This window comes from Amia ocellicauda, chromosome 10 (genome assembly GCF_036373705.1).
Source record: "Amia ocellicauda isolate fAmiCal2 chromosome 10, fAmiCal2.hap1, whole genome shotgun sequence".
In the NCBI taxonomy this organism is placed as follows: Eukaryota; Metazoa; Chordata; class Actinopteri; order Amiiformes; family Amiidae; genus Amia; species Amia ocellicauda.
Genome location: NC_089859.1, coordinates 37238929 through 37311017, shown reverse-complemented (window position 1 = coordinate 37311017; position 72089 = coordinate 37238929). Strand labels below are relative to the sequence as shown.

Below are 72089 nucleotides of genomic sequence, written 5' to 3'. Positions count from 1 at the left end.
AATCGTCTGGGTTGCCCGGGTTTTCAGTGCCCCGGGTCTCCGGGCTGGAAACACTAGTTATAATGTGTGCATGAAATGTTTATCTCATGATACATCAGCAGATCCCAATTGCAGGGGACAATCACGAAATCTATTACAAATAAAAACCTAAAAAGATAAGTATGATTGCTTATCATACTGCAACCAACTGCCTTCAGAATTCAGACAAAGGAGTTGGAGTACATTTGTGTGCAATAAAATTGGTTCACATCGAACTATTTGGCCTACATGCAAAGTGTAATTTCTGGCACAATCCGAATACAGCACATCACCCAGGTAACGCAATCGTTACGGTGAGGTATAGTGGTGGGAGTAACATGTTATGAGGATGCTTTGCATTGGCAGAGACTGTGGCAGTTGTCAAGATAGAAGAGGAAATGGATGGAACTAAATACAGGCATATCCTTGAGGGAAACTTGCTTCAGTCTGTAAAAGACCTCAGACTGGGATGGAGATTTACCTTTCAGTAGGACAATGACCCCTGGAACACACCCAAAGCGACACTGGAGTATCTTAATACAAGAGAGTGAATGACTTGAATCCGACTGAGAATCTGTGGCAAGACTTTAAGATTGCTGTCCACCAATGATCTCCATCCAACTTGCCAAGGAGAATGGACAAATATTGCACAACCCAGATGTGCAAGCCTGGTAGAGACCTACATCATAAGATTTTGATATTCTAACTATTTCCTAAATTGGGGCTCAGTAGGCTAAAATAAAAAAAAATAAAAAACGCAATTCGAAAAGTGATACAAATCTTACATATGAATGTCTGTATTCATTCATAGTAGTCAGATTGTTGTTTTGTTACTGCACCATCCTCCAGAAAGTTACCCCTTTGTTCTACTTTATCAGTGTTTTTGCATGAACATTTCGCTTAAATCGGTTTAGGTCTCATACAGTTTCTTCAACGGTGTCCGGTTGTTTGTAATTGTACGTATTGAATGCACACTACAAACGTGTGTATAGTGTTTAATGTAAAACTTACACGTAAGATACAATTGCGGTTCCTGTTCTCCTTTAAAGGGTTATTTAACATTGTAATATTATCCAAAGTTGCATTAATTAAGCTTAACACATCAGCAGGGATTTGCAGTTACATTCTACCGGTTCTGATTCATTCTAAATACCTTGTCCAAGCATGACCATACTGTTGACCAAATGCAAACTGCGCACAAATAAAATTATATTAGTTTTTCTTCGAAATACGTTAGCAAATAACTCGAAACAATGCTGGCGTTCATCTATACAGCTAGCGATGCAAATGTATCTTGAAGGGTCCGCTATCTGCACAGCACATTCCTTTAAAAATGGACGCGCGCAATAATCTATGTAGCCCAATAGAAATTATGTAGAACAATTTCAATGTCATAATAATATCAAACCAAAAGATCCATTAATTGTGATGCACGGTGGTTCTTTGCATACCTGTGAAGTGCTGAAGTGTTGGTACACTACCTTGAACCCAAAGGCTCAGCACTTGCTGCACCGACAGATTGATAGAATAATCCTTCATATTTCTGCCGGAGCTGCCCGGGTTTGCACTCTTTGTCACGTTGCTATACAAGCTGGAGGGTCTTGATGAAGACATCGAGGAGACCAAAAGGGATTTCGCCGTGGCCTCTACCTGAAATACAGCTTTATTCTGTCCGCCTCTGTTTTAAGATGAGTTTGACTGTCCGCCTGTCTATTCTCCGTATTTCTCCGAAAATGCATTTGCGGACTGGAAGCCATGATGAGGACAGCAGTCAAGCAATATCCTCCCACTTTGTTAGACCCACTACGAATCACTTAAAGGCGTCGGGAATCTTAAAGGGGAATGCAAAACAAAGCAGAATGTTAGCCATAGCGTAACTGGAAAATGTACTCTGACATTTTAACATTTAAACTTACGACATTTTAATTTGAATGGAACTATTTAACCCTCTTAAAATATGTTCTTCTTCTTTTAATTTACTGCAGACTCTGGCTAAAATACCTGCCCTTGTGAGAAAAAGCTTTGTTTTATATTGCAGTGTATTTTCTATAATTTAGCTCAGTTTAGGAATACATCATCTGCATCATTGTTTCATTTTTATCCTTGAATATTTCACAAGAATTAAGGGTGATCGATAAGGCATAGTTTGTGAATGGTTTGTTTTTCAATTTACACACACACACACACACACACACACACACACACATACATACATGTATTTAAGCCACTCCTTCTACAACAGAAGAACAGTCCCCTTAATGTGGGGGGCATTGCACTCTTCATAAGTCAGTTAATGTAACATCACTGTAGTGGGCACCTTTACAAAACAAAATCTGTTACATAACCAATGCTAAGAGGTATTAGGAAGTTTACACCTAACTGTGATGATTATACTGAGATTTAAGAGTAAAAGTTGTTATTGGTGAATGAGATTAACAATGTCTGTTCTGTCTCTTCCCCATCTCTGGTCTGTTTTGCTCCTCAAGTTATGTAGAATGCTTTAAGTTTTTGCTGGATCCATGTCATTTCAGAAATGTATAAGCATACTATAAAACAGCATATTTTAACATATATTAAACAGCATATGCTAAATGCATGTACATATACAGCACTGGAAAAAATTGAGACCACTGCAATATTATCAGTTTCTCTGGTTTCACTATTTATAGGTATGTGTTTGGGTAAAATGAACATTTATGTTTTATTCTATAAACTACTGACAACATTTCTCCCAAATTCCAAATAAAAATATGAATGGAATGGAATGGCTGCCATACATGAAGAGATGCTGATTTAAGAAAACATTGCAGTGGTCTCTTATTTTTTTCCCAGGGTTGAATATATATATATATATATATATATACAGTGAGGGAAAAAAGTATTTGATCCCCTGCTGATTTTGTACGTTTGCCCACTGACAAAGAAATGATCAGTCTATAATTTTAATGGTAGGTGTATTTTAACAGTGAGAGACAGAATAACAGCAAAAAAATCCAGAAAAACGCATTTCAAAAAAGTTATAAATTGATTTGCATGTTAATGAGGGAAATAAGTATTTGATCCCCTATCAATCAGCAAGATTTCTGCCTCCCAGGTGTCTTTTATACAGGTAATGAGCTGAGATTAGGAGCACTCTCTTAAAGGGAGTGCTCCTAATCTCAGCTCGTTACCTGTATAAAAGACACCTGTCCACAGAAGCAATCAATCAATCAGATTCCAAACTCTCCACCATGGCCAAGACCAAAGAGCTGTCCAAGGATGTCAGGGACAAGATTGTAGACCTACACAAGGCTGGAATGGGCTACAAGACCATCACCAAGCAGCTTGGTGAGAAGGTGACAACAGTTGGTGCGATTATTCGCAAATGGAAGAAACACAAAATAACTGTCAGTCTCCCTCGGTCTGGGGCTCCATGCAAGATCTCACCATGTGGAGTTTCAATGATCATGAGAACGGTGAGGAATCAGCCCAGAACTACACGGGAGGATCTTGTTAATGATCTCAAGGCAGCTGGGACCATAGTCACCAAGAAAACAATTGGTAACACACTACACCGTGAAGGAGTGAAATCCTGCAGCGCCCACAAGGTCCCCCTGCTCAAGAAAGCACATGTACAGGCCCGTCTGAAATTTGCCAACATCTGAATGATTCAGGGGCTGCAGGGGGGTGCTCAGCGCAACCAAATAAGGCTAGGGGTGGGGCAGGGAAAGAGACTCACGGGGCTGCAGGGAGGGCCAGGGGCAACCAAACAAGGCTATGGGTGGGGCAGGGAAAGAGTCGCCCAGGGCTGCAGGTCTCTACAAGAGACAAAGAGCAGAAGAACATGAAAACAGTGCTCCAACTAATTGGAGGTCTTTGACATGTGCAGATCCCAGCTGCACCTAGTATTGTCCATGCTATATTTCCAGAAATCAGGAATAGTCTGTAATGTGTCATGAAGCGGTCTATGTGCCAGGGCAACAGGTGCAATGGCCCATGCCACTGAGGTGTGGTCACCAGACCATTCAGGTTGTACCCGTGTCTCGAATGAGAAGGGTGTCATTCACCGGAAGACATACAGTGCATCCGGAAAGTATTCACAGCGCTTCACTTTTTCCACATTTTGTTATGTTACAGCCTTATTCCAAAATGGATTAAATTCATTATTTTTCTCAAAATTCTACAAACAATACCCCATAATGACAACGTGAAAGAAGTTTGTTTGAAATCTTTGCAAATTTATTAAAAATAAAAAACAAAAAAAGCACATGTACATAAGTATTCACAGCCTTTGCCATGACACTCAAAATTGAGCTCAGGTGCATCCTGTTTCCACTGATCATCCTTGAGATGTTTCTACAACTTGATTGGAGTCCACCTGTGGTAAGTTCAGTTGATTGGACATGATTTGGAAAGGCACACACCTGCAGGGATGGGCAGTATTTATGATACATGTATTTAAAATACGTATTTCAAATACAAAATAGGATTTTGTAATTTGTATTTGATAGGGTTGATTGAAATAGCTTCATATTTTGTATCAAAATACTATAGTGTTTTGTATTTTATAGTTTAAAAATACTGTAAAATACTTTGTGAGAAGTCTACATGATGACATCATACAAATTGGTGCCTGATTGGTGCCTGCTTGCCCAGACTTGTTGAGATCAGAACAGAAAATTGATTCTTACCCGAAGAAGAAGGTCAAGGTGAGAAACGTGTAGGTTGCCAGCTTTCCATAGATTTTTCACATAAATTGCTAAACTTTTTAACAGTTCATGTTAAGTTTTGGTGTTCGTTTTAGTAGCCTAGGCTAAATCGTTTACCAATTTAGGTAATTTACTTTCAGCCTATGTTAAGTTTTCGTTGGTTGTGCACAAAAAAAATTAAACCGTTTCAGTGTTGTACAATATTACATTATAATGCCACGATATGGTGTAACTTGTTAAATGCACACACATGTGCCTTATTGTCATTAACAACGTTGTGCTGCAACGCCATTAAAGAGCAGGTTGTCAACCCATCCACCACTCCTTGGCAAGGTCTGTTGCTACTTTCTGATTATGTTTCTGGCTACATTTAAAATCAAAACATACTGATCATTTAATAATTGTTGAAAATGTGCTAAAATGTTTGTTTTCAACCTCCAAATAGGTGTCCAATGATTGATAAATAAATAATTGAATGCTAAATTATTGTAACCTAATTGAAGTAGCTGTTTAGTAGGATCATGATTTTGCATACCATTGCATGAATGACTGCCTGACACATCATTTATTATATTTATGATTAACAATCAAATGATTCATTACTTAGAAACTAGTTGCTATGAATAAAGGTGCCATCAGTTGTATTCTTATGAATGACTTGTTTGTCACTGAGTCAGTGTTGCTGATGCAAAGTAGGCCCTTCATTACCAAACACCAAGTAACTAAATTAGGATACAATTATGAGTCATTAGCAAACTGTTACTTAAACATTAAACTGTTGGTTACTTTAAAACTAACCTTCATCTGGGTGATCACAGGGATATGTGAATATTTGAACTGTTAACTGGTTGCATATGTCAGATTTATCGCACGACTCGTTAGGCAGAGGAAAGCTGTTGTTATCAAACATTGTCTACTTAATCAGCTGAGTCAGTGTACTGGTGAAGGGATAGATCAAATAGGCCGATAGAAGGAAAGTTTGCAAAGTGATTTCATGCTCCCTTGTAAACTACTGTATTTTTTTATTTTAAAAATACTAAAAATACTTTTTTTTTTTATACATGGTGTGGCTGCTGTATTTTGTAGTTTATTTTGATACACTTAAAATTAAGGTATTTGGTATCTTATTTTAAAATACATTTTGATGTATCTTTGCCCATCCCTGCACACCTGTCTATATAAGGTCCCACAGTTAACAGTGCATGTCAGAGCACAAACCAAGCCATTAAGTACAAGGAATTGTCTGTAGACCTCCGAGACAAGATTGTATCGAGGCACAGATCTGGGGAAGGGTACAGAAACAATTCTGCAGCATTGAAGGTCCCAATGAGCACAGTGGCCTCCATTATCCGTAAATGGAAGAAGTTTGGAACCACCAGGACTCTTCCTACAGCTGGCCGCCCGGCCAAACTGAGCGATCAGGGGAGAAGGGCCTTAGTCAGGGAGGTGACCAAGAACCCGATGGTCATTCTGACAGAGCTCCAGCATGTCTCTGTGGAGAGAGGAGAACCTTCCAGAAGAACACCCATCTCTGCAGCACTCCACCAATCAGGCCTGTATGGTATAGTGGCCAGACGGAAGCCACTCCTCAGTAAAAGGCACATGACAGCCAACCTGGAGTTTGCCAAAAGGCACCTGAAGGACTCTCGGACGATGAGAAATAAAATTCTCTGGTCTGATGAAACAAAGATTGAACTCATGTCTGGAGGAAACCAGACACCGCTCATCATCTGACCAATACCATCCATGTTTTTCAGAGGCAGGAACTGGGAGACTAGTCAGGATCGAGGGAAAGATGACTGCAGCAATGTACAGAGACATCCTTGTTGAAAACCTGCTCCAGAGCGCTCTGGACCTCAGATTGGGGCGAAGGTTCATCTTCCAACAGGACAATGACCCTAAGCAGACAGCCAAGGTAACAAAGGAGTGGCTACAGGACAACTCTGTGAATGTCCTTGAGTGGCCCAGCCAGAGCCCAGACTTGAACCCGATTGAACATCTCTGGAGAGATCTGAAAATGGCTGTGCACCGACGCTCACCATCCAACCTGATGGAGCTTGAGAGGTCCTGCAAAGAAGAATGGGAGAAACTGCCCAAAAATAGGTGTGCCCAGCTTGTAGCATCATACTCAAAAAGACTTGAGGCTGTAATTGGTGCCAAAGGTGCTTCAACAAAGTATTGAGCAAAGGCTGTGAATACTTATGTACATGTGCTTTTTTGTTTTTTATTTTTAATAAATTTGCAAAGATTTCAAACAAACTTCTTTCACGTTGTCATTATGGGGTATAGTTTGTAGAATTTTGAGGAAAATAATTAATTTAATCCATTTTGGAATAAGGCTGTAACATATCAAAATGTGGAAAAAGTGAAGCGCTGTGAATACTTTCCGGATGCACTGTATTTGCTGGTTCGGATGGACAACACAGCGGTGGTTGCCTATATCAATAGGCAAGGAGGTCTCCGGTTGCACAGACTGTACTGTCTAGCACGCCGTCTGCTTCTGTGGGCGCAGCCACCGTTCCGCTCCATCAGAGCAGTTCACTTCCCAGGCCTGTCCAACACGGCGGTGGACCTCCTCTCTCGGGGAGGCCCCCCGGTCTCGGAATGGCGCCTCCACCCGCTTGTGGTACAACTATGGAGCCGGTTCGGCAGGGCGGACGTGGATCTCTTTGCCTCGGCAGAGTCCACACACTGCCCACTATGGTTCTCCATCCAAGACCGCTCAGGAACCCTAGGGATCAACGCGCTAGCTGTCTCCTTTACGCGTTCCCACCGTTCCCCCTTCTCCCGGTGGTCCTGGAGAAGGTCAGGAGAGAATGAGCAACAGTTCTGCTGATAGCCCCACGGTGGCCTCGCAGATTCTGGTTCGCAGACCTGATCACCCTCCTCCATGGAGAGCCTTTGCAGCTCCCATTTAGAGCGGACTTGTTGTCCCAGGTGCAGGGCATGCTTTGGCACTCCAATCCGGGTCTCCTCCAGCTCTGGGCCTGGCCCCTGAGTGGGAGCAACTGATTGCCTGGGGTCTGTCGGATACGGTAGTTGCAACTATTCAGTTGGCCCATCGGGGTCATATTGCAATTTCTACAAGAGCTGTTGGACCAGGGCAAGTCCCTGTCCACACTCAAAGTGTATCTGGTGGCCATCTCCGCATGTCATGTCCGGTTTGATGGCGAGCCTCCTCGGTCTCATTTTCTGGCTGTGCAGTCTTTAAAGGGAGCTCGACGGCTATGGCCTCCTCGAACCCTTTAACTGCCTGCATGGCGTCTTGATGTAGTGCTGGACGCACTCTCCCAAGCCCCATTTGAGCCACTGAACTCAGCTGAGCTGAATCTGGTTTCTGCAAAAAGACTGCGTTTTTGCTGGCAATCACTTCTGCAAAACACGTGAGCGAGTTACACGCCCTGTCCGTACACCCATCGTGTGTCCGTTTTGCAGGAGATGGCTCCAGGGTCACACTATGGCCTAATCCTGCATTCCTCCCAAAAGTGCTGTCTACATTTCATGTCAACAGGCCTATTGAGTTGATGGCTTTTCATCCTCCTCCCTTCGCTTCAGAGCAAGAGAGTCGGCGGGCCCTCAGGTGCTATTTGAAACGCACTAAGGACATTCGGCACTCAGACCAAGTCTGGCCTGTACCCCGCTTTGTATATATTGATCAGCAGGTCTGTGGCCCGCTCTGGCTGTATTACGCCACTTGAGTTCTCCTGTTGCCCTGCGTTAGCCAGTCTAACCAGCAGGCGTCAACTGCTCCTGTGTTCTATGGGCGGCGCATGATTTGTTCCTGCGCCCCGTGGTATATATAGTTAGTTTGTACGAAATCTAAATTGTCAGCACAATGGAGCTCTTCCGCTCTGTACAGTTTAGTTGAGTTGGATGCTTTTGTGCTGCACGCTGACAGCATGAAGGTCTTGCTGTCACACGATATGTATATATTGTATATTGTTCAGCTCGGCTACACTGTTGACTAGCCAGCTATGTATTATGTTGTATTTTTCTCATTGGGTCTGTGGCCCCGCTCCTATTGGATCAGGGGTCCACTGTCATGATTAGAGCAGCCGGCCTTGCTCTTGTAAGCAAATATGATTACTTAAAACACTGACATTGATTCTGACCTACTTATGCCAGGATGGTGGGGATATTGCCAATTAAGTGATGAAGATTGTCGTAACCACATTATTATTATTATTTATTTTTATTTATTTTTCGTCGCAGACGCCCTTATCCAGGGCGACTTATAACAATAATAACATATGCCACAATGTCTGATCCAGCCAGTGCAAGGCTCGTGATTGAGGGAACAGAAGTCCTGGAAGACCTGGATGTACCCAGAGCCTGTGCCTTGCTAATGGGGCTGATACACGCACTCAGCCTCACCTGCCCAAAAGAAGTGAAAAACACTTTTTAAAACATTTCACTTGTATTTATTGGTATTGTATTATTTCTAAAGGTATTGTTGTGGGGTGCGTGGTAAGGGCGTTAAAACACATACAAGACAGGCAAGATGGGGTTGAAGACAGGAGTATGTCTATTTATTTTAAGTTCCCAGAAGCTCCTGGTTGTCCAGGACAACGAGTTTCAAAAGCAAACAAATAATTCTCTCTTGCAAAATTCGTCATCAGGTCACAGGCCAGGGTTAAAACCAGAGGGGGTTGTCGTCCAAAAGAAATGTCCTTATCCGTGTAAGCAGCCTTTGGTTTTGTTTTTTCTCGCTCTCGCTCTCCTTGTCCTTTCGCCAACCAACTACTGAGACAAAAGAATGAAAAGGTTTCCTGATGATATAACCCAGGTCTGATGGGCTGCACCTGTGTTGATTGCATCAGCCATGGGGTGTGTCAGCTCTGTTGCACTCTGGAAATGTCCACATCCCTGTTTGTAGTCCTGAGGGCTGTACTACGAAGCAAGGTAACTGGCTTATCTAGGTAAGTTCAGGAGTAACTGCGAGGTCGGGTGTAACTTCCCGGTTAACCCGTACTACGAAGGTGGATAAGTTTTACCCGAGGTATGCTGTCATGGCAATATACGCGGCATCTCTAAACTGCTCCGAGCAGGGTATGTTCGTGGTTAACACGGTATTACCCTATATAAGCACCGCCTCTCTGCCCACAATTTTGTCGAGAAAAATGCTGGCACATTTGGAAGACCCAATCGACATCGGGGCACGGATTGTGAGAGGCTCACTCCGCAGGGCGAGGGTGTTTAGAGACCGTGCAAATCCTCTATCTTACCCCGATGATGCTGTCTATAAAAGATATCGATTCTCATCGAAGGGAATTCAGTATCTTTGTCGGCTTCTAGGGCCAGATGTCTCCAATGCCATTCGCCGGAGTAATGCCCTCACTGTTGAACAGACAGTGTGCCTTGCTTTGCGGTATTTTGCCAGCGGACACTTCATGTATTCTATCGGTGATGCTGAACATCTGAGCAAGAATACTGTGTGCCGTGCAGTTCGCAAAGTGGCACTTGCTCTCTCTAAACTGCTGGATGCATGTGTTGTGTTCCCTGGCCATTTAAGCGTGCTAAAGATCAAAGAGGCTTTTTATGCGATCGCAGGTAATTCACAATTTAGAAGTACTTGATCTATTTTTAATATGCATAGGCTGGGCCTATATACAGAACACATTTATTTTCCAAAGGAATCCCGAGGGTGATTGGTGTGATTGTCTGTACGTATATCCCCATTAGAGCACCCCTGGGAGAAAATGAGGGGGATTATGTGAATAGGAAGTCATTTCACAGCATCAATGTTCAGGTATTTGATCATATCGTATTTGATCTGACATGTAGGCTAGTCTACATTATTTTGTCCTCAAAACTTATATTCAAGACAATTAAAGATACATTAGGTGGTGATTTTTTAACAATGGTAGTATGTTAAAATGGCCTGAATTCCTTTGTCAGATGACATGCGATCACCATTTAATGGTGACCAGTCTGGAGGCTAGGTGGCCGGGGTCGGTGCATGATTAACACATATATCAGGAATCCACTCTTGGTCAGAGATTTGAACAAGGTAAGACAACCACCACCCTAAATTTCACACATCATGCTGTATTATGACAATTTCTTTCTATCATTCAAAGGGCATTTTGATGGTCTGCTGCTTGGGGACAGAGGCTACCCGTGTCTGCGTTACCTGATGACCCCCTATCCTGACCCACAAACAAGGGAACAAATAAAATATAACGTGGCTCACAGTAACACAAGGGTCAGTATAGAGATGACATTTGGGGTCATCAAAGCACGCTTTGCTTACCTGCAAGGCTTACGGGTGCATGTGGAGCGGGCATGTGAGGTGGTAGCAGCATGTGTGGTGCTCCATAACATTGCCACTATTAGAAAAGAAAGAGCACCATGCCAGCTGCTGATGCCACCAGATGTAGTGGACCCAGTGACATTGGATCACCCAACAGGAAGAGCCATCAGAGAGGCCATCACAAATCAACTTTTCAACCAATAAGAAAAGACACATGAAAACATTCTTTATTGATATGTGTATTTATTTTTTGGCATTCTCCCTTTCCTGAAAATTAAAAAAACAAAAGTTACAGATGGTAGATTGATGAAAGGATGGTCACTGTATAGCAATGGTCAATGTATACCAATACCTTTTTGTCATATTCCAATTTTTCGATTTCCAGTTAAAGTTTCTTTATTTGTAGCCTTTTTTTCTGGCAGTCGAGCTCAAGCATACGCTTATACAGCGAGCACACACTGTCAGATCCAGCCTGCACAGCAAAATACATTGAGAGAATGAACATGGCATGCAGGATTCGACATAATTTGTGTTTCATATTGTCAGTACGAATACTTACTTTAATAGCAAAGAAAAAGCTACCCTTTGGGTTCTCTGTGAGGCCTGAGAGGAGGTAGCCATGGGTGGGGAGAGTGGTTGCTTTAGCTCCTCCTGAAAGACAATAATGCGAAGGTTAATTACATGCATAATGCTTACTTAATTAATATGTTCAAATCTATTTTACACAACTTAAAAACAAAATGCATTATGTTTTTAAGTTGTGTAAATAGATTTGAACATATTAATTAAGTTAAAACACAACGTTGTAGCAATGTATCTGGGAACTTCATTCTGACATTGCCACGTCAGAATACTATGTGGTTACAATGTCCCCACAACTTAAAGCTACGTGGCCACAACGTTGCAACAATTTAATTTTTATAAAAGTTGCAGTACAACGTTGCAGCAACATAATATTGTTAGCTAGGCCACGAACAAGGGATTCCTTCAGCTCAAAAGAATTGTCAAAAAAATACCAGAGACAAACCGAAATGAACAGTGGTACAACAGCAATGACGTTGCTGAATCTGTAGTGGTGGGTTATTGCTTTCAATTGAAATTAATTTAAAACTGAGGGCAGCTGGCACCATCGGCAGCATGATTCACTGTTTAAATAATGTTAATGATGCATACACAAGGGGTGGCACAAAATTGTGTTCTTCTCTTTCAGTGAAATTGTAACTTATGGTAACGTGTTATATACAGAACTGTGCAGAATCACTTGCTCTATACAGTAGAGTTGAAAGAGGGAACACAAGGTATTTACTGCGCGAGCTACACCCGAAAAAATTTACCTACTCATTGAGGCACTTAATATTAATAACTGGAGCTATTTCCACCTTAAGGAAAAACAATGCTTTTACAAGCGGGTATTATATATAACATGCACATCGGTTATCAATGTGACAACCAAATGAAACATAAAGTAAGCAACTAAATTTGGTTTGAGAAGGTAACTGCGAATTGAAAAGCTGCAGCAGTTCTAAGCTATATAAGTTTTTAGTTTTATGTTTTTTAAACCAGTACACAAACCAAACTTAGATAATAAAGTGTTTATGAATGTATTATGATACCAGAGCTATTTATATTATAACTAACTTAATTCAAAATGATATTGTAGCGATCTGGGACTAGGGGGGTGCATGTGCCTGTATATATGTGGGTTTGGGGTTCTGTCTGTGTGTTGGGGGGAGGGGTGGTTTATAGTGTGCGTGTTGTGTTCGAGTGGGAGCAGGCTTGTGTTACAGCGGGGTAGTTCTGGGGTTAAGGGTTGGCTCCGCACGGGAACAGGGGAGGCGCCGTGATTGGAGGAGCCAGTCACAGGGCCAGAGGGCATAAATAGGGGAGTTGTGTAGAGTTCAGTGTTAGAGGGTGTCAGAGTGGAGAGCATGAGAGGAGTGTCATTCCAGCCTGAAGATTGTCCTGTTCTAAATAAAGTTCCTGTTCAAGTTGAACCCTGCATCCTCTCCGTTATTCCTGTCGTTAGTGGCGAACTCCAACAACGATGTCAAACAAAAAGGCCATATCGTTACAATATATTTAAATCAAATAAGGGTAGTTGATTGTTTGAGATTAATACTGGCTTGAATGCATGGGGAAACGTGACCATGAAATCTCTGCCGATTTTGTCAAAATTTGCTTTCATCTAATTTATTTTTTATGAGTCTGAAACCATACATTTCTCAACAGCAAACACCTGGAAGCCTCCAAAGTTGCCTGCAACTAGAACAAAGAGGAGGTAGCACAGTTGACAGATAGATGGGAAAAAACAGTCAATGGAAGGTAAGAGAGTGAGGGCAGTGGAGGTAAGGGTGGAGGGTGAGACAGAGCGGAGATTACGGTGGAAGGTGACAGATGGAGTGGGTGGAGTGGGGAGGGAGGGGAGGGAAAGGGAGAAGGAAATGAAGTGGTGGTCCAAGTTGTCCATGGGTGTCACGGAGAGTGTTGAAGGGGAGCAGCCTCTAGAGAAGATGAGGTCTAGCTGGCGGCCAGCCCTGTGAGTAGGGGGAGAAGGGGAGAGAGAGAAGTTGAAGGAGTGAAGGAGAGGAAGAAATGCGGCACAATGGGAAGGGTTGGAGAGGTGGATGTTGAAGTCTCCCAGGAGGATGGTAGGTGAGGGCAGCGAGGGGAGAGAGGAGAGAAGAAAGTCGAGTTCATCCAGGAAGGAGGTGAGTGGACCAGGTGGACGGTAGAGAACTAGAAGGAAGAGGTGAGAGGGAGAGGTGATTTCCACTGAATGGAATTCAAAGCTGTGGGTCGAGATAGAGGAGAGAAGGGGAGAGCAGGAGCCCTGTTCCTCCTCCCCATCCAGTAAGACGAAGGGAGTGGGACAGGACAAAGAGAGAGGATAAGGCAGCAGGGGTGGTCGAGTTGTCTGGGGAGATCCATGTCTTGGTGAGAGCGAGGAAATCCAGAGACTGGTGGGAGGCGAAGGCGGGATGAAGTCGGCCTTGTTGGAAGCTGAGTGGCAGTTCCACAGGCCTCCAGAGAGTGGAGTAGCGGGGAGAGAGGAGGAGGGGGGGAGAGGCAGAGAGATGAGGTTGGAGGGATTAGGGAAACAATGACGCGCAGGTGCACGCCGAGAGGAAGGAGAGAACAGGACAGGAATCGGAGAGATTGTCATGGTTGCCTGTTGTTGCTGTTGCTGTGCAGCGTCTCCTCGCAGTTTTCTCCTCGCTGGAGTCCCCGCAGATAGAGTCCCTGCCCTTTGTAAGTGGGGCCCTTCAGACAAGGGGCACTGAAGGCTGCTGGCGCTGACTGCTGATGCAGAGGGGTGGGGGGCGGTTAAATACGACACCTGTAACTAATTAGTACAGTGCACACGTCATTGCGTTGAATGACACAAGGCTGGTCAGGATGGCCCTCCCTCCCACGGAGGACTGCTAATAGCACAATTAATGGCCGCTTAAAATCTGAATACAGACAAAGACAGTGCCAGATACACGCAGTTACACTGAATAATAGCTCGTAGTAATGTTAAACAAATGCTAAATAATCACAGCCTACACAGTGTAATGCTTCTGATTGCAGACAGGGCGTGTCGAGTGTCAAGTTACTTGCTACTAAGTTACTGAGTTGATTGTGATCAGTTTCGTCACCAGTGGTTATACGGCATGGTGGCAAATTGCGTTACAAGATGTCACTTAGAACAGCAAATATCTTCAGAACTTTAGAGCCTAATGTAATTAAGTTTTCAGTGGGTAACACTAGTACAAAGATCTATCAACTTTGATGAAGCCAAGTTGATAGGAAATAAAACACGGCTGCTGTACACCAATCAAAATGACAGCTTCACATTTTACCCACATCATGATATTCCATATGTACACCTCTGCCTCCATCATTTGGACAAGTTTTGAAATTGCATTCTGCATCTTGAATGACACAAGAATGAAAACTTCACATATATGCTGAAATTAAGTAAAGATGCAATGGAACCTTACAGAATTGATGCATGCAAGCAAGAGATTAATATTATAGTCCAGTGACACTGAAATATGCACAACAAATGACAAAAGATTGAAAACTTCAAATGTATACTACATTGGATTGAAATTGAAAATTACACATTTAATAACAAGAGCTCCAACTTTACTGATCATCTAGCCAAATCCATCGATCTATCAGGTAAATGGGAGGTAGGGATGGTGGAGATGCACTACCCCATGACTGTCAATACGTTTGACAGGAAACAGAGCTTCGAATTGCATTCTGAGACAACTGACACAAACTGGTATTATGAAATATCACAAGGCTACTATAAAAACATTGATGTATTGTTAACAGCCATGAATAATGCTGTCAAGGCTGTCCCCACATCGCCCAAGGTATACTTTCAATACAACTATATTAGTAGAAGTGTGCGCATTTTCTGGGATTCGACTATATTGTTTTTTACCAGGAGCCAGCTAGCACACGTCTTGGGGTTCATTCCCGAGAAGGGGGGTAAAAAATCACCCCATCCTCCAGATATTACTGCGGGTTTTAACCACATGTACACTCACCTAAAGGATTATTAGGAACACCTGTTCAATTTCTCATTAATGCAATTATCTAACCAACCAATCACATGGCAGTTGCTTCAATGCATTTAGGGGTGTGGTCCTGGTCAAGACAATCGCCTGAACTCCAAACTGAATGTCTGAATGGGAAAGAAAGGTGATTTAAGCAATTTTGAGCGTGGCATGGTTGTTGGTGCCAGAGGGGCCGCTCTGAGTATTTCACAATCTGCTCAGTTACTGGGATTTTCACGCACAACCATTTCTAGGGTTTACAAAGAATGGTGTGAAAAGGGAAAAACATCCAGTATGCGGCAGTCCTGTGGGTGAAAATGCCTTGTTGTTGCTAGAGGTCAGAGGAGAATTGGCCGACTGATTCAAGCTGGTAGAAGAGCAACTTTGACTGAAATAACCACTCGTTACAACCGAGGTATGCAGCAAAGCATTTGTGAAGCCACAACACGTACAACCTTGAGGCGGATGGGCTACAACAGCAGAAGACCCCACCGGGTACCACTCATCTCCACTACAAATAGGAAAAAGAGGCTACAAATTGCACAAGCTCACCAAAATTGGACAGTTGAAGACTGGAAAAATGTTGCCTGGTCTGATGAGTCTCGATTTCTGTTGAGACATTCAGATGGTAGAGTCAGAATTTGGCGTAAACAGAATGAGAACATGGATCCATCATGCCTTGTTACCACTGTGCAGGCTGGTGGTGGTGGTGTAATGGTGTGGGGGATGTTTTCTTGGCACACTTTAGGCCCCTTAGTGCCAATTGGGCATCGTTTAAATGCCACGGCCTACCTGAACATTGTTTCTGACCATGTCCATCCCTTTATGACCACCATGTACCCATCCTCTGATGGCTACTTCCAGCAGGATAATGCACCATGTCACAAAGGTCGAATCATTTCAAATTGGTTTCTTGAACATGACAATGAGTTCACTGTACTAAACTGGCCCCCACAGTCCCCAGATCTCAACCCAATAGACCATCTTTAGGATGTGGTGGAACGGGAGCTTCGTGCCCTGGATGTGCATCCCACAAATCTCCATCAACTGCAAGATGCTATCCTATCAATATGGGCCAACATTTCTAAAGAATGCTTTCAGCACCTTGTTGAATCAATGCCACGTAGAATTAAGGCAGTTCTGAAGGCGAAAGGGGGTCAAACACAGTATTAATATTGTGATCCTAATAATCCTTTAGGTGAGTGTATGTTTATAATGATATAATTGAACACCAATTAGTGGGTGACACTTATGCCCCACTTCTGCGCTGTGTACCTAAAAAAGGGGAAGAAGGCAAGTTTGTTACGCTGTTATATGATAAGCCTCACTATGTCCCCCTGAGCATGGATCAATTCGACACCATTAGCATTGAAATAAAGACTGACCAGAATGAACATGTCACATTCGCATACAGCAAGGTGATAGTGAAGTTGCATTTACGACCTGTTAGATACAACCACTTTTAAATCATGGTGATTGTTAAAAACTATGGAGACCCGCACATGTATAGGAACTACTACAAGTATCAGGCGGGTAACGGCCTCCCCGGTTTCACCGGGATGCCGGTACAATACGGTGCGGGGGTAGCGGGTATATTTAGAGCATTATTCAGAAAAGCTATGCCTTTTCTGAGACGCGGATTAGAAATTGTCAAACCACATGTTAGATTGGCTGCCACAAACATAGCTAAAGATGTGGTCGGGCAGGTTACAAGTGCGGTGGCCAGTAGAATAAATGCTCCGAAACAGGAGGGCTCGGGACTAATGTATATCAGGAGAGGCATTAAAAGGAAAAGAACCACACCACTGGGGCTCACAGGACCCCCGGCCCCTGTTAAAAGAAGGGCCGTACTGAAGAAACACAATCATAAGAGAAACGGGGCCGGTAAGAAGAGGCGTTCCAGGAAGCAACATCGCGGGGATATATTTTAAACATGGCTTTTGTTCACTGCAGTTCTGGGGAGTGCACCAAATCTGAACTGGATCTTTTTCAGCTTGTGCCCACACAGACCAGCATCGAAAAGAGCTTCTATGTGGAGGTGCCCCCACTCACAGCGCTCTCTGATAACGCCCCACTGGAATTTTACATCACTGGAAACGGTGAAGACTATCTAGACCTGAACAACACCGTCATCTACCTGACTTGTAAAATAACTAGGCATGATGGCACCGATCTGGCCCTGGATGATCGGGTGGGCCTGGTCAATTACCCCGTGGCCTCCCTTTTCAGCCAGGTCGACATCACAATCGGGTACAGACTTATTAGCCAGAGCAACAACTGTTATCCGTACAGAGCTATTATAGAATCCATTCTCAACTACAGTGAAAGTACTTTGAACACACAGTATTCTGCAGGCCTTTTTGTCAAGGACACAGCCGGCCAGCATGAAGTAACCGTACTGAACACGGCAAACCTGGGGTTCAAAAATAGAGCTGCCTATACACCAGGAAGCCGAAAACTAGAATTGTTGGGTTGTATTCATGCAGACATGTTTTTTCAAGACAAATTAATGTTGAACGGCGTTGATATAAAAATTAAACTCACCCGTAACAGAGAAGCGTTCTGTCTCATGAGCAACGCTGAGGATTTCAAACTGTCGGTTCTCTCAGCAGCTCTGTTTGTGAAGAGGGTCCGGGTGGCCCCCGCTGTCAGGCTGGGCCACGCCGATGCGCTGCAGGTGGCTAATTCAAAATACCCTGTAGATCGGGTTCAGATGAAAGTGTTCAGTCTGGCCAGAGGAAGCCGGGTCTGCAACCAGGAAAATTTGTTTCTGGGCCAATTGCCTAAAATAATAGTAATTGGTTTTGTGGATAACACAGCATTCAGTGGTGACGTTACACAAAACCCCTTCAACTTTAAACATTGTGTTATTAATTTCCTTGCCCTGTATGCTGATGGGGAGCAGATCCCTACTAAACCGCTACAACCGGATTTCGCAAATGATAACTGTGTCCGGGAGTACTTTAACCTGGTGGAAACAGCCGGAAAGCGCCTCAAAGACAAGCCTCTGGTAGTGGACCGTAAGGAGTTTGCCAGAGGTTACACACTGTTTGCATTCAACCTGAGCACGGATCAAGAGTGCACCGGGCACTATTCACTCATAAAAACAGGGAACCTGAGAGCAGAAATTCGTTTTGCCCAGCCATTACCAACCACCATGAACATGATAGTGTATGCTGTTTTTGACAACATTGTTGAAATTAACATGAGACGCCAAGTGCTTTATGACTACAGCTGAAAAGGAAAAAACTTAGTGAAAGGTACAAATCAATAATTGGCCATGGATACCAAACAACTTTTTGCCATCATGACTAAGGACATTTACACAAGAGACTATTTTCTGGGTGTGTTTCCATCTGATAAGCTCCACTAACGATCACGAGTCCCGAATAGGAGGCCAGTCTGTCTCATCATTAACACCCACCCCCAAAACCGACCCGGGGAGCACTGGCTCACTATCTATCTAGGAGGAGATGGGGAGGCTGAATTCTTTGATTCTTATGGATTCCCACCCAATGCTCCTTTTTTCCCTAAATCAATCATGCGTTTTTTAAACACAAATGCTTTGTTAACCATGTATAACAGTAACCAGTTGCAAGATGCTTTGTCCACAACATTTGGAAACCATTGTGTGTATTTTTTACAACAGCGTTGTAAAGGTTTAGCTTATAATCAGATATTGGATTTGTATTCTGAAGATGTAATTAATAATGACAACATGGTAATGCAGTTTGTTAAAAGTTATAACAGGAGAACGAGACCTATGTATTTGTTTAAGCTTCATGTAAATGAGAATTGTCAGATGTGTAACCGAATGTATGATTTTAGGATCTGTCATAATTGCTAATCCAGTAATGAACAGAAATGAGCAATGTTAGAGCCATGTATGAATAACCCTATATATGTATAGACACGATAGATTAGTGCCTGTTAATGAAATTTGTAATTCTCATATATGTAATGCCTGTTAACCAGATAATAAAATATGATATGCACAATAAGTACGGTTTTACCTAGTTAATAAATTCACACAAACAAACACCATTGTTTATCACACGTTTCATTTTTATTTATCTCTGTTATCACAAAAAATATAAAAAACAACAATTAAACACCACTGACAATTGTTATTTGGTATACAAACACAACAACAACAACAACAATAATAATAATAATAATAATAATAATAATAATAATAATAATAATAATAATAATAAATGTTTTATCATTATTATTATTATTATTATTATTATTATTATTATTATTATTATTATTATTATCAGAATAACACAAGAATTAAACATTTTACAACTTATGTATTTCTATAACCTATATATAAGCAAACACCCCACCAAAATAATAATAAAAAAACGTCTTATTTTTTACAGAGATAACCATGGTAATTTCCCAAATAGTCTGCGTCTTTTTGCGGGGTGGTCTCTCTGTGGAGTTTCGGGTGGGGCAACGGCCCCCTCCAGTGAGATAAACTCTGGATCAGGAGAAATAGGATATCTATCTCTAGTAGGGGCCATTTTTAGTTTCTCCAATAACTCCCGGTTAACTCTGTTGGAGAAAACCGGGGATATTAATCTCGGCCATAGCGGTCATAAAACTCCCCAAACCTTTCGGTGTCCTGCCTGAGGCCAGTGTGTGCTGCTGTGTGACAGCCCTGACCAGATCTATGACATGAGACCCGCGGATAGGAGCCCCCTTGTACACAAACTCCCCATTCTCGTTCCATGAAGTTACAGCATTGTTGGATACCATTCTCTTAAGTAATATTGCGGCATTTTTCTTTTGCCTCTGTGGTATAGCTTCTAAAATATCATCAAAAACAGGCTCTGTAGGTGTTATTTGACCCGGGGTGTCCGTATCAGGCATCTGCAAAGTTAACACGGCCTTTTCTGATTCCGCCTGACGCGTCAGGGTCAAGTACCTCTGCAACACTTGTGCGTAGCGTTAAGCTTTTTCTTATTCTCCCAAATGAGAGCTTTGCAGAATATGTTTCATTTCCCCATCCAATTTATACGTGGCTATTATTCGGATGTCGTGCTCAACTGGAAAGTCCTCTAATTCTGTCCATATGTTTCTGCGGAACTAAATACATTTTTTCTGTGAACTGCATTTTTTTTTTTTTTTTTTACTTGGCCAGTAAGCTGGTGATGAGGGGGAGGGCGATACTTAGCAAATTACAGATAAACCCCCCAGACTGGTTCAATAGATTTCTCTTTCTCTTAACAGACACGGTCTTTTTACTAAGAGTTTTTATAATGTCACCACTTTTCTTGAGTTTCCGAAATTGTTTAGCGCTCAAGCGGATGTTTCCTTTCATTGTATTTAGCGCGATTTCTGACACGGCGGCACCAGGTCGCTCGGCTTTTTGAAAAGAACCATATATTTGGTGTTTAAAGTTCATAGTTTATAGTTCTACTTTTACTTCCCTGACAAAACACATTCTGTACAATATATAAAATACTGAGGTTTCTGTGGTGCACGTATTTAGTGAAGGCTTTTTCAAGCTCATCGCTTTCACATGCCCTTTCCATAAGATCGTCAATGATCAACATGTTTACTTTATCACAGGGCAGTAATTCATCATCATTAAATGTTTCAGGCAACCCCTCTATAAATTTAATAAAAGGGTATTTTAACTTCAGTTCTTTATAGAGCGGCTGCATGGAACTATAACACCAAACAATATTATCAGGCATGCATGATAATATATGGCTAGCATTGTCTAATAACTGTCTTATAAAAAAAACCTTGCCGCAGTTTGAGGGTCCTGACAGAATACATGAAACGGGTGTTGCAGTCTAAAATCCATTGTTCAATACCCGTAGGGCAAGGATGTAAGGTCTGGCCCCAGGACACGTTTATCATACACGACTTTCAGTGCCTTTTGCTTAACACGTACTATCCCCGGTTGCCGCAATGTAATGTCTTTTATTTCACCACTTGCACCAGCCTCCTTAAACGTATAGTCGAGTATCAAATCTTTTAGGCTATCGAATTTAATTTTCTCACTATTAGCCGCGTTTAATGTGATACCCTTTACCTTGATACAGGCTTTCCCTCCATAGAGCTTATATCCATAGGATTTAGGTCCTGTAGCAACACACTCTGTAATGTGCTGGTCTGGAGGCAGCTCACTTGTCAGTTGACCCAGATAATCTCCTAACTCGGGGTCCCACTGGCCTGGCCTGCTTACATAAATGATTGAATCAGTGTCATAATACAAACAGCGATCTTGTAATGCACCCAGAAGAGAGTACAGTTCTAACCTAGCATAGGCGGTGGTGAAACTGGCGATGAAAATATTTACATTTGAAAGCTGTGTGTAGTGCTCTTTTGCCCGTTTCCAGGTGACACAGGCGCAGTCATCGTCAATAAAATCTCAAGACGAGACCTCGGGGTATGGGGCCAACACGTATTGAAATAATTCGTTGCGGTCTCGCACAATACTGGTGTTTTGTAAATCGGTTCGCTGTCCAAATTTTCCCCATAAAGAATTCAAAAACAGTTTTGAAATCTGTCTTTTGGCCGGATTCTTAGTGATGTTGAAAAAATCTAAGTGTACCCCCTCTCTGTCATAATACTCTCTGATGTAGCGTTCACGGTCTGTGTCATTTTTGCACCACTCTGGATAGCCTGAGGCCTCTTGTTTGCCTTTTAAATGCATTTTAATATAGTCACTAAACAGCGTGTTGGATGAGTGTTTAAAGTGCCAGATCTCGTATATTTCTACTATTCTGTAGCCCTTATCTACAGCCGCCAGCAGCTCGGGCGCGCACCAGATACCAGTAAGCGCTCTCTCCTCCTCGCTGTGTGTGCAGGGGGAGCCCTGCTGGGTGTCAGCACACGTCCCACAGAGTGTAAAGAACCGTTTTTTACCAACTCTGGTCGGTAACACCGGGAAAAACAACCTTCTAGGAGGGTAAACTTTGACTTTTGCGAGCCCAAAGTAATTTTGTAAATCTTCAAAGCCCTCGCATATTATATGTGGGTCACCAACAGGGTACAATTTGGTTTTATTCACGAAAGGGTAGAGACTGGTAAAATCATAGTATCGGAGCTGCTCACCAGGCTTTGGTTGATAATACAGGGTTATGACATTAGTCCTACCACCGAACAGAGACTCTCTGTGGTCTAAAGGTGCCGGTAACCGGACTTCAGAAATAAAAGCGCTAACATCCAGATTTTCATTCTGCATTGCCAACCAATCGTGTTCCCACATCACTTTGACATCAAACCCGTGTAATTTTAAGAATTCGGTTTTATACATTGTCTTTTGATATAACCAACCACATGTTGTGTGTGTGACGCTGTTAAAGTCATTTTCACTATAACATCTATCACAGCCGTGAAAAAAACAACCGTGGCACTCAAATGCCGTGTTCACTCCATTTATTACTGCGAAACCGTCTAGATAGTATGGGCCATATTGACGCCCCCCACCCGGCTTTAGTGCGTGTTGTATACTGATGTTGTCTGTGTGTTCAGTATACATGAGCCACTGAATAGCGGGGGTCGAGAAGCGCTTTTTCTGGCTGTGATAATTCTCATGTGGGACTAATGCTATGGTCTCCGGTCTGAGAAACATGTACCGGTACATTGTCATACACACTGAAGCGATGGTGATGTACTGAAACGGGTCAAGACTAACTTTAATCAGGTCTGAATCGGGGTCTGCTGGACACTTCGGACGTATCTGTTCAGTCATACTTAAGATCTCATCCCTAAATATTGTGCAAGCTTGTCTCAGTATGGCCACATCCTGTCTACAGTAGCGTTTCAATTCATCTTGGAAATTAAATTCAGAGTGTTTGTGCCCGTCATACCATTCCTGAAACTCTGCTTTATCAGCACCCATCATGTAGTCTACCCCGTAAAATTGTTCAGCAGGTAAGGGGCCTACATAATTTTGGTTTGCAACAGTATTAAAAAAGTGTGGGAAATGTCCTTTCGCACCCTCAAACCCCATTGCTTTTGGCATATTGCTCAGTTTCATAGGCAGGACATTTAATGAATCAATGAACCTAATGTTCAGAGCGGTCACTGTCATACACATAATTTTACCTCCTTGTGTGATTAAGTTTATATCTATATTTTCACGTATGAGCTCTCTAATGACCAAGTAGTTATCATAGCCTTTACCATTGTGTGAAATAATAGTGTAGCTTTTAAACCGCGTGTCGATGAAACAATTCACAAAGTCAGATAAGCAAGAATCCCCATAAAACTCCCATGAGCGTTCGTTGTTAATGTGTGATGCATAAACATAATTTGGGATGTGTGTCCCTGTTTCTTCCATGCATTCAAAATCAAAGAATATGTATTTTTTTGATTGTTTGGGGATGTTTATTACACTCATGTAGCATAAATGTAAGTCCGGTGTCTGGATAACAGTTTTACAGCGCGGACACAGCTTTTCTTCACAAGTATGTGTTATTGGGAGAAAAGTCCGGCACTCTGTACAGTAAAAGTGTTGAACACAAGTGATCTCTTTGGTCGCTGCTTTAGCCTTGTGTCTCCTGAGACACGCACTACCCCTGCAGAATATTTTACATACACTGCATCTGGTGATGGTCTCTTTAACCTCAAAACAGTGGGGGTCTAAACACGCTCTGCACCGGCTCCGGCAGCTGTGTCTATTTTTATACCCATATACCGCATGGCAATAATCACAGAAATAGCTAGCACCTATAAATGTTCTGATGTTTAAAATCCCATAGTAATGCTGCTCATGAAGTAACACAAACAGGACTTTAGAATGTATAGGTGTAGGCCCTGTAGTAAAATATTCCCATCCGTTTTCATGGTACAATACTTTGATAACGACCACCAAATAGTCTTTCAAATGCCTGAATATCTGAAAAACAATTTTTTTTCTGAATTGAAAACCCAAGCTGACTATGCAATCGTTTGGCACCATCTAACATTTCGGAATCTGTACATTCTTTACCCTTCCACAGGCGGTACACACTGACAGCAAAACATAAATTGTTACCTTGTTTTTTGAAATCAATGAGACAAGCCCTTTTTTGTCTATTATTTTACTAAATAAAATACCTTTTAAGCGCCTCCGCACACCACCACCTTGCATATTTCTAATCACGGTGACCGTTATTCGCAAACTCCCCTCTGTTAGAATTTCGGTGTGCCACCCGGTTTGTCTTACTCACGGCTTTTCTGGGCGCTGTGTTTCCCCTTTGTGTGACTGGTGGCTGTCTCCCCCGCTGTAGAACGGACCTCCCCTTATCAGCACGATCGGATCTCTTCAGCTGTTTTCCACTTGACACGCCTCTCAAGCAAGGCAATGCAGGCTGTGCCGCATTTTTAGCTATAATAAAACAAACATGTCAATTACACTTTATACAGTGACTTTTCATATATAATATATAATAATAATAATAATAATAATAATAATAATAATAATAATAATAATAATAATAACATTGGTAAAAACGGTGAATGTTACACACCTCCATTCAAAGTTTGCTCTGTGAATTGGGGTGGGTGGGGGAGTGCGTAGTTATGTGGGTTAAACACGGTCTCGTTGACAACTGTCAAATCAAAAAACAAACATTGGTCCCGTAAATTTACACATTATTATGTTTTAGAAGATGTAATTAATTCATAATATGTAACAACTTGTTCTTTGGCATACCATGAAATCTAAATAAAACTGGCCATTAAACACATTGCTTTGGCCCACCTTCAGAACACGTGTCTCCTGCGGTTTGGAAGGCGCTGTTCGGGACGTAGGCATTGGGGGTTGTGAGTTCCACTCTCCGTGGTCCCCTGCGGGGTGCTCGGCCCGACAGTCTCGGATCTGTTATTCTGTGCTGTAATATCTCGGTTCTCTCCAAGGCCGGTGTTTCACCTTAAATTATACAAACCATGAACTATGCATGATATACTAACACTTTTAAACCCAACTCTATTACTATAAAAAACATTCTTACCATCAATACATGTTAACGCATTTACTAGCTCTTCATCATCAAATGTACCGCAGTCAGATGCCAATTATGAAGAGTGTGTCCCTTCATATATTATATCGGATGTGTAAAATTAACTGCTTGGAGCGGCTTATTTATGGGGGGCAAAAATGGTATTTCATAATTTTTCTAAGAATCACACAAAATTGTATTCCACATAACACACCAGGAAACCGCCCAAAATGTTGTTCTCATTACATAATTCAGTTGGGGCGGTATGTTTGGGTGTCTATTTCACTCCGATAAAGTTTATCTCCCACAGACATCTGTATCTATGCGTGCAATGGTCATGGTCTCACGTTCAAAACAACGTGTACACACTGGGTGAGGTGACCGTTTGGAGAGATAAATTATTATCATATATTTGTTATGGACACGAGCCTAAAGGTACAAATGCTAACTGTACCCACGTGGCCCCCATACACGCACCCAACTCTGCCCACACTCCTCCTCCTCTGTAGAGCCACTGCCCCCCTTTACCCACGTGTCCCCACACATACACCATAACTCCGCCCACACCCCGCCTCCTCTGTAGAGCCGCCGCCCACCATTTACAGTATAAAGAGCACGCTGGTAAACACAGAAAACATGTCACCCGTTCGGGACAGTAACCGGTGGAAACCCCCATAGCGCACTATGGCTACACCAGCTAAGAAGACACCCCCTAGCCACCGCTGCTGATGAAGAACACAAAATTAAGACCGATGGAAGACATGTGTTTAGAATATTATTATTAATTTTAAACTTATGCCGGTGTTTACATGCGGTTAGGGTGTATGTGTGTATATATGAATTTCAATGCAAAGTGAATTTAAATGCATGTTTTCTTCTTTGTATGTTTATCAACAGATATGTGTAGGAATACCTCCCCTGAGTCCTGGTGAAGCTGCCCAGATGTCTGATGAAGATGAAGGAGTTAGCACTGTTGATGAAGATGCAGGTGCGTCTAACACAAAATCAAGACGGTCGGAAGACAGGGACCCAAAAGAGGTAACACATTATTTTACTTTAAAAACGTGTTTAGAATATTATTATTAATTTTAAACTTATGTCGGTGTTTACATGCTGTTAGGCCGTATGGGTGTATATATGAATTTCAATGCAGAGTGAATTTAAATGCATGTTTTCTTCTTTGTATGTTTATCAAAAAAGTGGTGTCAGCGCTCCTCCTCCGAGCCCCAGGGATGCTCTCCCATTGTCTGATGAAGACGAAGGTGTCAACACTGGTGATGAGTCTGAAGATGATGACAAGGACCATGAACATGGCAGTGAGGATAAAACCTCAGACACTGATGGTGGAGTTGGACTATCAATGGAAAGAGAGGTAAATATAGAGGTCCTACAACTGTGTATAGTCGTGTACTTCTTTACTTACCAACACTCATTACAGTTTTAAGTGTTATTTTCTTTTCTCTTCATTAGAATAATGGAGTACCTGACACCAGTGATATTGATTCCTCTGTCAACTCTTTAAGACCCCGAACGAGATTGAACATTGCATGCTTCTGTTCTTGCCTTGCTAGAGCCCACAAGAGTTTTTATTCAGACAGGGAAGTTGCGAGATATCATTGTAAAAACTATGATGATCATGTAACACTGATGACACACACCATAAAGGGCAGTATTGCGCTAGTGTTACAACATTGTATAGGCCGTGAATTAGTTGATAAGTGTGAGGCCTGTCTGATAGGTGACCCCAGCCAAGCACAGCATCTCTGTCTAACTTTAGATCATGAGCAAGGGAGTGTCTGGAGTAGTGTCGCTCTTATGTGACAAAATAAGTGTCACCCGCTTGCTAAATGTTGTGTTATGTGTTGCACATGCCCTATGTGGGCTATGCATCACCAGACAGACTGAGAAAGAAGTGAAATCACTTTTGCATAGCTTAGAAACATTTACTCTACCTTTGAGATGGTTTAGTGACTTGTTGGAAAGTGTAGATGAGCAAGTGATACAATTAGTTGAGAAGGTTATAAATAACAAGCCTTATAAGATGTTTTACAAACATGCATAAAATACTGTTTGTGTATGCTGTACATTTTTTGTGCAATAAGACATTATATATTTTTTTCAGAGAAAGAAAACTCCTGCAGCTGTGGGTTTACGTATACGTATGTTTGAGGAATCTCTGCTTGAAGATGCCATCCTCACTCTAATAGCTCACAAGTTTGGTGATTTGTATGATACTGGTAATCCTAATGTGACATTGCTAGTTGAGGATATTGTGAAAACAGTGGATGCCCTCCCCAACATGCTCAAGAGAATGCTGTATAAAGATCCACGGCCTGGTGTACCTGCTTTTACAGCTGTTCAAAACGTTCTCCAGAGTTCTTTTGGAAACACCATCCCTATCATGACCAAGTCCAATTTCTACACTGTGCTAGACAAAATAGCAATGATCTGTGTTGCTGCCCTTGCAAATAAACAGGTTGAGGGTGTTGCTTGTGCAGTACAGTTCAGCTGTTTCTTCCTGTCTGCTGTAGGAGTTGGGCATGGGAGATCACTGGTCACCCGTGTCAGTATCTAAGCTCACTGTCTACTTCTGACCTGATACCATGTTGTCATGTTTAGATCGGTCACAATAAAAGACTGACATTGACACATATTTTACTGAGTCTTGTTTTTTTATTTTACTTAAACAGTTTCATAAAACATTATAACCTAATATATATGTGTGTATTTAAAACTTGTATTTTTTAATTTACTAAAACAGTATCATAAAACAATATAACCTTAAAAACACAGTTTATGCTATTAAACATTACACCTCCACACCAGCAGGGTGAGGTACCCTCGGACCCTCACCATGATGGATGTCACCCTAGCAAAATGGCTACCATCTTACCAGATGACCTATGACCTTACAAATGGCTGACATCCAAGATGGCCGATATCAACCAAGATGGCTGACATCCAATATGGCCGATATCATCCAAGGTGGCTGACAAGGGAGGGTCAAAGGGTAACCCTGGGGGTGATGGGAAGGAGAGAGAAGTTCCGGTTCAAAACTGGGGGTAACCGGAAGGTGAGGTGGGCCTTCTAGTCTATGGTACGTAGGGAGGGCGGGACTTCCGGCTGTCAAAAAAGTAAGTGATGCCGCCATCTTCACTACTAGTGTCCTACAAACTTTGCAGAGCTTGCATCTTTTGAAGCTTCTGATTGGATGAACGGCAACAAGATTCTATGTCATTTTCCTATAAGGAAACATTAAGTTCTCACTGAAGGAATTCCCTGAAGTGGTGCTTCCAAGACAGCTTGATTAAAGTTCTATTTGCTTTATCTCAACGACTTTTCCAGTTATTTCAGAGACAGGTTCTACAGGAGTGTTTTGTTGTGGGTTTATATTTGCACTTAGTTTTACTATTTCTGTAAATTTTCACTACTTGTTTGCTTTTTCTTCACTTTGTTTATTAATCACATTCTCACCTGAATGCAGCACCTTTCACAAGCTCCAGGCACTAATTAAGGACACACCCAACTGATTGGGCGGTGTCCCCCACCCCTCCAGCAAGCACACCTGTTTTATTTACACCTTCTCCTCACCCATAACGAGGGAAACGTACTTTAAAAGAGCAGAGCAGAGCAGAATAAGTGTTACCCAGCTTCTTCCACAGTTTGATAACAAACAATAAAAGGTGTCTTAAACTAACTTAATGATACTTAGTTGAATAAGACATATTTAGTCTTAAAAGAAAGAGCATTAGCTAAAACAACAATTGGACCATTTATATTTCACATACAAAATTAACATTTGGTAAGAGAAGTATTCACATTTCCTAATTGATCCTCCACTGTCGTGAGCATCAGACCAGCCCCCCTGGAATTCCAAGAAAACTCAAATTTAACATTACCGGAAAATAATACCTGGCTTGTTTGGTATCAGCTGTAAGGTCATGTTTTGAGGGACTTGAAAATGTAATGATAAGAACTAAAATTTGAACCATTTTTCACATTCCTCAAAGCCATCACACCCCCAATACACATTCTGTAAGACTCAAGGGAGAGGAATAGCAAAGACTGCTTCAATTAGAATTTCCATTTTATTACCACAAACATGCCCAATCAGAAGTTTGGAAGGAAGAGATTAAAATATCTTTGTCTAAAACGTATAAAAACAGAAAGTTAAAGCTAGCAATTTGGAGTGGTACAATTTGGAGTGGGAGAACCTGGGACAAGAAACCAAGGATACGAAATCCAGGAAGACTGAACGGAACCAGAATCAGAAGATCTCCACCAAAAACCTGGAAGCATCTTCAATTCGAAGCAGTCTGCCAGCCCTCGCTGCTATCGAACATCTGCTTAACTGAATCTCAGTGAACCACACAGGTAGTATATTTTGTGTACTAGTCAAGAGTTAGGTAAATCACAATTACATAAAACCTTGTTGTGTATGGGATCTAATAGTAAGTGTAGTGTTGTTAGTGTAGTGTAATTATAATACTTGTTTGTTATTTTACATGTTTTGTGCCTCAAGTCAAGATCTCCTCTCACTCTCACTTGAAATCTTATCCACCCTGGTTTTCTCTGTCCTATCTTTGCAAATACATTTTGTCTGTTTACATTTTTAATAAACATATATCTTGTATAAAATTAAACCGCCTCAAGGTTAATTCATGCAGATCAACCTCACCGCTAATCTGAATTCGTATTAGTAAAAGTATTGTGGTAACTTGCGTATCAGCCCAGTCTCGTTTTCAGAGAACTTGACCGCTGTGGGTTGTATGTGTGGGGGTCACTAGATAATAGGACTTTATTCAGCAATTATCTCTTCTGATATCGATACCAGATAAACAAGCCAAACTCCGGTTTAAAGTCCTAGGCCAATCGAAGACACTTACTAATAAAACAATAACTGTAATGATACATTAAAATTATTTGTCCATTGCAACAATTTGGCTGTATCTTAACAGATCAGCATCCTTTCATTTCATTAAACTATTTACAGCCACTTTTTAAATAGTTATGTGAATGTTCCCTTCTGTCCTCTTAAAAATACTCTGTGGCATCTTCACACACTACAACTTAATGAAACCTGGTCATTGAAGAAAAATACAATGCAAAGAAACTGTTTTTTTCACTCCTGACAAATTAGTTATGAATTGAAATACATTCGCTACATAATTAAATTAACCAACTGGCTATATATTGTCATTTATATTCACTTTAAACCATTCTGCGATACAAAAAATAATTGATATTTTAAAAATGTTATTTTGAAAACAACCAGTTAGTCATACATACAACCTGATAATTTAAACAATTAAATATTCTACTTTTCAGTAAATTTAAACAGTACATTTAAATAATTTAATAATAGTCATGAATGTGAACTTACCTTCCAGTGCGTTTCTTGGTCTTAGGAGATGTTTTTCTCAATGTGGTCTCGAGGAAGAGCACTCGTATAACGTATAAGAGCATACGTATAATGATTATTATTCATACGTATGATAATTGAAAGTTGTATACGTCCATTTAGTAAAACAAGGTGCACTGATATCGCATCTGTCGGCATTTAGTCGGACATGATTCATCTCACTGAACTTAACTGCTGTCCAACCATGCCAACCAAATTCTGACGTTGGTCATCCTCCATCTCCCCGACCTACTGCTGTCCAACCATATGCTGACATCCTGTGCTATCAGGATTACATGTGCGCTTCCCATCACACACACACACACACACACACACACATACAGTAAGGGAAAAAGTATTTGATCCCCTGCTGATTTTGTACGTTTGCCCACTGATAAAGAAATGAGTGAGAGACAGAATAACAGCACAAAAATCCAGAAAAACACATTTCAAAAAAGTTATAAATTGATTTGCATGTTAATGAGGGAAATAAGTATTTGATCCCCTATCAATCAGCAAGATTTCTGCCTCCCAGGTGTCTTTTATACAGGTAACGGAGCTGAGATTAGGAGCACGCTCTTAAAGGGAGTGCTCCTAATCTCAGCTCGTTACCTGTATAAAAGACACCTGTCCACAGAAGCAATCAATCAATCAGATTCCAAACTCTCCACCATGACCAAGACCAAAGAGCTGTCCAAGGATGTCAGGGACAAGATTGTATACCTACACATGGCTGAAATGGGCTACAAGACCATCGCCAAGCAGCTTGGTGAGAAGGTGACAACAGTTGGTGTGATTATTCGCAAATGGAAGAAACACAAAATAACTGTCAGTCTCCCTCAGTCTGGGGCTCCATGCAAGATCTCACCTCGTGGAGTTTCAATGATCATGAGAACGGTGAGGAATCAGCCCAGAACTACACAGGAGGATCTTGTTAATGATCTCAAGGCAGCTGGGACCATAGTCACCAAGAAAACAATTGGTAACACACTACGCCGTGAAGGACTGAAATCCTGCAGCACCCGCAAGGTCCCCCTGCTCAAGAAAGCACATGTACAGGCCCGTCTGAAGTTTGCCAATGAACATCTGAATGATTCAGAGGAGAACTGGGTGAAAGTGTTGTGGTCAAACCAAAATCGAGCTCTTTGGCATCAACTCAACTCACTGTGTTTGGAGGAGGAGGAATGACCCCAAGAACACCATCCCCACCGTCAGACATGGAGGTGGAAACATTATGCTTTGGGGGTGTTTTTCTGCTAAGGGGACAGGACAACTGCACCGCATCAAAGGGACGATGGACGGGGCCATGTACCGTCAAATCTTGGGTGAGAACCTCCTTCCCTCAGCCAGGGCATTGAAAATGGGTCGTGGATGGGTATTCCAGCATGACAATGACCCAAAACACAGCCAAGGTAACAAAGGAGTGGCTCAAGAAGAAGCACATTAAGGTCCTGGAGTGGCCAGTCTCCAGACCTTAATCCCATAGAAAATCTGTGGAGGGAGCTGAAGGTTCGAGTTGCCAAACCTTAATGACTTGGAGAGGATCTGCAAAGAGGAGTGCGACAAAATCCCTCCTGAGATGTGTGCAAACCTGGTGGCCAACTACAAGAAACGTCTGACCTCTGTGATTGCCAACAAGGGTTTTGCCACCAAGTACTAAGTCGAAGGGGTCAAATACGTATTTCCCTCATTAACATGCAAATCAATGTATAACTTTTTTGAAATGCGTTTTTCTGGATTTTTTTGTTGTTATTCTGTCTCTCACTGTTAAAATACACCTACCATTAAAATGATAGACTGATCATTTCTTTGTCAGTGGGCAAATGTACAAAATCAGCAGGGGATCAAATACTTTTTTCCCTCACTGTACGTATTTGAAAATTGCCCTGCTATGACCAATGTATAGTCCTATGTGAAATAATTATCATGTCTTCCTACTCCTTCTTGCCTGCTTTGTTGAGCTGATCCTAGCTCCAATTATAAAAGGCTTTGTCTGGTGTACAAAGTGTCATTGAGATGATTGGTTACTCGCAATGGCAAGGTAATTTCTTTACAACAGCCAGCCACACACTTCACCTTCACTGCAGATTCAGTCTTTAAAGTATTCTTTATTTAATTTATGAAATAATACTGTCCAACTTCCTAAAAGACCTATGGTTAATCAACACTACACTCAAATGCTGCCCAAGTTTTCCATCAGGTGAATAATTTAACACTAGAAATTCTGAATAAAAAATAAAAAATAAAAATAATAAAATAAGATAAAATAAATTAAAGAACTAGAGGACTAAACCATAGGATTTTCACTATAATTTGGGATATATTCCCATCTGACATTGATTTTTTTTACACTGTGGACATATATAGAATGAGTTTAATTTGGAGCTATATTTTCATACTATTTTAAAAATGTAATCTGGATAGGGTCAGATAAAAAACAACAAAAAAGAAAAATATAATGATTTTCATAAATTTATTTTAAAGTCACTTAATCATTACAAACTCATTTGTATTTTCCTGAGTATACAGTCACAGTCATTAACCCAATTTTGTTGCTGGTCAGGTTTACTGCCCCTTGTGTATGTACTTTACTTTTATGTGACTCCTTTACTTAAATCTTGAGAGCGAAAAAAAAAAAAAAAGATCCACACAATACAAATACTTAAAAGGGACTGTTTTTTTTCTTAACTGTTGTGAATATTACCTGCTTCTGTACATTATATTATAAAGTATGGTCTGTATGACTGACCATGTATCAGAGGATTATCACTGGTATTCTTCATAAACACAACCAGTTAAACTATATCAAACATTTGAATGATAAAATCCTTTAATTTCTAAGAAACATCAGTGACCAGCAAACCCTGATAAAACCAGACTGCAGACTCTTCAAAACCCAAATACAAAAAAGGAAAACACAGTACATTGCTTTATATCATTGGCACACACCCTGTATGCCATATTATGAAAAGAGTAGTAAAAAACAATAACACTCAAGTCTTTTAAAAAGCCTTTACCATCAGTAATCCATGTTCTTTTTAGCATCACTTCTCAACAGGTTTCAGGTTTTTGATTTAAGTTTTACAAAGATTTCATCAGATTGACCTTATCCTTGCCTTGGTTACATGCATAAAGTAAAACAATTTTCTTTTAAAACAAAAACAAACAAAAAACAGCTTCTTGATGTGAATTTCTACTTGGTGATCATACAGTGATAATGTAATTACAATCTGATGACAGCATTTTTCATATCATGCACAAAAACTGGAAAAACATTAAAAAAGTGTTTTAAACAGCAGAGGGAGCAAAGCCACACAATATCCTGTACTGTACCTTCACCCCTCTTCACTTTATTCCATCAAAATCATGTCCCCTTTATTTACACTGTCGTGTGCATCTAGAAGGTCACCACCGACTTCTAATGTTGAACAAAATGTGTTATTGTAATGGGAGCTGCAGTGAAAATATAACAAACAAGCAAACAAGGAATAAAACCCAATGCAGGTTGTTGCTCTTTGCTTACCCCAACATAATAAAACATAAAAAACATTTTTGCCTAGAAAATGCACCACAGATTCAAAGTATACACAATATATTTATTGAGATTGTGTTAAAAAAAAGCTTAATAGCTTAAAAGACTAATAGATGCATCTCAGGAGCTACAATTATGATTATCACTACACCCCACAACAAAATGCTACGTTTAACCTAATGGAAATCACAGCAATGATTTGCTGTCCAGTTTAGATCTGAACTCTTCATTTTAGTTTTAGCCATAAAGCATAATGTTTATAAGAAATGCTTATTTTCTTATATATACATACAGATACACACATATATATATATATATATATATATATATATATATATATATATATATATATATGTGTATCTGTATACACACACACACACACACACATTATTTTTTACTCTGCCATTCCTGACACTGTGCAATGAGTTAGGGCATTATTACTTGTGTTTGCTACTTTAACACACCTCTGTAATGATAGCTTTGCCTTATATTATTTCTTGTAAATGTTCATTGTGCTACCCCAACTACTTTACAGTAAAACAGGCCGCATATCACACCATGATGCTGAAGATAGATTTGTAACAGTTCCAATACAAACCATGTGTCTTAATCAAATAGAAGCTGCAGAACAGCACACATTATAATTGTAACCAGAAAAAAAAGCTGCCCGACTGCCACACGTTTGATTATGGATCAGGCACTTTGAGATTAAAGGGTGAATTCAAACAAACTGCCCACTGTGTGTACAGTTGGAAACTGCAAGCAGTCAATCAAGACAATACAGAAAGTGGATCTAGTGAATTATTATGTAATCAACACATCAGCTACTGATTTATTGAAACATATCCTTAAAAATCGACATGCTTGCCTACAGTCAAATACACTGATAAGAAAGGGTTCCAAGAATACATAACTAATAATAATAATAATAATAATAATAATGTCAAATGTTCTAACTGAAAGAAAATAATCAGATTTGTTGTTATTGATTTATTTTAATTAATTAATTTATTTATTTTTAAATATCTGAATAATGGTCATAGATTACATGGAAACATTTGTATTTTACCAGTAATTGGTGTGATAATTAATTAATAATCCCTGCATCGGTTTGACAGGGCATTTTACAGGGATTTAACTATGGTCAATGATTGTTCTCAAAGGTAAGAAAATCAGTTCTAAGCAATAAGCAGTGCTCTATGACTGGAAGATTGTAACACCTGTTTTCATTACTTGTTTATGAATAATGTGACTACATGAAAAGTTAATTGTGAGATTAGTTTTATGTGCTGATATTCACAAATCTGAATTGAGCAAAGAATGTGTGAACATGCTAAGAGTAAAACCTTATTTTGTGACAGTGCCTTTACTTTTACAGTTTGCTTGTGGATCAAATGAAAACTGTTCTGTCAAAATGTAGGAAAAAGTCTAGGGAAACGCTGGGATGACAATTTTTTAATTAAATCTATGAATCAGGTTTCAGAATTCAGGCTTCATGTTTTTGGACTGTATGCACAACATTAGAAGGACAGTGAGGTAAAGTCTGCTTCATTTTAACATGTAAACGGGCAGTAACACTAAACAGAGCTTTTGTTTTGGCATAAACAGTGCTCTTAATATGATTACATAACCTCATAATAACATAATATCCCACCAGTTGTCTGTACTAATCACCACACACTATTTACAGTTACGACTAACACAAGTACTTGAAATTGCTGAAGAATTAACCTGCCTTTCAAAGTTGTTTTAGGTTGTTTTAGTCAAATACATTCATTTTTAAGTTTTTTTTTCAGTGAACTAAATTTTTTTTTAAAAAATCTTTGTATCTTATAAAATATCCAAACTTCAGTTGGCTGTCTAATAGTTTTTCAGTGAACGTGAAATGATTAAAAAAAATGTATTTGGAAGAAATGGGGTGCAAAACCTAGAATTCTAAAAGCTAGAGAGGGAGAGAGAGGTTAGCAAATAGAAAGTGCATAAAGCATGTGCTTTGCTGTGATGAGTCTAAAAGAGAAATGACCAGTCACAACTGTGTCAAACTGGAAATTCAATCAAACCTTTTTAAATGTCACTACATCAAATTAAAAAAGTAAAATATGAAATAAGCATCACACACTGATTTATCATCAGATGACTGAAGGAAACTGAACACACTAACAAATGTATTAATTGTAAGTTTATGAACTGTTTAAGAACTGTTGTCCTCAGCTTAAAGGTGCCCCTGTGAAAGGAACCAGCCCTTGACTTCTCAATGCCTTATTCTTTTTTGCTTATCCTTATTCAGATTTCCCTTCAACTTGCTCTCTACCTGATAACTGTGCTCCAAAAGTGAGTCTGAACACATTGCTTTCTGTTTCTCTTCGAGTTCCTTTACTGTTTACCCAGTCTGTTTAGGCAGTCTGGCATCTCTGCAGACATGGTCCTCTTACTTCTTCCCACTGAATCCATTAGAGACCTTGGCTTTTGATGATCCTTTCTTCCGTCTTGACGTATGTGTAGTATCCTTTTCACCTGTAACACAGAAAACACAGAGCTCAATTCTTCTTGTTGTTATGTTTAAACTACACAAAGAACTATGTGGTACGTTCTACTTAATACTTCAAGGTTGGGCTGGAACGCAAGGATTTTTGGCACTAGCCAGCTGACTAGTAGCCTGAAAGTTTTACTAGCCCAACTAACCTACATAAAGTAAATAACATTTACACTAGCACATTTGTCAAATAAATGTTTATTGACATTTTTTTTTCTTCAAATCCTTCAATTTAAATCTGTACCAATTTGAAAAGGCTTGTTTTTTGGTATGGAACTGAGTGTTCTACACGCCTAACACCACAAAACTTTCCTATTATATCGCAGACAGTCCTCCCTTTGTTTTTTCCAAGAGACAAGGAAATTCCTGGTCCCTTTTTTTGGATCATCATCTGATCGACTTGACTGTATCGATTGTGGGCAATACAAAAAAAAACACAAAAAAAACACAATACAAATGTTAGTATGATGATACTTGATACTGCCATGATACCACCAGAAAAGAAACCTTTAAGGGATACTTCGGTATTTTGGCATTTTAGCCAGATGTCTTACTCATCCAGAGTCATACGAATCCATGCAAACATTTTTTTAATTCTGTGCAACCTTGTTGTGTTGTAAAAGTACTGTTCTACAGTTGGCCTATAGAGGTCGCAGTGAGATTACTGTTAAATTGCTGCTGACAGGAAGTAGGAGGTTGTTGCACTAAAATGGAGGAATAAAGATTGTTTACTTTCACAGTACTGCTCTCATTCTTTACTACTGTAAACCTACTAGTCATAACAATCCTGTTTGAAGAAATTTGATATGTTTAATTTCGTTAGCTTACCACAATTGCTGGAAGTCAATGGTCGCAAAAAGCTGACTCATAAAGCTGGCTAATACATCTTTTAAATACTCAAAAGCTGTGTGGATAGCACATTTGTACATTAAGTATTCTCTACAAGTCTATACAAAATCAAAAGTAATTTGATGAATATGTTTAAAAGTATTTTTCTTGTAACTATCTTGCCGAACTACGAATTTCATCAGCTGTGATGAGGTAGGCGCAAGGATATGCTTGCTGCATGCGATTGCAAACACAGCTGACCAGCCGAGTGAGATTGCACTGCTTACAATGATATGGGTCGTTCGTGTGTTGTTTGCAGTAGAAAAGCAAAGACATGGTATGCTACAAGATTGCCATTGACGGATCCTGATGGATTATGTTATGGCTAACTAGAGTAATCAACAATTGTTTGCTTCTCGGGGAGTCTCGTTTACAAATTATGTCACCATGTCTCACAGGAAGAGAGTGCATGCAGAACTGAAAGTAGTCCATAAATAAGGAAGCAAGTGGAAACAAATTTCTTACCACTACCAGCTAACGAATGTATTCAACTATTAAATTTACTATTTACAATATTGTAAGACTACAAAAGACAAACAGCAAAGCTTTTGAGTATTTATAAGTTAACATGCCTATCTTTTTGTAGGTTTCAAAATAATGTTCTTAAGCAAACTGCACAATTTGCAATTTAATGAACTGACAATTTCAAAATAACAGTTAGCAAATTCACAAATAAAAAATTAGGGGTCTAGTCTCCATACATTTGAAAGCTACCGTACGTAAAAACCCTGAAAAAAGGGAAATAATCTGTGTAATTTGTGTTTGTTAATTAATAGTTATTAAATAGGCTCCAGTTATTTCACTAGTTCTTTTTTGTGTGTCCACATTTATTGTTTGTATTGTTTAAGCTGGCTCTGTCTGGGACATAATCATTTAACATTCATTTCCATACCTTTTTTTTTTTTTTTTTTTTTTTACACGTTGAACATTTTGGTCATTCGTGATGCTTCAATTACTGAAACTGCATGTGCAATGAATCATGGCAGGATGGTTTCCTGATAGTAGCCTACCAATACTCCAGGTAGTCCACAATTTAAGAACCGCTACATTTACAGTGCATCCGGAAAGTATTCACAGCGCTTCACTTTTTCCACATTTTGTTACGTTACGGCCTTATTCCACAATGGATTAAATTCATTATTTTCCTCAAAATTCTACAGACAATACCCCATAATGACGACATGAAAGAAGTTTGTTTGAAATCTTTGCAAATTTATTAAAAATAAAAAACAAAAAAGCACATGTACATAAGTATTCCCAGCCTTTGCTCAATACTTTGTTGAAGCACCTTTGGCACCAATTACAGCCTCAAGTCTTTTTGAGTATGATGCTACAAGCTTGGCACACCTATTTTTGGGCAGTTTCTCCCATTCTTCTTTGCAGGACCTCTCAAGCTCCATCAGGTTGGATGGGGAGCGTCGGTGCATAGCCATTTTCAGATCTCTCCAGAGATGTTCAATCGGGTTCAAGTCTGGGCTCTGGCTGGGCCACTCAAGGACATTCACAGAGTTGTCCTGTAGCCACTCCTTTGTTATCTTGGCTGTGTGCTTAGGGTCGTTGTCCTGTTGGAAGATGAACCTTCGCCCCAGTCTGAGGTCCAGAGCGCTCTGGAGCAGGTTTTCATCATGGATGTCTCTGTACATTGCTGCATTCATCTTTCCCTCGATCCTGACTAGTCTCCCAATTCCTGCCGCTGAAAAACATCCCCACAGGATGATGCTGCCATCACCATGCTTCACTGCAGGGATGGTATTGGCCAGGTGATGAGCGGTGCCTGGTTTCCTCCAGACATGACACTTGCCATTCAGGCCAAAGAGTTCAATCTTTGTTTCACCAGACCAGAGAATTTTGTTTCTCATGGTCTGAGAGTCCTTCAGATGCCTTTTGGCAAACTCCAGGTTGGCTGGCATGTGCCTTTTACTGAGGAGTGGCTTCCATCTGGCCACTATACCATACAGGCCTGATTGGTGGAGTGCTACAGAGATGGTTGTTCTTCTGGAAGGTTCTCCTCTCCACAGAGACAAGCTGGAGCTCTGTCAGAGTGACCATCGCGTTCTTGGTCACCTCCCTGACTAAGGCCCTTCTCCCTCGATCGCTCAGTTTGGCCGGGCGGCCAGCTCTAGGAAGAGTCCTGGTGGTTCCAAACTTCTTCCATTTACGGATGATGGAGGCCACTGTGCTCATTGGGATGTTCCATGCTGCAGAAATGTTTCTGTACCCTTCCCCAGATCTGTGCCTCGATACAATCCTGTCTCGGAGGTCTACAGACAATTCCTTGGACTTCACGGCTTGGTTTGTGCTCTGACATGCACTGTTAACTGTGGGACTTTATATATAGACAGGTGTGTGCCTTTCCAAATCATGTTCAATCAACTGAATTTACCACAGGTGGACTCCAATCAAGTTGTAGTGGAAACAGGATGCACCCGAGCTCAATTTTGAGTGTCATGGCAAAGGCTGTGAATACTTATGTACATGTGCTTTTTTTGTTTTTTATTTTTAATACATTTGCAAAGATTTCAAATAAACTTCTTTCACGTTGTCATTATGGGGTATTGTTTGGAGAATTTTGAGGAAAATAATGAATTTAATCACTTTTGGAATAAGGCCGTAACATAACAAAATGTGGAAAAAGTGAAGTGCTGTGAATACTTTCCGGATGCACTGTAAGTATCACAGTGCACCCCTAGTACCGGCCACCACTAGACATGTCATTTTTAGACTTCTTTGCTGGTGGATTACATCGTTTTTTTCCCAAACCTATGTATCTTTCACGATTCAGTTAACATTAAAGTTACCTTAGCTCACAAGCTGAGAATCCCCAATACCTAGGAAGACTGGGTGAGTTCTTCAGTCAAGGCACTGTGTAGATTCTGTGCAGACAGAATGATGCAAATAATTATCAGTGCCAGAACCCTTGGTGTGTGATTATATACAGATCATATATCCTGTGTAGAATCTGCTCATTGACTTGATTTAAAAACTCACCCATTGATTTTGCTGCCAGATGCAGCATGAGGACAGATGTATAAAGCTGATGGTGGACTCGCATAATTGAAGTTAGCTCAGCATGACAAAAGACGCAACAGTCTAGCAAAAAAAGTAAATATGTATTTGTTGTTTTTAAAATCGACAAAATGTTGCTTGCTAGTTGGGCTAGTAATTCATATTTGTCACTCGCCCTGCTTTCAAAAAAATTGGTAGGGGCGAGCAGGTAACCTTATGTTCCAGCCTTGCTTCAAGGCGAATCAAAGTCAGCATATAGTGATCTGGACTAACTGTATGAGCCTCCAAAGGGCAGATCTCAATAACACATGCCATGAAGGAGCACAGATCAAACCTTTGAAGTATTCAGTGTGGAAACCGGATGAGTCAATGTAGTTGAAATCTTCACATTCAGAAAGGCTCTGTAAAATACAATTTAAAACAAAACAAAAAAACAAGTCTAAGCAAGCATGTTTATAGTAAGTATTTTATAGAATGTAATATTATATGTCCTATGCATTTGGAATGTAATACATTAGCATTGAATTAAGATGGGACATATATAATACACAACTATCGGTTTACATTATCATTATTATTAATAAAAGCAATCATCACTATCATAATATAAACTGCTACCCATGTATTATTACAAATCACAAGAGCAAAACATCTAAAATAGTTTACAATGCTATAAGAGAAATCAAAGGAAGTAGAGTAAACCTCATCACCCTCCCTGGTGATAGTCCAAACCTTATACACATCCTGGGATGGATAAAAATAAAATGCAGGGACACAAATGGAAATTAGGCTTAAAAGGCATTCAAGACAGAAAACATGAGACTTCTTCACACAGAGTTGTACAAACTGGAACAAACTCCCCAGCAATGTGGTTGAAGCCAACAACTTGGGAACATTCAAAAATAGACTGGATGTGATCCTTGGATTACTTAGTTATTAATGGACACCAAATGAGCACGATGGGTCGAGTGGCCTCCTCTCGTTTGTAAACTTTCTTATGTTTTCATGTTCTTATCCCTACAATATCTAGAGCAAGGCTGAGTCTCCTGAACATTCTTCACTTTTTTTCTTCCCTTCTGCCTTTATTCTCCACCTAAATTCCCCTTAATCTTTATCTGTTTGCTGCCTATATTCAGTTCTTTCCTTACACTCCACACTCCCATGCCAATGTTCTTGTTAACTACTAATGGAAACTGTAAATGGAGAATAAAAATAAAAATGGCAACCGTTTCGTATCAAGAGTAGAGTAAGAGAACTAAACACTGAATTTTAATCTACGAGTTTCCTACAGTTAAAACTATGCCACAGAAAAAACATAATGGAAGTAAAAATAGCAATTAAAAATTGTACAACCATATTCTTTTCCCCTTTCATCTTCAGATTAATAACAAATGTTTTTTCTTCAATCACTACTTTTTTTTTTTTTTTAACTTGGATTAGACTGTACAAATCATGATTTAAGAAAATAAAAAAAATATTTATACTGTAAATAAAATAAAAAAAATAAAAATAAAAAAAAACTTAAATACAGTTATGGCATTGGCACATGCAAAATATATTTGCCCAGACTAAAACTATATAAAAAAACTATTTGGCACCAAAAACTATTGTTCTATTGTGTAGCATAATCTCCTTTACTCACTTTTTGCCTTTGGCCTGAGCGTTCTGCATACCATACCATTCCATACAAACAGAGGAAAGTAATGAAGACCTGTAGAGAAATGGAGAAAAAGTAATTAAAACCAGATAGAAGCAGAGCTAAAATAAGCCAGTGTACATCAGCAAAGTGAACAGACACTGGGCTATGAAGTAAGTGATTTTCCACAAATACTATACAAGAGAGATAGAAACAACATACTTACCACACATAGAAGCCAAAGGATGACATAAAGGATTTGGGTTTTTGAGAAAAGGTCCTGTCCAAATTTAATGCAGGCTAGGGCTTCTAAAAATGCAATTGCCCTGTAAAAGTGATTCAACAAATTAGTCAAAATGAGCGACACTAAATCCACGAGGGGATCCGACAACCATTCATTGCGGCCCCCACTGAAATCTCATTGGATAAACCGATTCCTTTTTCTTCAACCCATCTCTGTTAAACTACTTTTTCCACACTTGCATACTACATTAAAAACAAACTACAGTCATGACTCACGAAAATGGAAATCGGTTCTTGTTTATTGGATTATTACATAGGCCTATCCAGTAATGGCCAATCTAAATTTACCAATAAGCGGATCACAGACACTACTCGACAATCCTAAATTCTGACCAAAGTACACAGCAGTTTATGTGAGGTGATAATTACAGTAAAATAAAAACATACAAATAACTTGCTGTTCCAAAATGTCAACGAACAGTGGCAAATGGGCTCACCATGAATCGCTGGTGCAATATTTTGGAAATGTATTAACAAAAAATAAGTAACATCAGTAACATAAAAATAAAATCAATTAGTCAACTGCAACTGAGGCAGATTAAGTGAAGAGACGACAACACTGCAACTGGAATCAGAGAGTCCATGGCCAAACACCTGGAGCTCATGGGAATCCCTTGATTGTGCAGACGATAATGTGGGGTGTCATGTGTGACATGTTTCTACTGTCTACAGTTTCAAAAAGTTGGCAACTGCAGAAATGTATTAAACGAACAAAGACGCTATATATTAAAAAAAAACAAAAAACTGGTAAAATCATATGAAATGTAAAGGGGACATTACTTCTTTAACTATACTGATCGAGAATAAAGCCCAGCATGCAAATGCTCTGTTCCAGCATCAGGCTCATCCATCTAATTAATTCCAGTGAGTAGTAGATGGATTAAAAATCTTTGATGCATAGAGAGATTCTGGTATTACCAAAATAAAAGTGAAAAATTTGAAATGAAACAAGAATGTCAGTATTGGGGCTTTCGGAAAAGAAAAAAGGTATTATAAATATGAATGTGTGACACGGCGCCAGCCAAAAAGTTTGGGAACCACTGGCTTAAGGACTTACCTGTAATAATTTACATAGGAAAACACTTTGCATCAAACATCTGAACTTCAATCATTAAGATAGTGTTATTTAGGGGGAAATGGAAATATAAAAAGGTCCTTTGTTTTTCAAAATTATGCAAGCCTCATTTTAACTTAACTAAATCACCAATCCACTCTCCCCCCTCCACCTTGTTTATTAAATCAGTGAGAAAATTACAAACTGTACAAATGACAATTAACCTTTAAACTGGGAGTATTATTATTTTAAACTAAAATGAAAAATTTGTTTCTTCAGTTGTACTACATGTGGTCAGAGATTTGAGGGTATATCCTAAAAGCAAATTTCTTCTTGCCAATTCAAACTCAAACTCAGACTGCAGGTCTAATATATACAGTGAGGGAAAAAAGTATTTGATCCCCTGCTGATTTTGTACGTTTGCCCACTGACAAATAAATGATCAGTCTATAATTTTAATGGTAGGTGTATTTTAACAGTGAGAGACAGAAAAAAATCCAGAAAAACACATTTCAAAAAAGTTATAAATTGATTTGCATGTTAATGAGTGAAATAAGTATTTGACCCCTTAGACTTAGTACTTGGTGGCAAAACCCTTGTTGGCAATCACAGGAGGTCATACGTTTCTTGGAGTTGGCCACCAGGTTTGCACACATCTCAGGAGGGATTTTGTCCCACTCCTCTCTGCAGATCCTCTCCAAGTCATTAAGGTTTTGAGGCTGACGTTTGGCAACTCAAACCTTCAGCTCCGTCCACAGATTTTCTATGGGATTATGGTCTGGAGATTGGCTAGGCCACTCCAGGACCTTAATGTGCTTCTTCTTGAGCCACTCCTTTGTTGCCTTGAGATTTGATGGTACATGGCCCCGTCCATCGTCCCTTTGATGCGGTGCAGTTGTCCTGTCCCCTTAGCAGAAAAACACCCCCAAAGCATAATGTTTCCACCTCCATGTTTGACGGTGGGGATGGTGTTCTTGGGGTCATAGGCAGCATTCCTCCTCCTCCAAACACGGCAATTTGAGTTGATGCCAAAGAGCTCGATTTTGGTCTCATCTGACCACAACACTTTCACCCAGTTCTCCTCGGAATCAATCAGATGTTCATTGGCAAACTTCAGATGGGCCTGCAGGTGGACCTTGCGGGCACTGCAGGATTTCAGTCCTTCACGGTGTAGTGTGTTACCAATTGTTTTCTTGGTGACTATGGTCCCAGTTGCCTTGAGATCATTAACAAGATCCTCCTGTGTAGTTCTGGGCTCATTCCTCACCGTTCTCATGATCATTGAAACTCCACGAGGTGAGATCTTGCATGGAGCCCCAGACCGAGGGAGACTGACAGTTATTTTGTGTTTCTTCCATTTACAAATAATCGCACCAACTGTTGTCACCTTCTCACCAAGCTGCTTGGTGATGGTCTTGTAGCCCATTCCAGCCTTGTGTAGGTCTACAATCTTGTCCCTGACATCCTTGGACAGCTCTTTGGTCTTGGCCATGGTGGAGAGTTTGGAATCTCAGCTCATTACCTGTATAAAAGACACCTGGGAGCCAGAAATCTTGCTGGTTGATAGGGGATCAAATACTTATTTCCCTCATTAACATGCAAACAATTTATAACTTTTTTGAAATGCGTTTTTCTGGATTTTTTTGTTGTTATTCTGTCTCTCACTGTTACAATACACCTACCATTAAAATTATAGACTGATCATTTCTTTGTCAGTGGGCAAACGTACAAAATCAGCAGGGGATCAAATACTTTTTTCCCCTCACTGTATATAAACACACACACACACACGATTATGTCTGTATCATTTGCACATGTTTTCCCCCATGGTTTTGTCATTACATCATTCACTGGAATATTTGGGATTGACATGCTGTTTTGGCCACAAAACCGATTCTCCCCATTTTTGGGCAAAACACACATGGGCATCATCGCTTCAGGAGTCAAGTAAACTCCCCCTGTGGCATTTGAGTAAACTTGTGTGTGTGTGTGTATATATATTACAAAATGAACCAGAAACTACAGATGTCTACTACTTTACAACTAACTAAAAAGATTATCGGTTGCACAACTAAACATACAGAACTCGACATAAGTTAGTTCCTAAAAGACTTGCCTTACCTTCACTTGATGGTATTTATTGTGTGCAGTTTTAACGTTTCAGTCAGCTTCTTCTGCAATTTAGACAACTACACAAACTCCCGCCTGCAAGCCAAACCTACTGGAATAACCAATCACAACTCTGTGTTCAGCATAAAGCCCTCCCCCATAGGCCTAAGAGCCAATCACAACTTGCATTCAACACAAAACTCGCCCCCATGTGTTGCGTCAATCAAGACCAGAAGTATATAAACAATATTGTTTTAGAGGCTTTGGGACATTATACAGTTTGGTAGTCCCGGTCCCTATTTTTGTTAGTCCTGGGCGTCCGGAATACTGATTTGTCCACCCCTGGCATCTATTTTAGGATCGCAAGGCAGGGGGAATGAATGAACAAACAAAACATTTTGATCCCCTTCAATAAAACTGCACTTACCCAAACACCCAGCACTGAGTTCCAACCCTCTTGCATTGTGTATCAGTGAGATAAGCATAATATTGCCTGAATGTAAAAAGTAAAGATAACGTTAGTAATTTAATAAAGTGAAAGTATTGGGGATTGTCAATAAAAAACTAAATGCCAAGTAAAAAACTAAATATATGGTTTATTTATTAATACATTTAAAAGCATTTAAAAGCATTTCCCCTGCAGTCACCTTTGGAAGAAAATACATGTAGAAAGAAACATGTGTACAATTTGCAAAATCGTGTGGGAAAGTTTGGTTGCGGATGCATAACAAGTCAAACCTTTCATCCGAGGCCTTCACTACAGCTATTACACAGCCCAAGAACACTACTTGATTGCTGATAAGTTAATTGAGACTGGACACTTACTTCTGGGAAGATGAGAGAGGGAGAGAGAGATAAAAAGGTATACTTTACCGTACAGTAGGGGCTGTAATGATTCCTATGAAGAGAATCCTGCACCAGCTCAGAGCATGACAGGCTTGGAATACAAAAATGTGTTTCAGGAAAAATGTATTCAACTCTGTCAGCTGAAATAGAAGAGTTTCGGCAATTAGTAATAGGACCCAATAAAAAGGCAAGCAACATATTGCCATTATCACTATTATTTTGACATCATTCTCCCAACTGTAACACATTCAACATAGAACAGTAAAACGTTTTTGGGTTTGTGAAACTAATAAAAAATAAGACCAACATTAAATTACCATATACGTTCTTTCACGGTTGAGGTTTTCAAATATACATACAAACATAATAGGCTATATCATTGATATGGCAAATCTTGCAAAACACAGAGCCCTAATTATTAGACAAACGTCTACCCCAATATAACAGTCTTCAGGAGCCATTACCACATTATAGGTGAAATCACATTATTTCAAACTTGCTTTGGCATTGAGAATATATGTTATTAATGGTTAACAAATTATATTTGTTAGAACTAACGTGTATGCAGTAAAAAAATCATGTTCTACAATGGTGCATTTGTATCTAATTACAATAATTATTTTAAGCTTACTTAAAATATACAGTGTATTAACACAGGTACTACTGCAAAATGCAACCTAGGGCTAGGTTTCATCATACATCAATCATTTGGTGTGTAATGCTAAAGAAAATGTTGGCTTACAAAAATGGGATGAGGAATTTTTTTGCCTCTTGGAAAAAACAAAGAGCTCACCCAGTCTTCCTGAGTACAGGGGATTCTCACCTTGAAACTTTAACATGAACTAAATTGTGAAAGATGTATCGTTTTTTCCCCCGAGCCTCTCTAATCCACCCTCACAGAAGTCTAAAAATGACATGAGTCTAGTTGTGGGTGGTAATACCGGTACCAGCGATACCTAAATGTAATTATACTGTGGAATGGCCCAGGAGTACCACCGGGAGACGATCCTACCACATCATTCATTGTGCATGCAGTTTGAAAAGTCATGAGTTGAGTTAACTTTATAAAAAAAAATAATAATTAAAAAAAAAAATTTGTGCTACCAGTTTGATTTAGAATTATTTTGTTTCTTATGTACTGAAGAGGTCCAGGCATCTGGCAACAGAAAGCCAAAAAGTTTTAACATTTATCAGATTTACTTTCGGACCTGTTTGCAGAAGTCAAACGTCAGGATTGTAAAATTATTAAGCTTTCTCCTTTATTTCAATAACAATAAGATGTTATATAATGTTATATGATGTTAATAAAATATTATTTGCATTGATTTTATTTGTATAGATGATGCTAGTAAATTATTATGGTTTTATTATTTAGATTACATACTGTACCACTAACGGGATCTGGGAATAACACGAAACAAACCACCTCAATGATTATAGCATCAACAGCGAGGACAAGATGTACACATTAAAACACTACTAGTTGTCACTAGCTGTCTATAGTTTAACTCTGAACACGTTATTACAAGGTTCATGCAGGTTAAGGATGTGGGAAAGGAATGACTTATATTGACTTTTATATTCATAATTACTGACTTTTTAATGACCTGGATCAAAGTGTTCTAGGGTTATAATAGATGCATTGAAAAAGTCCATATACGGACAAACACTGGAATTCTGCAGCAGACCTGCCAACTCTGGACATTTGTTTTGAGTAGCACATCAGCAGCGCAAGCTAATGACACTTAAAATTGTTGTGTGCGTATGCACAACATTCCTCAACCTGTCCACCTGAAAATAAAACATTATGTATATACAGCTCTGGAAAAAAAATAAGAGACCACTGCAATTTTTTCTTTAATCAGCATCTCTACATGTACGGCAGCCATTCCATTCCAGTGTCTGTTGAATTCCAACACAGGCACACTTCATTCTACTAAATGAGGTACTGATTAGGTGATCAACTGAACCAAATCTATTTAACAAGGAAAAGTATAAAAACCACTGCTGTGGTCATCACTATCCTCTTGCAATAGGACCATCTGGATGGCAAAAACAGTGCTAGTAGTACCTCAAATGTAATTGGAATAAAAAAAAAACTATTGACCATGCCAAAAGAGTTGAAAAGGAAAGTTTTTAATGGAAAAGAAGGGTTCAATTCTGGCTTTACTGGCAGAGGGATACAGTGAGCGTCGGGTTGCTTCCATCCTTAACATTTCAAAGACGGCACTTCATAAGAACAAAGTCAAGCAGCAGACATTGGGGACAACAAAGCTATAGAACGGCTGAGGGTGAAAACGACTCTCCACTGACCGTGATGACCGCCAACTCATTTCAATGTCACTCAACAACCGTAGGATGACATCAAGTGACCTACAAAAAGAATGGCAAATGGCAGCTGGGGTAAAGTGCATGGTGAGGACGGTTCAAAATAGGCTCCTAGGGGCAGGGCTGAAGTCGTGCAAAGCTAGAAAAATGCCCTCCATCAATGAGAAGCAAAGAAGAGCCAGACTGAGGTTTGCAAAAGACCATAAGTATTAGACCGTAGAGGACTGGAGTAAGGTAATCTTCTCTGATGAGTCCAATTTTCAGCTTTGCCCAACACCTGGTCGTCTAATGGTTAATTGGAGACCTGGAGAGGCCTACAAGCCACAGTGAAACAGCACTGTGAAATTTGGTGGAGGATCAGTGATGATCTGAGTGTGCTTCAGCAAGGCTAGAATCGGGCAGATTTGTCTTTGTGAAGGACGCATGAATCAAGCCATGTACAAGGTTGTCCTGTAAGAAAACTTGCTTCCTTCTGCTCTGACAATGTTCCCCAACTCAGAGGATTGGTATACACACACACGTATACAATATATACACACAAATAAGTTTACTCAAATGCCACAGGGGGAGTTTACATGCAATGTTTGTAGCTCATGAAGCGATGATGCGCGTACACATTTGGCCCAAAAATCGAGAGAATCAGTTTTGTGGCAAACAAAATGTGTCAATCCAAAATACTCCAGTAAATGGCATAAAAAATTACAAAGCCACGGGGGAAAACATGTGCAAATGCTACGCACATAATCGTGTATATATATAGATCATCTTAAATGGCCGCATTAAAAAGTGATGAGTGAAAAGATCTGGTCAGATTATTTGTAGGTTTCAAGGTAAAAGACTTGTAAGTAAGTTGCTGAAGGACATTTCATGGTTAACAATGGTGTATTTCAGGTTAATGGCAATGCGGAAAGTGGTTTCTTCTTTTTTTCCTCCCCTTTAATCATTATGCTTTCTATATTGTTGTGCACTCTTCAGTAGTGTACATAATGTTCCAATCCTAATAAAACATTTATATTCATGGTTTGCTGCTCCATGATGTGTAGGGATGAGTGCTGACATTGAGAAGCAAAGCATTTCTCTTTCCAGATGAGAGTCCTTAACTTATAAACACCAACGTGAGTCTAATGCATCAGAAATAAAACTATGCCGAATTTAATTACTTTATGAGCTACTACTAAGTCTATTGTTCTAACATTCACAGATGTGTTTGGTCTCCTAATTCCTGAAATGATGTTGGCTAATTTTTGAATATACATGGACTGAGAGTTTCCATATTCAATTGGTTGGCAAAACAAATGAGTGAAAAAAAAAAAAAAAAAAAAAAAAAAAAAAAATTATATATATATATTTCAAAGAAACCCACAAGCGCCCTTGTTCTTGCCACTCCCCCCCTGCTTTCATTCACAACAAATTTGACACTGACACCAACTATGCCTATGCAATTTCATGGTGAATCCTGCATGGACCTCTGTCTAATTGAAAATAAAGATTTAAAGCACTTATTTTTGATACAATTAAAGTTACAAAACAATATAATTTGTTGTGAAAAAACATTTTAGTTTTACAAAATATATGAAGGACAGACCAAGCAATACACAGGCCTTTCAATCTATGCATAACATATTACTTTCACTTGATTTATAATTTTTCTGTCAGGAGTGTATGTTGCTGTCAAGTTTATATGACAATTTAAATGTGGAATGTTTTAAAAAACAAAAACATGTATAGTTTATGTACTTGGGAGTGTGTGTGTTTTTCTATTCTGAACCTTTTACCACATTGAAATTAGATCTGTCTACAATGTATTTATTGGAGCGTTAAATTGAAATGAAAAATGTGGGCTGTCAAAATCTGTGGCGGGCTACCATAGTTTACCTTTTGGTAGCTCACTGAACTACTACACATAGAAGTGATTTGTCCACCCCTGCATATTTAATATTAAATGCATTATTTAATTAGGTTTGGTTCTGTTGAGCAGACGTTACCTTTTTAAATAACCGAGTATTGGATAATACTCATTTTAGAAATACACGATGAGCAAAATGACATTGGTAGCCAACATCGGTCCAACCATTTGTGATCAGTCGGGCCGACGTTGTCCCAACACTGCTGTACTATCTGGGTTGGTTCTGTTGAACATGTATAAGACATTACCTTTTTAAATAACTGAGTATTGGATAATACTAATTTTAGAATACTGGATACAGAATAAGAGCAAAGGATACTTTTGGGGAATTAATATTTGCAGGTCAAAACACGGACGGACCGACGTTGGACCGATATCGGGCCATCGTTGTTTTGAACATCAGGCCAACGTGGGAATGATGACGTCGGGTCGACGCTGTCGGCCAATGTTGGCACAATGAGCAAAACGACGACGGGCCGACATCGGTTGCCAATGCTGGACCAACCATTCATGATCAGTCAGGCTGACATTGGCCCAACACTGCTGTGCTATCTGGATATAAATTAGATCGATAGATAGATAGTCTAATACATTTTGTATTTTGCGGTTATGACTGGAAAACATTGCCACAAGGATGCTAATGTTAAGGCATTTTTGTTGCAGCTCACATTGCTAAACTATTATTGAATTAATACAAATTTAAAAAGAAAAACATATTGGTCAGTGAGTTACAGAGGTAATTTCAAAATATTCCTTTCTAAACAAATAGTCACAACCTTTATAGTTAAATTTGAAGTTGTGACAATATCAGGAGACAATAATAACTAGAAATGGAAGTTTAATTTGAAACTTAATTTGCGTTGAAAAATGACAGTGTACATAGTTTCTGAACTGAGACACGTCAGATGCTATTTAAATATCCCGAAAAAGTCTGCTTTTTCAGCGATTTCTCCGCTTTGCCTTGTCAAATGCGTATAAACTATACACCGATCAGCCATAACATTATGACCACCTGCTTAATATAGTGTAGGTCCCCCTTTTGCCACCAAAACAGCCCTGCCCCGTCGTGGCATGGACTCCACTAGACCTCTGAAGGTGTGCTGTGGTATCTGGCACCAAGACGTTAGCAGCAGATCCTTTAAGTCCTGTAAGTTGCGAGGTGGGGCCTCCATGGATCGGACTTTTTTGTCCAGCACATCCCACAGATGCTCGATTGGATTGAGATCTGGGAAATTTGGAGGCCAAGTCAACACCTTGAACTCGTGATTCATCCGACCAGGCCACCTTCTTCCTTTGCTCCGTGGTCCAGTTCCGATGATCACGTGCCCATTGTAGGCGCTTTTGGCAGTGGACAGGGGTCAGCATGGGCACCCTGACTGGTCTGCGGCTAAGCAGCCCCATATGCAACAAACTGCGATGCACTGTGTGTTCCGACACCTTTAGATCAAAACCAGCATTAACTTTTTCAGCAATTTGAGCTACAGTAGCTCGTCTGTTGGATCGGACCACACGAGCCAGCCTTCGCTCCCCACGTGCATCAATGAGCCTTGGCCGCCCATGACCCTGTCACTGGTTCACCGTTTTTCCTTCACTGGCATCTGATATTGGCACGCATTCAGACATTGACCCTCACCTACCGCTGTCTCGACCACACTGCACCAAGTTACCTTCAGACACTCGTCTCTCCATACATTCCCTCCAGACCACTGCGGTCTTCCGGTGCCAGAAGACTAACTCTGCCTCCTCTCCACTCTCCTTCCTCCAGAGCCCGCTCCTTCTCATCCCTGGCCCCTAAATGGTGGAACTACCTTCCCACTGAAGTCAAAGCAGCAGAGTCCTTGACCTCCTTCCAGCACTTACTCAAGACATATCTTTTCAGACAGTACTTGTAATATTAGTCCTTTTAATCCCCGTTAGATAGCGCTTCACAGAGTTTTATTATGCTTCTTGCATTTTTTATTGTTTTCCTCCTTGCTCCCTTTCCCATAGCCCTTGACTGTGACCCTACATCTTGACAGCACTTAGCTTTTACTGTCCAGGATATATGACCTCACTTACTGTACTTGCCTGTGTAAATTGGAAGTTGTAAAATGTATTATATATTGAATTGCTATGTTTAATGTAAATTGAATTTGTAACGTCTGATGCCTTGTACTTAACTGTATTTTTGCACTTTGTTTTGCACTTATGTTGTATGTCACCCTGGATAAGGGTGTCTGCCAAGAAATAAAAATAATAATAAAAATAATAATAAGGCACACATGATTGTTTATTTTTACTATTGTTGTAATGCTAATTACTATGTTGCCAGAGAAAAATAAAACTGACTTTCAGGAAACAAAAGACCACCACAAAGACTGTGAAGTGTGTTTTCATTGCTATGGCAGCCAGTGTAATTCTGGCATGCACAATGTGAAGCTAAAAAACCTTTGGTGATAAATGGATGATGAAAGCTATAGCTTTCTTTTTTTTCTGCAGATGATGGTGTCACTTGGTTTACACTGCACACTTGGACTGGTATCCCACTTCCGTTTCACTATAGAAATGTTGAGCTTTCTTTTTTTTTTTCTTCTATTTTTTGAATGCTGGATTATCTTTACCATTACTTGCAAATTATCTGAACTGAAGAATCCTGCCGAGTTTTTGGATCAAATACTCTGGTTCAGATAGAGAATATACTGCTCTCACAAGAGTTTAGAGTTTCAAGGTGACACTAGACCTATTATTGTGTCAGATATAAAACCATTTAATAAAATGGACTTGGTATTACATTTAAACCTCTCACCATGCATTTAGTGGGGTGGGGGGGCTGATCTGCCTTTGACTAATTAGGAAAAAGGCTTTTTTGTGAAATAAGAATAAAAACGAGAACTCCTTCCTAACAAAATATACAACTTGATTAGGCATCACATCATGGTGTATCCTGAATATAAAGAAGCATTTCCTCTGAAAAATGCCAAGAAATTAGCCAACCTAAAATCAGGCTTAGAGGCCCAACAAACATCGAAGTGGAAAACTATCAAAACTGTGAATATTGAAGTGGAGGGGATATTTTTTTTGCAATCTGGGGGCGTACTCTTTGAGGCATTATAGAATCAATTGCACATTCTGAAATGGATCAAAGCCTTACAGGTTTAAACTTACACCAATGCACATAGAGTAGAAATGCTAGTGGAGGACAGCTTTTCTCAGTTGAGAACAAATCTCAAACAGTGTGAGTGCTTTAATTTGCAAATGGATGAGGGCACTGACATTTGCAATGTTGCACAGCTCGCTTTGTGGGTTTCTACACATGATACCTATGGCAGGTCAAACACTAGGGATTGATATCCACTCTGCTGTCAAACAGTTTTTCACAGAAAATGGCCTTGAGTCAATTTGACCACAATTCGTCTCCATTTGCACAGATGATTGTCCAGCTATATTGGGAATAAAGCTGGCTTCATTAGTCTGATGCAAATTGACCAAGAAGTGCCGAAAGCAACAGGCTTTCACTGCATCATTCACCAGGGAGCCCTCCTTGGAAGGATTCACAATGAACACTTCAATAATATTATGGATGTATTACTGCGAATAACCAATTTTATCTATGCACAATCATTAAATCACTGTCAATTTTAAACTTTTCTGGAGGAGTACGAGAGACAGTACAAAGATTTGGTTTGGCACAGTAAGGTCAGGTGGCTGTCGAGACAATGAGTACTAATGCGCTTTCTGGATTTATTTGAGAGCATTCAGGAATTCTTGGAGAACAAGGGCAAACCCAAAAATGCACTCGAACATAGGCCATTCTAACAGGATGTTTTTTTGGGGGGCAGATTTGACTAAACATTTAAACAGGCTGAACCTTTCATTGAAAGGGTAGGGCAAAGCACAGATCAAAGTGATTTCAGCAGTGAAAACATTCACAGGAAAGCTGACTTTTCTCCAAAATAACCTGAGAGATGGGGATTTAACACTTTCCACAGCTGAACCATGTGGCAGCTGACAGCCTACCACATAGAAAGCAGACGGGTCCACACACCGACATTTACGCCAAATAGATCAATGATAATCGATCTAAAGATGCATTGGAATACAAATCTGCATTTGTCTTTTTGTATACTTCTTTCCAGCAAACTGTCAGATAATGGATACCAGTCTGAAAACCTTCTGTTCTGATCCAGCAGCTCTAGAGATGGAGCTGATAGTTTCAGAATGACCTCTCTGTGGAACAGGCATTCAAGTCCAGCAAAAGGACTATTTTCAGGAGTGTATTTAATCAACAGTGGTGCATCTGATGTATGATCAATTTGGGTCCTCGATATAGCCTAATAATAACAATGTTTACCACAGGCCAATATCACAGAAAGTTTGCCATATCAATCTTTATGATAATGGAGTGCCCATTGTGCACTGAAAAGGCAAAATTCTTGCCCGTCAAAACAATATATTGTGGACCACTGGAACAGACTATAAGGTTAAACCAGTGATGATATCTTTGTTGAACAAATCAATAGGGAGCACCCAAGTCCATTTCATTTTGATAAGTCACCTTCCAAAAGTCTAAATCCTGGGGGAGCAGTTAGTGAAGGAACTGAATCATATATATTAAGCCTACCTGCCAGATTATCATGAAAAGATATATCCCAGCCACCCTCTGGAAAGATGATTTGGGGTCAAACCAGCGCACATAGGTCCAGCTGGCTGGAGTGAACTGCATCACTGCTCTCTTGAGCTTCCCTGTTGTGGTGTGAATGTCCCTGGTAGATGACAGAAAATAAAAGGCACCACAGATTACTTTTTAGGTTTAGGTTGTGTAAGTTCTAATAATTATACATGAGAAAAATAAATAAGTGTCAAAAAAATAAATAAGATGTCCATTACCAGATACATTTGCTCCTTATGACCTCCCTCTTTTACAATGCCACCGTCACATATTGGTACTTTTAATCTCTTCAAAAGGTTCTTCTCTAATGTGTACTTGTATCTCTCTATAGCACTGCCAGTTGCCATTCCTGTCCTTGAATAATGAACTATTGGCCCAGGTATATTGGCATTGGTCCAAGCTGGGCTGATATTTGGTCATTTTTTTCTTCTCTTTACATTATCAGCAAATTAGTTTTCTCTGTGCATCAGCTTCACAAAGAAGAAACAGAATGCTGCAATTGGCAACATATGCACACTGGTTGACAGATCACTCTAGTTCAGAACACCTTGCAATGAAGATGTACCAAATTAGCAAAGTGTAGGTGAAAAATATACAGAAAAAATATTTGTTCACACACACTAATATTCCGTAATTTGACTATTCTTATAGTAATTTATTTTCAATAAACATTATTTTATGAAAGAAGTAACAATTACTTTTAAATCAAAATGTCAGTCAGTTAAAAAGAAAAGTGCCAGTGATTGGTAACTGTACACCTGCTGCAATTGCTGCATATGATGTCTTTATTATAAACAGTATTCAGTGGGACTCACAGATAAAGGTTTGGGGACTGAAATGTCTGCATTTTACTGAAAGAAAACATGTAGGAGAGGTGTTTAAGTGTGTGTGCGGGGTTCATTCAAAATAATCTGCTTTGGAAATTTGGACCTCCAGCACAACAGAATTACTGGAGTGTGTGTGGATTCCATTTGTTCTTATTTTTCACAAAGCCAGCATATGCAATTTTTTCTCCCACTGTCTTTCATTCCTATGATCCTATCAGTGCCGCATGTTAATTCTAAGTATATAATCAAAAGGTAATAACAATACTTTAACTCTCCTTTATATTAACCAGAGAAGAAAACAAAATTTAGAAGAATCTGAAAAAGTAATTGAGAAATGGTGATTGAAGAAGGGTTTTGTATGAGTAGTTTAATTTGATTAGTGTTCTTGTTTGTTAAGTAATTTAAATTGTCCAAGTGCATACAAAAAAAGCTTGGAACTGTGATATAAAGCAACATTGGGAAAAAAAATATGTACATTGCCGCAAAGCAATTTATTCCACTCTGCTTAGACATAGTTTTTAACTTTTGCAAAACCTACTTGATGCTTGCCCAGTGGTATGTCCTTATTTCCAGAAATCGGCACACAGTCATTCCTAGCCAGATGCCCCCTCCATTGCATAGCAGGATGTCCAGAATAACTTGATCCCACCAGCATTCAGCAAAGTTGGGCAACAAGTGCATGAAGAACAGCTGTGAACAAAGAACCACAGCTCATAGGGCTCAGTCTGCGCTTTTACTCAAAAAGCTAACATTTTTAAACATAAATAATTGACTATAATTACATGGAAGTTAAAATCTGTAAATATTAACACTCAAATATGTTAAATTTCATAACATAACAAATTATATTATTACCCACCCAAGTCTCAAGATTCTCAATTTAAGTTGATTCATGATGTCTAGTATTGATAGCCTTACTGCAGGAAACTTTAAAACTTAATACTGATGGAAATAAATCTATTGTGGCAGCATTACATTAATATGATAATAAAGCAATATTGTTAATTACCAGGCCACAGTCTTCAGAAAAAATTTAATGTCACCTCCTTAATACATTTCTTTATCTAGGACTTGTCCAGGTAGTACACCACTTAACAACAATATAAACCGCTATAAAACACTTAAAAACTGACAGTTGTGTTAAGTTAGTTGTTGTCTGGGGAGCAGGCTGGCACTAGCTCGGTGTCTTAATATGAATTGTGTCATACCTCTGTCAGCTCCCAGGTTATGCTGATTGTCCAGCACAGGCCGTAACTTCGAATCAGAAGGGCCTTCATTGCCCAACCCCAGAAGTGTCCAAAGGCAAATATATCAAAGTGGCTGAGAATGCGTTCCCAGGTGATGACATGGCAGTTTACGGCATAATCCTAAAAGAAATCACATACTAAAGATTGCATACAGAATAAAAATTAATGTACTGAGTACTAAACAAGAAGTTCAGTCTTAAAACTAGCACACTGCATCCTATTGGAAGCATCACTGAAGCTCCCTGTCCTGAAAGTATTTAGAGAATCTCTTACAGCATTCTGCAGAGTTCTAAACTGGGACCATAACACTTGCATCTGCAACCCTTTCACTTAGCAGTGCGACAATTTATTTATTGGTCGCAAGGTTGCCAGTGACAAAATGTCGCTGGTCACATTCTTGGTTGACAATTTGCTTACGATGGGATACGATTGACTAGGGTTGTGCTGGTAAATGGTATAGCGCCTCACCACGGTGACACACTTTCATCTTGGTGAAAACTGATCTATTGTCAATCAAGTTTTTTTCTTTTTCTTTTATTATTATTATAAATCTGTGCTTAATAATCTGCAGCTGCAATAGAACCAACAGGAGCAGGGCCACAGACCCACTGAAAATAAACATAATACAGTCGGCTAGTCAATCAGAGTTGCCAAGCTAAAAGACAACAGTATGTGTAATGTGACAGCAGGAGCATTCATGCTGCCTCCGCTCAGCACAGGAGCATCCTACTCAACTGAACAGAACAGAGCATAGAGCTCCACTGTGCTGACAACTTAAAATGTCATACAAACAAACTATATACACCACGGGGTACAGAAACAAACTCATGCACCACACGCGGAACACAGGAGCAGTTGACGCCTGCTGATAAATCCAGCTAACGCAGGGCAACGTTAGCTCTACTGTGTTGACAAATGAACTATGTATACAGCGGAACACGAAAGCCAGCTCAAGTGCTTACCACTGAGGACAGCATCAGCAGTCTCTTTCTCTATGGCACACAGCCAGAGTGGGCCACAGACCTGCTGACCAAGGAACTATATACACAGCAAGGCAGCTCGAGTGCCATCAGCTGGGAACAGCAGCAGTGAGCTCCAGTATACTAACAAGCTAGAACGGAGCTGCTGTTTACACATATTATATACACATAGTGGGGTCCAGGCCATATCGAATGCACCACCGCAACACTGCAATTTAATAATGAACGAACTGTATACAGGTCGGCCTTGTAAGGCAAAGTACCTGGAGGCCGCATGACAGACCCTTGGAACACATCAACAGGACTGTCAGCAAGTCCAGGAGCAGCTCACATGGGTGCTCAACTGGAAGGCATAATCCAGTGGATGGGAAAGACACAGTTCAAATAGCTCCATCCAGGATTTACTAACAGGGGCAGAGTGGGAAGGAAAATCAAGAGCCAGAGCCTGTAGGCTACTGGGGCTCAACTGAGGCAAACACCGGGTTCCCAATGGAAGAATGCGTTCCGGTCACATCCAACCTGTAGTACCGGACAAATGTAAGTGGCAAAGCCCAACCTGCAGCCACACAGATATCTGCCATGGGGGCACCTTGAAAAAGGGCCCACGATGAGGCAACGCCTCGAGTCGAATGGGCCACCAGGTGTTCAGGCACCGGGGTCCTGGTGGACTCGCAGGCCATGGCAATAGTGTCATTTCAGTCTCCAATGCGAGAGGCGCTGCTTGAAAGTGCCTGGCCCTGTGTCCGCACTCCACACAGGGATAAGCAGGAGAAGCCGCCTCTCCTGCTCCAAAGAGAAGGAAGGAGGATGAAAAGCCATCAACTCAATAGGCCTGTTGACATGAAATGGAGACAGCATTTTCAGGAGGAACGCAGGGTTAGGCTATAGCATGACCCTGGAGCCATCTCCCGCTAAATGGACACACATTGGGTGTACGGACAGGGCGTGTAACTCGCTCACACGTTTTTAGGTGATTGACAGCAAAAACGCAGTCTTAAGTGACACTAGCTTCAGCTCAGCTGAGTTCAGTGGCTCAAATGGGGCTTGGGAAAGTGCGTCCAGCACTATATCAAGGTTCCATGTGGTAGTGAAGGGGTGCGAGGAGGCTGTAGTCGTCGGAAATGAGACCCTGGGGACTCGCCATCAATCCGGACATGACGTGGAGATGGCAGCCAGATACACTTTGAGCGTGGACGGGGACTTACCCTGGTCCAACAGCTCCTGTAAAAATTTTAATATGACCCCAATGGGGTTATTAGCTGGGTCTTGACCGACGTCTTGGCACCACGTGGAGGCGCCATTCTGAAACCGGGGGGCCTCCCATGTTGGATAGGCTGGGGAGGTGAACTGCCCTGATGGAGCGGAACTGAGGCTGCGCCCATAGAAGCAGACGGCATGCTAGACAGTACAGTCTGCGCGACTAGAGACCTCCTTGCCTGTTGATATAAGTTGTTCCTCTGTACCAGCATGTCTGTCCCACAGGACTGGTAGGAAATAACATAGTCCGTGGAGCACTGCTTGTATCTCCAGGACATTGATAAAGGTAAAGACACATATTCTGTCTTGGGAAAAGTTTCTACTGCATCTCTTGCATCGATAGCGTGATAGTTATAGATACAACTTCAAAATGCAGAGGCAATTGCGTCTTGCTATGTAAGGGGACCAGTTTGGGGCTCAGCCGGTACAATGTATGAAATAGTGCCTCCTGAAACTAGTTTGGACACAGGTGGAAGTGCAACTGAGCCACAGTGGAAGCGGGGCATGATATATACAGAATGGAACTGGATGGGAAAAGAAAGTAACGCATGCCAGACTGACAATTGGAAATCTGCAATTAATACATTTCGCACATTATTTTAACAATCTCAGTATATCTATCCAAACCAATGTATAAAAGATGACTAGTCATTATCCTGGCTCTGTATGGAATGCAGGTACATAATGGGACGAAGCCAGTTCAGTTCATTATAGTAACGCAGAGGCAAAAAATCATGTGCTGGTACTAAAAAGTTAGAAGAACCTTGATGCTGGCATTGTTACATAAATTAATCCTATTTCACTGAATTACATTCCCAGAGTCGAGGCAAGTACTTTATCAATGTATAGCTAATAATCATTAGGCTTATTTTTAAGATTTTATGATGAAGCCCACTTGAAAACATCGATCTGTTATTAGCATGAAAACATTGCGTCTGTCTGTGTGTCTGTCTGTGTGTGTGAAAGAGAGAGAGAAAAGAAAGGTAGAAAAAGGAAAATGCACGGACAGGCCTAGCTCTCCAAACCCAGTTAATGTTAAAGGTCACCCTAACTCAAATTATTTCAAAAGACTGGGAATACATGCAAGTTATTAATCAGTAAACAAGTCACTTGTTCAATTGTGGTTATTGGTGACTGAATGGTATTTCATAATTCGTTCAAATTGGTCTTTAATGAAATTACAAAAATACATGACAAATTACAAGAATTCAAAATAGTTATCCCGATCATCTGCAGACCTTCAATGTGCAATGTAAAACCCTGAAAAATAACTTCACATGGGATGGTTTCTTTACCATGACATCAGCCTCACGAGTGGCATAGCGCAGGTTGGGGTCAAGCCAGTACATCAGCCCTTTCACCTGTTCCCAGTTCAGAAAGATAATGAACACCAAGAAGAGGAAATAGAGGACACTCAAACCTGCAAAAATAATTAAAAAAAAACACAGCCTGTAACTTTGGTCTCTTATTCTAGCCTTGGACAGCTTTAATTATTCTGTAAATTAGATCACAGTTTTTTAACACAGTGATTCCACTGCCATTTCTCAGGTACACCTTGGGGAGTACAGATAAAGGACATCTGTAGAGGGCCAAGAGCCTGACAGATATATTGGAGCACCAATATTATCGGCTAATATTGGCCTTTAAGAGAAATATCGGTATCGGCACATTTCTCCGATAATGCACCGATATATTTTCTCAAACATTTGGCATAATATATATATTTTTGAAATTACCATAAAGTCCTTCATCAGACTTCAGAAAAAATAAATATGTATATTTGGTTTTTACAGTCGTTATTATAATTATTTACCAATGTTTTTTTAACATAGTTATGGCGTTTAAACTTCCCGCTGGAAGCTTCCGAGCCAACAGTGATTCTCAGAGCATCAGCGCCGTAGACACACTGCTGGGCGCCGTGGTGAAACAAACACATCCATTGAGAAACATATCAACCAATACAAATGTGTTTTACTAAAAACCTCATAACCAATAGAGTTTTTTGGAAAGCTGTGCTTCATTTGCATATCCATGGTTTTGGTTAGTGTTTATTCTCGTCATGACTGCAGATTACCGTATACTATGGTACTGAAGCGCATTTTTACTGAAAATGTATTAAATTAATTTTCAAAATTGAAAAATAGCAATTAAAGAAAAAGTTTAAATATTTGCTGAAGATGTTGACTGGATATCAGCAAGCAAAAATGACAAAATGAGTCTCCAAATGACAAGCAAGCTCAGATCACATAGAACAATCTAAAGAAAATGAGAGTGAAAAGACACTCCTCTCAAACAATAATGGATAAAACTGAAAATATACATGATATTTATAAAACTATTTCAAATCCTATTTCATGTAGCTTTGGCTATGATTCGTATTACAATACTTTTAATACACACATTAAATAAGTTACACTTTTGAGGGCATTTTAAAATACATTATAAAAAAGAAAGAGGAAAAAAAATGGGAGAAAATGCAGAGAAGCTGTGCTTCCTGCATTATAATATGCCACTGCTGGATCGGCAGTATTGAGCACTGAGGAGGACTTGTGAACCTGAGGAGAACCTGCTGCGTGTGAAATGCTAATATTAGTTAGGCAAGCACTTTGAATGTATAGAACATGCATATTCTTATTTTTCCTTTATTCTCCCTTATTCTAATTTAATTACAATTATTTTGCAATGTTTGATTTGTGGTTGTTATTTATGATGAAAAGTAAAAAGGGATCCATGCTAGAAAATGTCTGTTTTGCATGCTAACAAAAAAAAAAAAAAAAAGGCAATATCAACAATCAGTAAATTTTCCATCCCAATTATTGGTATCGGACACAAAAAAACTGTAGTCAGGCTCTAAAAGAGTCTACAAGTTTTTATTTTATATAAATAATCAGAACTATGACAAAAGAATACTGCATGAAGTCAACTTAAAAGCCTAAACATTTCTGTGTAGTTTTCTTGTAATAGCCTAATATTACTGCAAGTAGCACATCTCCTAGGATATGAGTTGTTGAAACAGACCTAGAGAGTTGCATTATGCCTATTGAGTTATACTAAAGAGTTAACTGTAATACTTTGAAGCTTGACCTCATCCAGCCCCTCCTGAAAAAGTAGTAGTAGTCACAGGCTATGACAGAACATTTAAATTAAGCAGGTATGTTTAAAGCATGCCATATTAACACAAATTAAGAGTAAAACTATATGTATACTTGAATAGAACTTAAGACATTTTATTACAAACAGTAAATATATATATATATATATATATATATATATATATATATATATAGAGGCTCCAATATTTGGGAGTTTGATTTTAATTCATTTTTTAAATCACCACAAGTGAAAAATGTATATTGCTACATTTGTTTTCAATTTGTCCAACTGTAGAATAAGATTTTATTTTAGCCAATGGTTAAAATACATAAATACTTTGTATTTATTCTTACCAAAAACCATACGCCATATTGCAGGATGTGGTCTTGTAAATGGCCCTGAAACAAAACAATACAATTAATATGAAAAGTGTTCCAGCTAGGCTATTATGCTTTTTAATCAATTTTACTCCCAATTGTCACTCCCAGGTTTAAATATCTACCATCTTTCCATGGTTTGGTTTAACATTTCACTAATTACTAAGACTATAAATAATCAAATATAAACTTCTGCATAAATATAAAAAAGCTGCATTGACAAGAGACCTTTCTATACACCATCTATTGCAGGTTTATCGAACAGGTCACCAGACATGATTATCACTTTCAGGACTGTATGGTATAGTATGGTGTGCTAGGTGGCTGATGTTATAATGCAATTGCTTCCATGAGTAAGCAGTGCAAAAAATCAGTATATTAGGATTCACTGCTATGGTTTACAGTAGTCACTTTATTACTATTTATCCCAGAGTTAGGCATAGGTAGAATAAAAACATTTACCTACCTGCAAATCTCAAAGTATAAACTGGTATCCAGTCACGCTGGATAAAATCGGTAAAATCATTGTCAGAAGTAATTTTCTGCTACTTAGAAACTGGATTGAAGTGTGTAATTTGCATGAAGATAAAATATTTGATTTTGTCTATACCTTAGTTTATCATGACATCTATGAGTAAATATACTACCGTTCAAAAGTTTGGGGTCACTTAGAAATGTCCTTGTTTTCAAAAGAAAAGTATTTTTTTTGTACATTAACATAACATCAAATTGATCAGAAATACAGTGTAGACATTGTTAATGTTGTAAATGACTATTGTAGCTGGAAATGGCTGATTTATAATGGAATATCTACATTGGCGTACAGAGGCCCATTATCAGCAACCATCAGTCCTCTGTTCCAATGGCACGTTGTGTTTGTTAATCCAAGTTTATCATTTTAAAAATGATCATTAAAAAACCCTTTTGCAATTATGTTAGCACAGCTTAAAACTGTTGTGCTGATTAAAGATCTGGAGCATCAGCAATTGTGGGTTCGATTACAGGCTCAAAATGGCCAGAAACAAATAACTTTCTTCTGAAACTCATCAATCTATTCTTGTTCTGAGAAATGAAGGATATTCCATGCGACAAATTGCCAAGAAACTGAAGATATTGTACAATGCTGTGCACTACTCCCTTCACAGAACAGCACAAACTGGCTCTAACCAGAATAGAAAGAGGAGTGGGAGGCCCCGATGCACAACTGAGCAAGAGGATACATACATTAGAGTGTCTAGATTGAGAAACAGATGCCTCACAGGTCCTTAACTGGCAGCTTCATTAAATAGTACCCGCAAAACACCAGTCTCAACGTCAACAGTGAAGAGGCAACTCCGGGATGCAGGCCATCTAGGCAGATTTGTTAAGAAAAAGCCAATAAAATCTCAGACGGGCCAATACAAATAAACAATTAAGATGGGCAAAAGAACACAGTCACTGGACAGAGGAAGATTGGAAAAAAGTGTTATGGACAGACCAATCTAAGTTTGAGGTTATCAGATCACAAAGAAGAACATTCATGAGACACAGACCAAATGAAAAGACGCTGGAGGAGTGCTTGACGCGATCTGTCAAGCATGGTGGAGGCAATGTGATGGTCTGGGGGTTCTTTGGTGGTGGTAAAGTGGGGGATTTGTACAAGGTAAAAGGGATCTTGAAGAAGGAAGGCTATGACTCCATTTTACAACGCCATGCCATAACCCTGTGGATGGTGCTTGATTGGAGCCAATTTCCTCCTACAACAGGACAATGACCCAAAGCACAGCTCCAAACTATTTAAGAACTATTTAGGGAAGAAGCAGTCAACTGGTATTCTGTCTATAATGGAGTGGCCAGCACAGTCACCGGATCTCAACCCTATTGAGCGGTTGTGGGAGCAACTTGACCGTATGGTATATAAAAAGTGCCCATCAAGCCAATCCAACTTGTGGGAGGTGCTTCATGAAACATGGGGATTACCTCAACAAATTGACAACTAGAATGCCAAAGGTCTGCAAGGCTATAATTGCTGCAAATTGAGGATTCTTTGACGAAAGCAAAGTTTGAAGGACACAAATATTATTTAAATTAAAAATCATTATTTCTAACTTTGTCAGTGACTAAATTTCCTATTCATTTTGCTATATTTCCTATTCAAACTCATTCCATGTATGTTTTAATGGAAAAAAGGACATTTCGAAGTGACCGCAAACTTTTGAACAGTAGTGTATATATACATACTTCAATATGAAAAGATTAATATACAAGCTTGTAATTGATCAGTATTACATTGTATACTGTAAAACTGTCAACTTGTAGAATGTGGGTAACTCCCTCCCACAAATAGGGGAAACCTTAATTGTCCAAGCGATTTCTAACTATGGATTTTAATTAATAAAATGTAAAAGCCCTTTTTGTCTTTTACATTCAGTCTCGTCTGTGGTCTAGAGTATGCACAGTTGTCATTGCAGATAAAAGTCTGCAGAAAATGCCAGTAAAACACTTTATCATTTTATCATTAACATTTTATCTTCTTTGAGATTAATCCCTTGAATTTATTATTATTTATTGTGTATTCCAATAAGATTTCCAGGTGGCCTCATAATTATAAAGACCACTGAATTATGTAAATATTAATATAAAATCATTCTGGATATTGCTGTGTGACATTCATGGATCAATACTGTTTTAGCAACTGAACAGAAGATGTTATTCAATTTAACTTTACTTATGAAATATTTAGAGTGCTGGAATGAAATGTGTCCGGTTTAATAAAATTATAATAGGTATATTTACATCATAACAATGTAGTACTCAGTGTTAACAAAGGAACTGACAATATTATACATCTTTAAGAAAATCCTCACTCATTCAAGATAATTTACAAGCCCTTACCGTTTGGAAAGGCCAAAACACTGATGATAAGAAAGAAAGAAATCACTAAAATTAGGCCAATCCAGAGATTGCTATCTGGGTCCGAATCATTTCTGTGAAGAAAAAATAAAAATATAAAAACAAAACAATGAAAATTAAAAAAATATTTGTTCATGATAAATTTGAGAATCTACACATTTCCAATTGGAAACTGATCTTTTCCCACAAATTTGTTACTGCTTTTTCCTTAAGGCAGCATTGTGGAGTAGTGGTACAGCTTTGGACTCTGGAGCAGAGGGTTGTGGGTTCAATCCCAGCTGGAGAACACTTGTTATATCCTTTACCTAGAATGCTTTAATTGTAACAATGTTAAGTCACTCTGGATAAGGGTGTCTGCTAAAAAATATAATAAAAACAGCAAACGTGTCATGTAATTATTGGCATAATTAATCCAGGAGGGTTGTTAGCCAATCCATGTTCCTGAAGCCATCTTTTCAAGTTGTATTCAAGCTGAGGAAACCCTATTGCACACAGCATATTATTTTCAAAAAATATTACTTTACTTTTAACCCCATTAAAACTTTGTATTCCATGAATTGATTGGTATATTTAAAAAATGTCTTATTTCCCCGAAACAACTTTAGTGAAAACTAGAGATATCCAACCTGTCTGGGGTGATTTGTCTTGGAATATGATAAACTGTTTACATAATGATTAAATATTATGTTTTTATTTATTTATAGGGCCCTCGCATTGTAAGGCTTCTCTTATTTTAATGTGAATCTATTTGGTAATACTATATATTTTTCAAACAACACAAATACACGTTGTTCACAATTGTACATGTATTAACCTGAGGAGACAGGTTAGTCAAAATATAAATTATTTAAACTGTCTTTCAAACCCTCATCAACAGGACTTTATCAATTTAAATATTTAAGCTCCTATGCAACACAGAACTACTAAAACTATGGTACTTTGAACTTCGGAACACCTAATTCAGTTATCTGTACAGAATAATTAATGGGGCTTTAGAAACTTTAAACATAATTTAAAGTACTCATAGTTACTCCAAAATAAGATATTTCAAGTTTGACTACCATGCTAATACACAGTAAGTATTCGTCATTGAGCTTAAATATTTAGCTGTTTTTATCTGACCTGTATTTTTCAATATACAAAACACACTGTAGGCAATCTTTCCTGTTATTCTGAACACAAAAGGCAACCCAAATAAAGTAAACTACATATCGTAGATAAGCAATAAAAGGAAAGTGATACATAAATTAAACGTAGAGAATTTGACATCAAAAGCAATCACACCATCATCACATCTGCACGCACCTCTTCAAGATCGAAGTATGGGGGAGGTTTTGGTTAACTGCTCTATAAATCATGATCAGACATACCACGTGATCATTCATTTGTATTGCACAACATGCGTGAATATTAATGACACATGTTATCAGACTAATTCATGTTTATCCTAATACTCCTAAACCCACATATAATACCAAAGGCATTTGGGGGTAAAGGTGAATATTTCTATTTTCAAAAGGTCTGAAGCTCAATATCTCGTTATGGCGATTATAAATTACAAATGTAAAGAGGATCTCGGTGTAGCATGGCTTTGGAACACCAAAATAAATAATAATAATAATAATAATAATAATAATAATAATAATAATAATAATAAGGGACCGTTACCTCATACCGGTCACAATAATTCGATTAAACAGAAGAAGAGAGTGGCGCATTTGTATTTCTTAATTATTTATTTCTATGTTACATCAATAACATCACACTAAAATACATGACACTGCAGTGCTTCCTATCCTACAGACCCCATCCCTGCCTCCTCCTACTAAAAAGCTATACCGGCGACCAGGGCATCACTTACCTGGTAAATGCAAAGTACATAAGACTGACAATAGTAAAGGTTAGCAGGGTGATGGTATGTGGTCTGTAGAAGAATTCGATGGTGATATCTTCCACTTGCTGCTCATTAATCATACGGAAATGCAACCTGTAATTTACATCATCTTTTCTCAAAGTCGTACAACCCATAGCAGACGCCATATCGGCGTTACACTGCACTTTGCTGTGATAAAGCTCACTCCCTCCCCGGCTTTTCTCCGTTGTCGTTCGTTGTAACTGTCTGAAACTGGAAGGCCTGAGAATGTGCTATTCAAATTCATAGGGGTGTAACAGAGTGTGTAGGCAAACTATAGCAAGCGCACACCATACTACCGAAACCCGGATGTAAAGGCTGCAAATTACCAAACTGCAAATCTTGTTGTTTTGTTACGAAAGTGTCATGATTTCCTGCCTGCCCTACCTTATTTATGATACAAGGTCACCCCCCCCCACCCCTGTTACGTGTCGGGGTTGAACTCTTCCGCCAAGAAAAAGTCAGAGAAACCATGTTGGTCACAATTGTATTAGAAACTGATTTTTCAAGAGGCACTTTTCTCCCTGCTTCACGTGGTTGAATACTAATTTCGGGTACTGCTCTTCCGGATGTGATACATGCATGTCCCTTCTTGCTGTCTTTATATGTAAATATTTACCATAGTAAAATCTTCACGATATCAGACCGCTTCACAAACACTGGTGGTGGCATGGTGGCTTCCATGAAATAGCCACATAATATCACTTAATTTATTAAACCTGTTCTTAAAGACAACATATAAAATACAACGCAGTATGCAGCACATTGTGGTATAAGATTAAGCACATTGATTTCCGTTAGTGTGTATCTTGAACCTGTTTTGGTGTTGTATTTTTTATTTTATTTATTTGGTTTTATGCGGTGGTCCCTTTCAAAAGATATACGGAAGTTTATTACCAAAAACGGTGGAGACGGATCCCTGCATTAAACATCAAATGGAGGCAATTTAAATTAAAACAATATAACGAAGGTAGATTTGTGAATTTACTCTTATATCAGTGGAAGATAGCTGTTTCTGATTAATATATTTTAAAGGTTGTTGTTAATTCGATACAGTAAATGGTCATTCAGAATTAAAACCTTTACAGTTTAAGAAGACATCTCTATTTCACTGAAATTATATTTAAAAAAAGTTATTTTGTGCCTGCACAGTCAATTTGGAGGAATGTATTCTTATGATGCTATAATGTTACCTATTAAGATTTAATCACTTTGTAGGAGGGAGGATATTTTGTATATATTTTGTAATGACTGAATCATAATATGAAAATTTATAAATATTAATTAAATTACATAATTACATTCATTTCGAACGGGAGCTTATATGAAAGAGGAAGCTAGTTATGTATTGTTCATGTCTGCTGAACTGTGGAATTTATGCCTTTTAATGTTTGTTTTTTTTAGTAATGACAGAATTAGTTATTTGGGTCTGCAGCTATGCCAAAAAATAAGTTTATAATAACTCTATTCAGAGGATTATAAAAAAACAGCTCTGCATTCTAGTAGCATTTGGGTATTGTTGCCATGACTCAATGGAGGCCTGTTGTCTATAAAACCACACAGTTGCTGTCGCTTGGAAATATGGGTTGAAACTTTAGTTTAATCTCTTCAGGGAGGGTAAAACAACCCGATGATAAAAATGCAGTTGCTGGTTCCATGGGATCTCATTTGCTTCCTTATGAAGACTTGCTTTCAGGAAACAATGAGGCTCGATTTCACCACTGTGAGTCAACTTGTGGGTAAATATAGTCCTTTGCATTCATGGTTCGGAATGGATAACTGCTAATCATTTTAAAGGTTAAATTATGGTAGAGCTAAGTACTCCAGACATTAACTGCAGTTTAAATTGTAAAAATGTTCTGTATGAATTGCCTTAGGGAGGTGTCCTTAAGGGCCACGGGATCTTCAGATTTTGCCACTACTGACCTTGACTTTTAGACCTTGTATACTTTTGGAACACTGCTGGCAAACTGAATTCCTGTATTGACAATCCTCTTGCTGCTGAAATTGATGTACTGAAGTTCAGAAGAGCTGAGACAAGTCTTGCTCTGTTTCAGCATTAAGCTACTGTATTTTGTGGATGTGTGGAGAAAGATCTGCCACAAAACAGTAAAATTGTAGGAAAAGTAATTCCCCCTTGAAACTATGGTGGGGACCATTTCAAATCGTTATAATGTGAACTATTTTTTTGTTGAAGTTTAATGCGATGCATTATAAGTGAAGTACACGGCACAGTTATCTTTCAAGTCGGAAGCACTGCCCAAGCGGCTCGCCTGCGTAATATAGCAGAGATGGCAGCGGCGGCTGACCTGCTGGTCACTGTGATGCATCACGGGGCAAGGGCATTTCACCGGGCTTCACTTTTGGCCCCTCCGTGGAGTAGATGCTGATGTGTACCCTCCAGGAGAGAGAGCAACCCCTGCAGCTGGCAGGTAGCCTGCAAGAGCTTGACAATGAGGAGGCCCCCTGACCTCAGCTCCCAGGCCACAGCCCAGGCAACTTGCATGTTCAAAAAACTTAAATAAATTAGTAAAACATGATCTGCCTCATCTAAACCCAGGTTGACTATCACCAAGAATATGGTTTCATTAAGATATTCCTTGATTTTCTGTCTAATATTTTTTTCAAAATTTTACAGGTAATGCAGGTCAGACTGATTGGTCTGTAATTTTCTGGCTCAGTTTTGTCCCCTGTTTTAAGTGTCATTTGGAATATTTTAATTAGCGGCCTGTAAATAATTTCCCTCATTTATTTTAGTACTGCTGGAAATACACCATCTGGCCCAGCTGATTTGTTTGTTTTTAATTCTGCTAGTCCCTTTAGTACCTCCTCCTCATTTATCCAGATTATTATTATTATTATTATTATTATTATTATTATTATTATTATTATTATTATTATTATTATAGCAGCTTGTTTAAATGCAGAGGGGAAACAGCCAGAGAGGAGTGAGGAGTTGAGGAGGGAGGAGATGAAAGGGAGAAGATCAGGAGCAGTTGCTTGGAAGAGGCGAGAAGGGAGAGGGTCCAGGGCACACGTTGTAGGTTTGTGACATAGGAGGAGAGCAGAAACTTCAGCATCTGAGAGAGCTGAGAATGAAGAAAAGGAAGCTTGATCGGTGGGAGGTTTGGGTGTGATGGGAGAGGAGGGTGGAGTATTGAAGAGCCTGCAGATGTCTGCAATCTTGGAGGAGAAGAAGGAGGCGAAATCATCAGCAGTGAGAGATGAGGGAGGAGGAGGGGGAGGGGGGGCAAGGAGGGAGGAGAAGGTGGAGAAGAGTTTGCGGGGGTTGTTGACAGTGGATTCGAAGAGAGATTGGAAGTAAGACTTCTTGGCTGAGGTGAGAGAGGAGGAGAATGTGGACAGTAGAGAGCGGTAGACTTCGAGGGCAGCTGGGAGTTTGGTCCTTTTCCACTTCTGTTCGACGGCACGCAGACTTGTTCGGGTTGAGCGGAGAACAGCAGAGAGCCAAGGCTGAGGAGGGGAAGGACGGGCAGGACGAGACGTGTGAGAACAGAGAGAGTCAAGGGAGGTGGTGAGGGAGGAGAACAGAGGAGGTAGCACAGTTGACAGATAGATGGGAAAAAGAGTCAATGGAAGGTAAGAGGGTGAGGGCAGTGGAGGCAAGGGTGGAGGGGGAGACAGAGCGGAGATTACGGAGGGAGGTGACGGAGTGGGTGGAGTGGGGAGGGAGGGGAGGGAAAGGGAGAAGGAGATGAAGTGGTGGTCCGAGATGTCCATGAGTGTCACAGAGAGTGTTGAAGGGGAGCAGCCTCTTGAGAAGATGAGGTCAAGCTGGCGGCCTGCCCTGTGAGTGGGGGGAGACGAACAGTCGCTGCTCTTACTAAA

At 39.7% G+C, this 72089-nt stretch overlaps 2 protein-coding genes, 1 long non-coding RNA gene and 1 pseudogene across 4 annotated transcripts in view; 1 reads left to right on the top strand and 3 right to left on the bottom strand.

The window, feature by feature from the left end:
* The window catches only part of tmem170b (transmembrane protein 170B), a 13686-nt gene extending 11868 nt beyond the window's left edge, over positions 1 to 1818 (bottom strand). The window contains exon 1 of the mRNA XM_066716043.1: positions 1470 to 1818. Coding sequence (XP_066572140.1) covers positions 1470 to 1632 — 163 coding nt within the window. The 5' untranslated portion in view covers positions 1633 to 1818. The remainder of the gene's footprint in view (positions 1 to 1469) is intronic.
* An 8008-nt stretch (positions 1819 to 9826) lies between these two features.
* LOC136759581 (putative nuclease HARBI1) lies at positions 9827 to 11163 on the top strand (annotated as a pseudogene).
* A 64-nt stretch (positions 11164 to 11227) lies between these two features.
* LOC136759643 (uncharacterized) lies at positions 11228 to 24826 on the bottom strand. The gene is made up of 3 exons (XR_010820087.1): positions 24695 to 24826; positions 11519 to 11610; positions 11228 to 11431 (listed from the first exon to the last, which is right to left on the bottom strand). It is a non-coding gene; the product is annotated as an uncharacterized LOC136759643 (long non-coding RNA).
* An 8499-nt stretch (positions 24827 to 33325) lies between these two features.
* ptdss1a (phosphatidylserine synthase 1a) lies at positions 33326 to 68599 on the bottom strand. Of its 2 annotated transcripts, XR_010820220.1 has the most exons (15): positions 68190 to 68599; positions 66311 to 66402; positions 63413 to 63457; positions 61262 to 61386; positions 57691 to 57849; positions 57021 to 57172; positions 55608 to 55749; positions 46801 to 46913; positions 46355 to 46420; positions 42688 to 42787; positions 42468 to 42536; positions 41160 to 41226; positions 40808 to 40909; positions 40618 to 40692; positions 33326 to 36912 (listed from the first exon to the last, which is right to left on the bottom strand). XR_010820220.1 is itself a non-coding variant. In XM_066716042.1 (13 exons), exons 1-13 carry the CDS (start codon positions 68366 to 68368, stop codon positions 36827 to 36829), a joined length of 1395 nt encoding a protein of 464 aa, XP_066572139.1. In that variant the 5' UTR covers positions 68369 to 68596; the 3' UTR covers positions 33326 to 36826. The 2 variants fall into 2 exon arrangements, 1 of the variants encoding a protein (XP_066572139.1); XM_066716042.1 differs by lacking the exons at positions 40618 to 40692; positions 40808 to 40909 and having other exon boundaries at positions 68190 to 68596.
* Between the last annotated feature and the right edge of the window lie 3490 nt (positions 68600 to 72089).

What these genes read in the sequence shown, in the direction of transcription:
- ptdss1a (XM_066716042.1), bottom strand. Translation starts at nt 68,368, where the DNA reads ATGGCGTCTGCTATGGGTTGTACGACTTTGAGAAAAGATGATGTAAAT. An exon ending in TGTTTTGGCCTTTCCAAACG is followed by an intron (nt 63,458 to 66,310) that starts GTAAGGGCTTGT and finishes GTTTTGTTTCAG; the next exon opens with GGCCATTTACAAGACCACAT. An exon ending in AATATGGCGTATGGTTTTTG is followed by an intron (nt 61,387 to 63,412) that starts GTAAGAATAAAT and finishes TTATTTTTGCAG; the next exon opens with GTTTGAGTGTCCTCTATTTC.